At 39.4% G+C, this 54,179-nt stretch overlaps 2 protein-coding genes across 2 annotated transcripts; both read left to right on the top strand.

Annotated features, from left to right (window-relative positions):
* Window positions 1–2,704: 2,704 nt before the first annotated feature.
* On the top strand, window positions 2,705–41,944 carry rad54b (RAD54 homolog B). The gene is made up of 15 exons (XM_062985403.1): window positions 2,705–2,795; window positions 7,082–7,301; window positions 9,065–9,290; window positions 19,459–19,590; window positions 22,239–22,520; window positions 25,835–25,997; window positions 33,451–33,676; window positions 33,789–33,996; window positions 35,830–35,969; window positions 36,087–36,389; window positions 38,015–38,160; window positions 38,443–38,704; window positions 39,702–39,768; window positions 40,012–40,212; window positions 41,575–41,944. The coding sequence occupies exons 2-15, from the start codon at window positions 7,092–7,094 to the stop codon at window positions 41,796–41,798; spliced, it is 2,790 nt and encodes a 929-aa protein (XP_062841473.1). The 5' UTR covers window positions 2,705–2,795; window positions 7,082–7,091; the 3' UTR covers window positions 41,799–41,944.
* Window positions 14,199–16,677, top strand: LOC134300928 (fibrinogen silencer-binding protein). Its single transcript, XM_062985404.1, has 2 exons — window positions 14,199–14,596; window positions 15,980–16,677. The coding sequence occupies exons 1-2, from the start codon at window positions 14,199–14,201 to the stop codon at window positions 16,548–16,550; spliced, it is 969 nt and encodes a 322-aa protein (XP_062841474.1). The 3' UTR covers window positions 16,551–16,677.
* Window positions 41,945–54,179: the final 12,235 nt, after the last annotated feature.

Raw genomic sequence — 54,179 nt, 5'->3', positions numbered from 1 at the left:
TGTGGGAGGAAACCGGAGCAGACAAGGGGAGAACATGCAAACTCCACACAAAAAGGACCCGGACCGCCCCCGCCTGGGGATCGAACCCAGGACTTTCTTGCTGTGCAGTGCCACCCACTTAGCCACCATGCCACCCAAAAACAAGCATCTGTCAATCAGTGGTGTATAGTAACGAAGTAATAATACTTCGTTACAGTACTTAAGTAGTTTTTTGAAGTATTTGTACTTTACTGGAGTATAAAAATTTTCGGCAACTTTCACTTTTACTCCACTACATTTTCTAAAGAAATTGTGTACTTTTACTCCGTTACATTCGCTGTATGTAAATTCGTTACTCGTTACTACAGAATGAAGGTAAATGATGTGAGATGTGTGACGGACTGCACGCTGGTTTGGTGAATCTGCGCTTGTAAATTAGATGGTGGTTAAACACATTAATGCGCATGTGCAAACGTTCTCTAAAAGCTATCGGAGTTTTCTAAAAGTGCGTCGTTCACCCAAAGACCCGCAAATATGGAGATTTCAGAAGCTCCAACACACTGATGTAAGTTAACAATGATTAACAAAGTAAAGCTGCAGCATCAGTGTTTTTTTAATATTATTAGCATTAACATGTGGTTGTGGGGGACATTGTGTTAAAAACTAGGGATTCAGTTACGTATTTAGGATGTATTTTAGATAGATATATATCAGGTAGGGGTCAGGCAGATAAGATTTTGGTTAAGGTGAATCAAAGAATTAGGTCTCTTGCAAGAATTTCAAAGTTCTTAGATAGAAAAACTATGATTACCTTGTCAGGGGCTTTGGTTCAGCCTTATTTTGATTATGCCTGTTGTTCATGGTATAATGGCATTGCAAAACAGATTAAAACTAGGCTTCAAACATCTCAAAATAAATTAGTTAGGGTTATTTTAAATCTCCCCATGAGAACCCATTTGGAAATTAATCATTATCAAATGATTGGGTGGTTAAAAGTTCAGGATAGGGTTGCTCTGATAGAAATGTGTAATGTGTATAAGATTATACATGGAACTGTTCCACAGTATCTTAAAAATTATTTTATTCAGGTGAGGGATGTTCATGGTTATTTTACAAGAAGATCATCCACAGATTTAGTACTTCCATGCTGTAAAAGTAAAGTGGGTAGGGATTCTTTCAGGTTTAATGCAGTATCTTTGTGGAATCTTTTGCCAGGGCCTTTTAAAATATGTGACAGTTTGCGAGGGTTTAGACAAGCTGTTAAGGAATGGTTGTATGAAAGGGGGACGTTAGCCAATTAAAAGTTTTAATAATGTTTATGAATTAAATTGATTATATTGTGTTATGTTATAATGATTGTATTATGATGTCAAGCTTGCTTTGCTGCTGATTGATGGACTAGATTATGTATAGGGACCACAATGGAAATAAGTCTACGGATTTTTTGTGTTATCCCTGACTGTTTCAGTTTCTTATAAGAGGCATTGCATCTATTTAGAAAATGTGAAATGGTTCAATAAAATCAATCAATCAATCAATCAAACATTGTTCAGATATCTACCTACCATTTTTACTGAGTACATTCGAACCACAAATAAAACGTTTCATAAATCATTAAATTTGTTTGGAATTCATTGACTGCAAAACTCATGAAGACACGTCCATTATTTTTAAAAACTCACCTACAGACAGGTATTTCCTCAGATAACTTCTGTATTAGACCAGTAGAGGAGAGATTAATGGTGCTGAGGAACATGCAGCACGTCTTTAACCATTTAATGCTCTCAACAAGAACTTAACTTATCCAACTGATTATTAATGATTTTTCAGCTGTTGGCTTCAAGTTAGAAATGGTGTTTTCTTAAAGTAAGAATATCAATATTTTTTTAGTTTAACACATGCCATACAGTGAGTAGATACAGCCCAAAAAAGATGATTTAAATACTGCTTATTTTACTCAAATATTTTGATTTAAATTAATGGTTGAACAGATCATTAAGGGGATAAAAGTGTCACACGTTTTGTTAAACTCTTTTGAGTTTTGCTTTAGATTAATTATGCCAGAATTATTTTTTTGTTATTGAAATATATTACCCAAATAAAAAAAATGGGACAGTATAGAAAATGCAAATAAAATAGATGCAGTGTTTCTTACATTGACATCGACTCACATTCTAAAAACGTTGGAACAGGAACATTTAGGGCTAGTAATAAGTAAAAAAAAAAAAACTAAATAATGTCATGATTTCAAACAGGTGATGTCAACAGTTGATTATGATCATGAATTAGCACAAAGCATGTTCAAATGAAAGGAAGAAAACAGGTTAATTGTTAAGGTGGTTTACAGGCTTAAAAGAACAATCTTTATATTTAAAATGACCGCTTCCATTTATACTAACAGCATTTACTTTTACTTTTAATACTTAAGTACATTTAATATCAAATTACTTTTGATACTTAAGTACATTAAACATCAGATACTTTTAGACTTTTACTCAAGTAATATTCTAAAAGGTGACTTTTACTTCTATCAAAGTACATTTCTGGTAAGATACTTGTACTTTTACTCAAGTATGGCCTTCCGGTACTTTATACACCACTGCTGTCAATAACATGGCTAATTTTGTCGAACCATTGAACTGTTGCCATTGAACAGAGGCGGGATCACTCTTCACGGCACACATCTGTTCCACCAATCAAAACTGTTCGGCGTCATTTCCGCGGGAGAATCCGCGTATTTTGAGACTGGTGTTGCTAACTGTGCTACTGAATGTACAAATGTTTACAGATTTTACTCACAAGATCGACTAAAACAGGCAAGTAGTTATAGTTTGATGTTAATAATATGGGTCTCTGCAAAAAGAAATATGCTTGCGGTGAAATTAAAATAGATAAATTTGCATTAGCGCGCTTTTAATTATCTAGTTTGGTAACGTAGCTCTGCAGCAAACGTAAATGCAAACTAGGATGCGGAAATAATAAGGGCGCTGTTAGTGAAGTGTACAGTATACGGATTAGGGAGATAAAGTTACATTAGTTTTACACTATGCGAGCTGTCACACTATGTAAAATAATTTAAACAAAATAAAGTACAGTGGTACCTTAAAACTCAACGTCAATTGGTTCTGGGACTGGAGTTGAGTTTCAAGGTATTTTTCCCCATAAGGATGTATGGGAAACCTGTTAATGCGTTCCATGGTCCCGTGGACTTACATATATTTTAGCCTAATGTAAAATAATGGGGTTGTTTTTGACACTTATACACTGAAAATAACACAAATATAATATAAAAACACTGAAATAAAAAGCTGATTCTTACAATTTCTCAGAACCCTGAGCTGTAACACAAGTTTAAAAGTGAGACAGGAGTAAAATCCAGCTAAACACAGATACATGTGGAGCTTTCAGACTGAATTTGATGGTTATTCCACACAAATGCAGATTCGTCTCATCTGTTGCACTTTGATGACGTTTTACTGCACCGCTCAAGCCGAGCGCTGAACAAAGCAGCAGTTCATTGTTTTTTTTTTTATTAGCATTTTAACATCATGTTTTACACTTTTTGGTTACATTCATAACAGGAACGGTAGTTACTCATTACACAAGATTCATCAGTTCACAAGGTTATATCGAACACAGTCATGGACAATTTAGTGTCTCCAATTCACCTCACTTGCATGTCTTTGGACTGTGGGAGGAAACCGGAGCACCCGGAGTAAACCCACACAGACACTGGGAGAACATGCAAGCGGTTCATTGTTAACTTGAAATTAAATAAGTATATTTTTTGACATTTTTTAAACAAACTGAACTCACTGAGTTTAAGGGTAAAAATTTCTCGACGAAGGGTGTCGAGTTTCAAAGATTTTGAGTTTAGGGGACATTGAGTTACAAGGTACCACTGTATAGGGACAGTGGTAGCCCAGTGGGCATTTAGCGGACGCTTTTATCCAAAACGGCTTACAGTACTGTGACAGTATACTGTCTAAGCAATTAAGGGTTAAGGGCCTTGCTCAAGTGCCCAACAGTGACAGCCTGGCAGTGGTGGGGCTTAAACCAGTGACCTTTCAATTACTAGTCCAGTACTTTAACCGCTAGGCTACAATGTTGGGTAGAGCTTTGAGTTATCAGTTAAATGGTTGAGAGATTGAATCCAGGCTCTGCCTTGCAGCCACTGTTGGGCCCTTGACCAAGCCCTTAACTTTTCTAGGTTCCAGGGGTGCCGTACAATGACTGGCCCAGGGTTGTGACCCTAGCTTCCAGACAAGATATGTGGAATATGTGAAAAAAGAACACCTGTATATGTTCAATCAATTGGTTCTGGGAGTGGCGTTGAGTTTAAAAGGCGTTGAGTTTTAAGGTATTTTCTCCCATAAGGATGTATGGGAAACTTGTTAATGCGTTCCATGGTTGCGTGGAACTGCATATATTTTAGGCTTATGTAAAATAATGAGGTTGTTTTGCACAAAACTTAACGTGACTTATTGTACTAAAAGGAGCGAGGAATTTTATTAGTGGTGAGAACTTATGAGCGGTAATAATTAAGAGAGGTTTAGTGTTCCTGTGTCGTTCTTCTAATTCATTAAGTCAAGCTTAAGCGTTAAGCTTTTTTTTTAATGATAAGCAATTTAGACTGTGGAAAAACAAGCTGATTCTTACCATTTCTCAGCACCCCGAGCTATAACACAAGTTTAAAAGTGAAACAGGAGAAAACACAGATACATGTGGACACTTTCACACTAGATTTGACGGATATTCCACACAAATACAGATTCGTCTCATATTCGCACTTTAATGATGTTTTACCGCACCACTCAAGCCGAGTGAACATTAACAAAAACGTACATGGCTTTATGTACTAGAACAAGGACCTTGGAACACCAATTTTTCTCATCCATTACTGGTCATCAGTAAAAAACCTCAACCTTCAAACCAAATCTCAATGGGCTTGAAGCTTTTGCACAAAAAGAATAGGTGAAAATTCCACAGGAGTGGTGTCCAATTGATTATTAGAGGTTATCAAGGCAAAATAATGTTCCTCCAGTTACTGAGGCTGGCAGGTAATAATAGTTCTTCAATTAAACTAAAAATTGTTAAAGTATGTTCTCAGAATTTCTTGTATATATTAGGGGTGTAACGATACACTCTGCTCACGATTCGATTCATGATTCTGAGTTCACGATTCGATTTTCTCACGATTTTTTCTGAAGTGTAAACAGTGCAAAACAATGCACATTTTTAAGCAAAAAAAAAACCCTTCAGTCCCCTGCAATTTAAAGGTAATTACCAAGAACAGAGTACTTTACTGTAACCTAACAGGTTTATCAAATTTAAGTTACTTATCGCCATCTTAAATTGAAAATCAAAGTAATCAAACATGCTCATTGAGCTGAGCTGAGTCTTTAAACAGATTTTTTGTTGTTGTTTAAACTAATTTATTACCAAATTACATGTATAATGAAATTCTAATGTAAAAAACATTTTATTAAATGTTTATTATTTAAATGGCTTTATTTATATACAGTGCCACAACAATAAATTATAAAATACAAAAAAGACCCATCTCAATTAGACAAAAAGGTCTGATTGTGTATATTACTTGTAAATTTGCATCTAGAGTGAAAGAACACATCAACAAAGCATCACTCAACAAAATATAAATGAAAATGTGCAAAACAAAAAGCAGCATCCAGGTGACAGTATTTGTAAGTATTTAGTGAAGATTGGCATTCAGAAAAACCGAGCTCATCTTTGAGGGGTTGATCTTGTTTCTCCTTTCTGTTATGATCTGCCCTGTTTTAGAAAAGATTCTCTCTGAGGCAGCCCCGGTTCTGGACTGCTTTGCTTGGGGGGGCAGTAAAACCTAATGAGGGGGCATGTTGATAGTCATGTTTTTGAAGCCAGAAATATATTCAAGGCTTGATTTGTGCATGAATGATGACAGCCAAGCTATTGATACTGGCTTAAAGTGATGTATGAGGTAAAGAAATAAAAATGCATGTTTTCGAACTTAAACTTAAAACCCAAAGATTAAAAAATACATGTTGATTATGTAAATGGAGAAAAAAGATTATCTAATTGTATTTCATTTTAATACGCCCCCTTAATTAAATTGCCATTAGTTCATTAGCCTAACCGCTAACGGCTAATAAAATAATTTAAGCAACACCTATGTAAGAGGTAAGTAACATTAAAGCAACGAAAAACCACAGTTAAGCAAATATTACCATGTGGAAGTCAGTTTAAACTCAGAAGAGTGTTTACCAGTATACCTGCCTCTCGCTCACACTAACAGAACATATACTGCCGAACTGAACTGTTTGGGGCAGTCTGCCGATTTTTATATGACTCAAAGAGCCAATCAGGAATAAGCAAGGAAATATCTTCACACTGTAAAACAAAATGCATTTTTGTGATTGGTTCAGAGATAATTTTAAAAATAGCCGTTGCTTGCATTGTGCTTGGGGGGGCAAAGACACAATTTGGGGGGGCAAAGACACAATTTGGGGGGGCAATGCCCCCCTCAGCCCCCCCCTAGCGCCGGCTCTCTCAAGTTCTCTCTCTCTCTCTCTCTCTCTCTCTCTCTCTCTCTCCTCCTGTTCGTGTGCTCGCTGTGTGTGTGTGTGTAACCCCTCCCCTCCTGCTCAGTGTAAATCAATCACGTGCGGCTTTAACAGAAAAAAACCCGGAAAAAACACGAATCGGCTCCCAATGAGGAGCCGGATCCCGTCGTTTACTTTTAAGAGCCAGATTGTTCGCGACCGACCCATCACTAATAAATTACAGAACGCACGTGCAATCGCGAAGATGTCCACAATGCACATCGCTACATTTTTGCATCGCGATGCATCGTTCCCCCCCAGTATATATCCATAACTATTTTTTCTCTGTTTACTAAGGCATGTTTATATTTTATTTAATTAACATCACCTTTATGGTGGAGTTGAGTATGTCTAATTGCAACTGGGTGCCAGATTTCATTCTACTAGTGTCAGAAAAGTATTGTTATACATAACTGGTGCTTAGCATAACCACTTGAATACTCCTAATTTATAATAATATTCATGTTCTCTAAAAATATGTTTGTTGTTCTCCTCACCAGCAACAGCAGAATGCGCAGGTCTGCCGCCCCAAGTCAGCTCCACCATGGCAGTGTTGCAAAGAAGTCCCGATTTGTACCTCCTACCCCAGTCTTTTCAAATGCAGTCCCTATCTCCAACCCAGAACCATCTCTCACATTTAATGTTGTGGAAACATCAAGCACAGGATCAAGTCCAGCATCATCATCACCAAAACTGGGATTGGGCAATGTCCTTAACAAGGTACCGGTAATGTCCAAAGTAAAAAGCTACATTATGTAGTGCAATTGCCACTTCAAGTCTATAGTTTGATAGCTTTATGTAAGAAGTGTTTGTGCTGTCTCTGTAAATTCAAGTGATGTCCTTTTGAAATGTTTGTACATTTTTTTTTTACAAAAAACAAACAAAAAACAATTATCTTGATCACGATTATGGTAATCCACTAACTGTAACATATTTGCAGGAATATTGCTCTACCCAAGTTCTATACTTACTATACACCAGTATTTCCTAAATAGTTTATCACCTGGGCCACAACAGAGGACAAAACAATCTCCCAGGCTGCACATGTACAGTAAAGTATAGGAAAGTGTAGATACACTAAAGTGTAGGCCTATGGTGGAGTAGTGGGCTGCAGTTTGAGAACCTCTGTTTAGTTGTGACCTCCAAGACCAGCTTGTTGCACCCTGTGGCCCAAAGCTAAAAACGGCTGTCCTGTGTACTACTCTTGAATCTGACAGCCGCTCTGAAAAGTCATGTGGAGAGATGGGAGAAGCTGTTGGACGGACAGTTATCTCTGCTGTACTCTCTAAATCAGGCCATTAATGCAGTGTCCCAGAACAAAATCTACAACACAAAGTGAGCAAAATATCAAGACTAAATACTTTATAAATCCACTATATAACCATTTATAGCTGTTGTTGCTGAAGGTGGTAAAACCAGTTAGTATTAGTCTTTAAAAAGTGTTTTTTAACTTCTAAGATTCAGCTTAACAGAGTAACCCTCATGCTTTAGTGCCAACAGAATCTTGTAGATCCGGAAGCAGCTCCGGAGCTCGAGTCTGAGGAGAGTTAATAAACCCTTCCATCACTTTGACTCTGAGAGGAACCTGGAGTTCTTTTCTCATCCTTCCTACACCTACCTGTCATAACTCTTGTAATCTGCCTTTCCAAGCCATCAGAACCTTACAGGATTGGTTAGGAGGAGTAAACATGTCGGCTCACTGCATGCACACATACATTACAACACTAAATCAATAATAAAAACCTGTGTATGAAGCTTTACCTTCCATGTTCGTCCTCTCCATGCTGGGGGAGGGAGCTTTTAATGGTGCTACTAAAGCTTATATAGAATGTACAGAATGTGCCGTCCGTCTCTCTGCTCTCCGTCTGTTTGGTTGGTGCTGTAGATTTGGAGCAGTAAGCAGTGTGATTAGCTTTTTCTCTTGCTTTCTATAAAGCCTTACCAAAAGATGAACTGCTATTTTTCTGTCTTCATCATCATTGTCTTGGGCTCTTGTGCAGTCTGCCATGGCTACTCTTACAATGTGGGTTTATTGATGGACTGCGAAAATGTTTTGTCCCCCAATGCTGTCTCTTATAGTAACTGAGGCTGAAACACTTATCCACTTATAGCCAAAACTACAATGGCTAGCATTTTATTTATGGCTATACATTATTTGTAGTTTGGTAACTTGTTCTGGTTTTGCCGGCTTGATGAATGCAAATTTACATCACAAAAAAAAGGACCAAGGACCAAATAAATTACATGCAGGCAAGTCGTAGCCTAGCGATTAAGGTACTGCACTAGTAATCAGTAAGTTGCTGGTTCAAGCCCCACCTCTGCGAGGTTGCTGCTGTTGGACCCTTGAGCAAGGCCCTTAACCCTCAGATTATAATGTATACTCTAATGTAAGTCGCTTTGGATAAAGGTGTCTGCTAAATGCCGAAAATGTAAATGTAGATCGTAATATTTTCAGCTTTTGTTAATTGTGCCTTTCTGTGTAGGTACAGAAGAGCTTGTCTGAGAAAAGTGTTGAGACTCCAGTTGTCTCGAAGGTTCCAGCAGTGGGTAAAGCTTTAGCAAAGGTTTTGAGTGCTGTTGCCCAAGAAGAGAGTAAAGAAAACGGAGGCCCTGATCCTCGGAGCTTCCCCTTGGAATCAGAGGAACTTCCAGAATCGCCCAGTTCAAAAGCTGCAGATCCGTTCACTCAGAATACTACCACACCAACTGGTAAGCTGAAACATGGTAATTATATTATTTGTTAATGTATTACGGTTGATTGAACCATGATGTTTAAAATTTATGTATATTTTTAAACCTGTTAAATTTACATGAAAAGTTTGTCATATAGTTATGTAATTTAACTTCTACATCTGTTTATTGGATTTGTTGTTAGTGTTTTATACAGTATACATTACTTTTGTAAACTTTGCATGTTTTTGTAGAGTTTAAGACCAGATGTAGAATTTAGGGTCACAGTTATGTTTTGTTTGGTCTGCATGATTGCTTTTAGATTTTTTAGTTTGGATTTGGTTTCATTTGGTTTGGGATATGATACACACTGATCATCCATAACATTAAAACCACCTCCTTGATTCTACACTCACTGTCCATTTTATCAGCTCCACTTACCATACAGGAGCACTTTGTAGTTCTACAATTACTGACTGTAGTCCATCTATTTCTCTACATACTTTTTTTTAGCTTGCTTTCACCCTGTTCTTCAATGATCAGGACTCTCCCGGGACCCGGAATTTTAAATCTAATAGATTTTAGGGTTAGGGTTGCATGATAAAATAAGCATTATTGACAGACTGATGTAGTGAGTTAAAGGAGGTTGTTTCTTGTAAACAGAAGTGAGTCAGATTTTTTTTAGAAAAGCAAAAATAAATGCAACATCACATGGTTAATGATTTAATAAGTTTGTGCACTGGATTAAAAAACACATATTCTATCCACATTATTCTACTATTTGGACCAGTGTTGGCCTCAGTAGTAAATCTCTGTATAGGAAGAGTACATCCCTAAAATGTTACAGCCTGTGGTTAAAATTTTACTCCTATATAGGCTGGTTTTGTGATAGTGAGCTAGTAAGATGATAGTATTATTTGTTTATTTTAATTTTAATGACCCTTTTATGAGCTGCACTCCCTTTTCAGTGGGTAGCACTGTCGCCTCACAGCAAGAAGGTCCTGGGTTCCACGTGGGGCGGTCCGGGTCCTTTCTGTGTGGAATTTGCATGTTCTCTCCATATCTGCGTGGGTTTCCTCCTGGAGCTCTGGTTTCCTCCCACAGTCCAGAGACACATGGGGTGAATTGGAGATACAAAATTGTCCTTGACTGTGTTTGACAAACACATTAAACTTGTGAACTGATGAATCATGTGTAACGAGTAACTACAGTTTCTGTCATGAATAGAACCTAAGCAAATCTGGCTTTTTTGCCATGTAATCTAAGGATTCACCCTATCCTAAAACAAACTAAAAAAAACACTAAAAGCAATTATGCAGAGCAAACAAAACATAAATTACATTTACTTCTACACATGGTCTTTGTCTTTACAAAAAAAAACAATTACAGCAAATCCAGATGTAGTATTTAAATCTTCATCACTGTAAGTACACCGATCAGCCATAACATTAAAACCACATCCTTGTTTCTACACTCACTGTCCATTTTATCAGCTCCACTTACCATATAGAAGCACTTTAGTTCTACAATTACTGACTGTGGTCCATCTATTTATCTGTATGCTTTGTTAGCTCCCTTTTATGCTGTTCTTCAATGGTCAGGACTCTCCCAGGACCACTACAGAGCAGGTATTATTTAGGTGATTATTTAGAAGATGACCAACTCAAACAGCAGCAATAGATGAGCGATCGTCTCTGACTTTACATCTACAAGGTGGTCTAATAGAGTGGTCAGTGAGTGGACACGGTATTTAAAAAACTCCAGCAGTGCTGCTGTGACTTATCCACTCATACCAGCACAACACACACTAACACACCACCACCATGTCAGTGTCACTGCAGTTCTGAGAATAACCCACAAAATAATAGCTACTCTGTAGTGGTCCTGGGAGAGTCCTGACCATTGAAGAACAGCATGAAAGGGGGCTAACAAAGCATGCAGAAAAACAGATGGACTACAGTCAGTAATTGTATAACTACAAAGTGCTTTTATATGGTAAGTGGATTGTCTAAAGCTATTGCATTCTTTGTACTTATAATGATGTGAAGATTTAATTTCTAGAACTTCTACACATTTATCTGTTTGTGTACTTGTGTATAATTTTAATGTAATTTGTTGGGATACTACCAACAAATTACATTAAAATTATACAGACAGACAAGACGTGATATACCAGACATTTCTTTACCAGTCTTTATTTGTGATATTTGTCTGGACCTTGAATTAAAATTTGGTCCTGGTACTGTCCAAGGGCGGCTCATTCCTTAGGGCGATCGGGCGACACACCACCAAAGGGCGAAAGGGAAGACATTTTTTATCACAGCTGTGACTGTTCTGGACAGTCTGCCTCTGAATATCGTAGTCCAATCAGCGTCGAGTTGTGTTCCGTACAGTACCGCCCCTTTTGGAGCGATTTCAGTCTAACTGAAAATCGCCCGGATTGCTCTCATAGACTCATGTTAAGGCTCTTTTTTTCGAACAGTAGGCGCTGCAATACAATCTGAATGGGTTCCGGGAGGGCTCACACTTACGTGCTTGTGTCACACGTAACCTGGTGTCGCGATCTCGTCACCATGACTACCATCACCTCAGTTCGGAGCAACTCCATCGTGTAATCAGGATAAATTAGCAACTTAAGAATTAGGGCCACCCAGACCAAATTTAAACATCAATTATCTACAAAGGGGGGAAAATCATATAAGTTACAAGTAAATTACAAGTAAGTAATATAATTTTAAATTGTGAATTGTGATTGCACTTATTGTACAGTATCTCCACAATTGTTTACATGTACTTCTTTATTCGTTGCACATCAGCCCCGATGTTAATCTTTATTCTGGATCTGCTGCACCTAAAATAAAATGCTATCTGATGATGACTGAATTAAATTGTTAAGCCTTCATTGTGTGAAGGCTTTACTTAATTTTATGATTAATGGTAAAGCTGGTCTCTCTCCATGTTCAAAGTTATTTGTGAGGGCAAACTGACAGATGACTTAAGATGTTAATTATTTAAGCTTTAATTTACCCATTGAACGGGTCACCTTAGCCATCATCGCAACAATTGCCCCCCCTGAGAGAGACCCACTGGTTCTGTCTGATTTCTGGTAGTCAACTAAACTAGGGACAAGACCGAAAAATTCCGGTTTGCGATGTGATGTGAATACCTCTGATTTTTACCACAGGTCTCATTATACCCTGTTGCAGAACCGTGCGCGTTTAGGTGCTTTTCCAACACAGAACACACCCGATCCAACTTATGCTGCCTTCAAGTCCTGCTCGGAAGTTCCTACTTACGAGTTCGGAGGTCGTAATTACCACATGATGGACTATTGCTATTCTTCATCAGAACAAGTGCACGTTGTGTACAAAATGTATACAAGCTTGAACTTTACATTTAACATGCAAAACTACCGCTAATAAGCTAAAACCTTTACCGTTTACTGTAGGGGCAGCATCCATACCGGCAGTCTCCATGACGTTTTGTTAATGACAAGCCCCCACATAAGAAACTCGGGGCTCATCGAAAAATCCGAGTTTCCCACTGGTAAATACGAAATTGAGTTGCCGTTCATGTGCCCTCATCTCGTAAATACGATATTTCCGATACGATATTTCCGACACGACTTGAAGGCAGCATTACCACCCAGTTAACAGCTTATAAATGAAGTTCATCTAGGCGTTAAAGGACTAAACACGAAAATTATGCATGACCGCGAACGAAAAACACTAGTTTACATAAGCGGGTGCGGAAAATATGGCTAAATTATATCTCGTAACGATTGTCCTGCAATAAAACGTTTAAACCCCATTCTTAATGCGCGTATTTCAAACACAATTCAAAGTACACTTCTTACCCACAAGCTAAGCTTATCAGAGTAGAAATCCGTTTAAGAAGGCACAGACATATGTAATATTCGCAGTACTTTAATTCATTTAGATTACAATAAAGCACTAATGATGAAATATAGCCATTCTAAAACTAACATTATTGCAAACGCTACGACAAGAACAATAAATAATCTGCAGCTCTTGTGCCCGCCTTGTAAACGCAGCGCTGACGTGGATGAGCCAATCGGATTGCGTGTTTTACTTGATTGACAGGTTGATACAGCGCTAGGCAGATCCCCAAAGCGGAGCTCAAACGCATAAAGCGAACTCCTAAATCTAATTAATAGTTTAAAATGTAAAGCAACTAGTGTTTCCACTTCACATGTCGGTGTTGATAAGAGCTCAATCATTTGATCAGTTGATTTAGGAAATTAATTTCGCGAAAAATCGGAGTATTTATTGTCTGCATGGATTTAAATGTCGTTAAATGGGTCTAGGTTTCAAACCTCGCACTAGCGTACTAAGTAGTATGCTGAACACCCCTCTCCAGCCTGTGCTGGTCTGAGAATGCTCATACTACAATACTGGATAGTATGTGAAAATAGTATCCCACCAACGAGACACAATATTAAGCTCAGTTCTAACTGGATCTAGCCACTTAAAGTAAATAATTTCTATTACATTTTAATGTATTTGGTTGCTTTATAACAAATACATTTCAAACAATGCTCTATAAGAGCAGAGGCTCTGTTTTCTGGTGTAATGCAGTCAGGTTTGTTATGTAGGTCAGGCCAGGCTTAAGCAGCTTTACTGAACCTGCATCGGCTTAAGCTGAAAGGAATTTGAGCAGAGCCCTCCCTGGTAGGCGTGGGCCTAATCGAGGCTGGCCTAGTTAAGCCTGATTTTTCTTTTCTCCTCACGTCCCACTGTGCGGACGGTGTGTGTGTGTGGCTGTGGAGCAGAACCACTGACTTAAACACATGCATGCAAGTGCTATTAACAAAAAGAAAATCAGACAGATAGTATAGACAGAGAAAAGTGATTGAGGAAACTAAAGAGGAAAAGAAATAGAAAGATAAGCAGAGCCTAGAGAAACCAAGCCCAGCTTAGAGTCGATATGTCCGCTTTGTTCGTGACAAACAGCACAGTGGGAAAGGCACGCTCTTCCAACTTTACTCTGTCTGAGAAACTGGACCTGATGCGGCTGGTCCAGCCACACATTCGTATTTTGGAGGAGCACACGAACAAGCACGCCGTGATCATAGATAAGAACCGGTGCTGGGAAAGCATAGCGGAGCGCTATAACTGCCTCGGAGGTGAGAGGCCACCCCGGACCGCACAGGGACTTCGGACCCTATACAAACGACTTAAAGAGAGCGCCAAGCAGGAGGTGGTTCAACGAAGCCATGCCCAACCTGAATATCGGGGAAACATCTCAGAACCAACCAAACGGATCATGGAGATGATCCCACATCTATTTAATGCAGGGGATAAAGAGCGTGGCACACTCCACAGGTAAGCACACACCCACAACAGATGCATAGATCATAATGCCTATGTCATGGCACACATATATACACTTATATTGGTAGACATAGTACAATTCTCAGTGAAGTATAGAGACTATGTTCCCTATCCAAATCTTAATAAGTTAATATCAAAAATGTGGATCGAAGTCAAACTTTACATAAGTAGGCTGTTGCTTCAATCAAGGAGTGTTATACGTTTTCTGGTGAAACTGAACCTTGGTGACAATTAGAGTGGTAGCTCAGAGATTAAAATGCTGGACTAGTAATCAAAAGGTTGTCAGTTTAATCCCTCTCACTGCCAAGTTGCCACTGTTGGGCCCCTGAGGTCTAGAAGATGACCAACTCAAACAGCAGCAATGGATGAGCGATCATCTCTGACTTTACATCTACAAGGTGAAACAACTTGGTAGGAGTGTCTAATAGAGTGGACAGTGAGTGGACACGGTATTTAAAAACTCTAGCAGCGCTGCTGTGTCTGATCCACTTATACCAGCACAACACACACTAACACACCACCACCATGTCAGTGTCACTGCGGTGCTGAGAATGATCCACCGCCTAAATAATACCTGCTCTGTGGCGGTCCTGTGGGGGTCCTAACTATTAAGAACAGGGTGAAAGCAGGCTAAAGAAAGTATGAAGAGAAATAGATGGACTACAGTCAGTAATTGTAGAACTACAAAGTGTTCCTATATGGTAAGTGGAGCTGATAAAATGGACAGTGAGTGTAGAGGTGGTTTTAATGTTATGGCTGATCAGTGTATATGTAATGGCAATTATAATTCACCCTAGAGTGTGCTTGAATGCATCTTTTACACTGGCCCACCTCCGCCCAAAACCAGGTTTAAATCTCAGCAGTGCTATCAACCTATTGGGCGTCTACTAGGTGAAGATGAGACTATGTGCTTAATCTGACAGGCTGGTCAAAAAGAAAATGTTCATCTTACTTCAATAATGACTATGAAAAATGGTTAAAGCCAAACCTTGGCGACCCACATTCTGCTACCTCTTTCATTTGCTCAGTTAAAATTTAGATTAAACATAGGGGCAAAACAGCAAACGTGGTCTGTCGGTTATCAGTATGAGTGTCCAGTCTATTTTGTCAGACATGGTGGCAACCCTAGCGTCTACACACCCAGGATTGGCTATGCCGGTGTTGGCCAAAACCCTGCAATGGATTTGTCCATGGTATTCCTGCTTTGTGCTCAATGTTTCCTGTTGCAACCCTGGTAAATGGTAATTAAATGAACTTGTAGATGCAAATGACACCCTTGCTATGTAAAGACGAAATTAATCAGAGCAGTTACAGGATTATTGCTGTTGACATGAGGATTCTCAAATATCACCCTGACTTTATGTTCCGTCTTAGGTTGCAGTACAAGATGAACTCTCCAGCTGAGCAACCTGGCAGCAGTTCATCTCTCCCTGCCATGTCGGACTACGTATCTGTGACCAGGACCGTGAGGGTGGAGTCTGAAGATGTCAAACCTCCACCTGACCTCCAGATGCTCGTCACGCACGATTCACCCGTTACAGTGACTACCCCACATAGTCAGGAACCCACCACACAGACTGAAAATGACGTCCAGGAGGAGGAAGAAGAGGAACTCGTGTCCAGCGCCTATGCGGCTTCTCTCTCGCCCTGCCCTTCCTCTGTATGTCTTCCTCCATCACCTTCAGCAGCCGCACCCAGGCAGTGCCTGTATGAGAGGAGTGCGCCTTTGTATAGAAACCCTGTACTGGAGGCAGAGTCTTTGCAGATGATGCGAGAAGAGCATGAGCTTCTCATGACCAATCACAGAAAACTTGGACAGTATCTAGATGAGAAGAGAGAGGGACTGAAAAGAAAGCAACAGCTGGAGGAAGAACTTTTAAGATCAAAAGTTAAAGTGGAGAAACTAAGGGCAGCACGCTTGCGCCATGGGCTGCCACTTATTTAATGCAAAACAGAATTTAAAGGGAATCAAACTGAAGGTGTGCAGCCAGACAACACAGTTACCTCTGTACAGTTTAATGCTTTATTTTTATAATATTAACCTTTTGTGTTTAAAGTAAAAACTCTGTAAATATGTGATAAGACACTTTTTAAAGCTCTTTTGTTGCTGTAAAAAAATTATAAATATGTGAAATTGTATATGTATATTTTTTCCTTTACTGTTGTTTATTCGTATGCTTTTTATATTGTCTGTCTGTCTGTCTAGTCTGTCTGTCTATCTATCTATCTAGTCTGTCTGTCTGTATCTAGTCCCCTGCACAAATATAGGATAAGAAATAATATGTTTCTTATCCTTTTATTCAAAATATGATTAAAACTTACTTTTTTTACCTAAACCTAAATCTTATCATTAAAAATTGTGGTGCCCCTTAAAATGAACAAAAACAGAGCTTTTGCCAACAAAATGCAGAGGTGATTGTGGCACAGAAAAAGTACATCACCACCACTGTAAAGCTTGGTTGGGGATATTGCGAAGCTGTTTTTTAGCAGGACAATAATCCAATTCGCACTTTAAAGTCAACACAAAAATTGTTTACTGACCATAGAATGAAGGTTTTGCTATAGTCATTCAAGTCCTCTTACCTAAACCACAAAGAAGACTAGGGGAATTGGCTAAACAGCAGTCCTCTAGGATGGGCAATGAAATCTAAACAATATACACTAATCTAACTAATCTAATCTTACTTTTAGCAGTGGAAGGCTGTGCAAAGTTTTAAATTACAGATCAAAAGGATAAGCATTTAACATAGTATTTTATACCTGGTTTTGTTCATGTTTTCCAGTGGTTTCAATATTTGTGAGAGGGACGGTCTCAGAGACTTCTATTTTATACAGAGAATGTCTTATCACTTTTACTTGTTAATATAAATAGAAAATGGGTCTAGAAAATAGTATTTACAAACCACAAATTAATAACATGGTACTTTTGTTGTTTAAGTTTTTTGGCAATTTGGCACAGTTTTCGGTCTTGAAGCAACTTTTCTATTTGTATCTATTCTTCAGACTAGCACTAAGAGCGCACTGATAAGTGCACCCCAAACCCCCCACCCTTTCTTTCCCCAGACTTAGCCAATCATATCTGTGTATCTGCACGACCAGCTGATAGCATCACTGGGATTTAATCCCTGAATCTCAGCATTAGTGGGCTAGTAGGTATATTGAATAACAAAATACAAGAGTGATTCAACTGCAGATAAACACGTACAGGTTAAGTCACCTGATATTGTGATGATTACTTTTTTTTTTAAGTTACAAAGTGGTCAGTCTTGACAATATGTATTTAAAATAAATCATTTGAATATCTTTTTAGGCTCTTATATCTGGCTCTTATATGTTGGCATGTCAAAGACTTCATAATTTTGGAAGATTTACCTTTCTTGAATGTCTAACTCCAGTTACATTGATTGGCATTAGGGTCACAACCTGAATTTCCAAAAAAAAAAACCTATGGCAACTTAAGTGTCTAATTTAACAGTAAGTTAGCTGGTTTGCTATCTGCCTGCTTGATGCTAATATACTAACATTATCTCATAAGGTTATTATGTTTGTATACATTATTCTGCAGGTTCTACGTAAATTGTTGAGAAGATAATGGTCATGTCTACTTTATCATGCCCAGTGCATGCTAGTTTATTACTAGTTAACTATACAACATGAAATCTTGGCTGAGTGTTGTTTTCCAAATTGCATATTACACAGAGTTTTACAATATTCATGTCAGTTGTGAGACAGCATATGTACTGGTTAACTTTAAAGTGACTCTTTATAAGACTCTCTGACTAATGCTGTAATCAGTCTTGTATTCTATTAAATGAAAGATGCAGATAGTTATTAGGTACTGAAATCCTGCTCTTGTTAACCTGTGATTAAGTTAACATAGCAATTAAATAGCCAGGCTACTATTATGAGATACTAGAGGGAGAAGGGAACTTTTAAACTCTATGCTCATAAAATTTTAACATTACTTGAATTTTTAATGAATTAATGAAATGAGTAAGCAATGAATAAGATGTAGCAATGTTGCCAGGTTTGTGTAACATACTGAATGAGTAAGGTCAGTTTTTTTTTCTTTTGCTTTAAATTGACCAATGTTTATTATTGTAAAAGACAAAGATAGTTTAACCATTACATGTATGCAAGTGCTATGGTTTTTACTAGGGCTGGCTCGATACCTTTTTTTATGTTCGATACCAATACTTCAAATTGAGTATCTGTTGATACCAATCTGATACTGTCATTTCTCCTCTCAAACAACTAAGCAGTAATAATACCTGTCTCAATGCACCATGGTTAAACTAGCTATCTAAATAACAACGCTCAGACTGTGAAACAAATATTCTAAAGGAATAAATACAGAACCTACAACATCACACTTATACAAAACTGCTGTTTTTATTTTCACTTTTACACACAGAACATTAAGCAGCATTTTTGGTTTCACTTACGTTCAAGCTGTTGTTCACGTGACACATCTCGCTTTATGGCATGTCGCCCAAAGTGTCTACAATTGGAAGATGTGGATGTCAATCAAACGCGATGGACCAATTAGAATTGAGAGAGTTTGGCTGAGATTTTCCGTTAAAGTTCTGTCACGTTTTTAGATTATTAAAAACCAACTTCTGATATCAGATCCAGTGATTTGGGCCAATATCCGACCATACCAATACAGAGTATCGGATCGGTGCCAGCCCTAGTTTTTACATTTCTGAAAAGTGTGTGTCTAACAGAAAGAGGCACAGCTGTCACAGTATAACATGATATTTCTGATTTTAATTGCAGGATTTTTTGTCTGTCTCAAAATAATGCCCATTTCTGAAAAAGTCTGTTTAACAGTTTTTGCTTGTGTTTTTTAGCGCGGTATTACAGTGTAATGTGGTGCAAGGCATCAAACAGGAAGCATAAGCGCTGGGAAGGCGATGCCATACTTGTGGCCAGAGGTCGTAGCGTTGTCCTCAAAGACATGGAGGGACGAGATATTGGTCGAGGTAAACTGGCTTATAATTTTGACTTGAAATTTTGACCTGGTTGTGTCTCAAATGGGATTGTGTTTGGTTTCTGGGGTCAGTTGTTTCTAAAGAAGTGTGACATTAGGGTTCAGAAAGCAATTACCATTATCATTCAGTGTCAACATTGTCTCAAAGCAACGACTTTAATCCAGGTCCAAAACCTTCACTGAGCAAGGCTAGTGTGACAGTTGCAACAACAAATGAACAAAACATTAGACATAGAAACATTGAGAGGAGCCAAACCCAAAAATGGCAATCCTCCTGGAGTGCCCTAGAGTATAACTGGGTGAGATTCATCAAGATTAAACAAACATAAACATACAATTCTGGAAAACAATAAGAAACTAATATAAGTATATCATCGCTGTCCGATGAAAAACACGTATCTCCACTTTTAGCGGTTTTCATGGGTATAAATCTCTGTCTGTCCATAGCGGTGAATATCAAAATGACCAATGAAAAGATGAAAAATCACACAATCTCTTTAACAAGTATCTCCATTGGCTGTTAGACCTGTCCATCAAAACCGTGTATCTCCTCTTCCTTCCCCTCCGGTACTGTTTGAGAAATGTGTAATGTTTGAGCTATACAGTTTATACAGGTTACTCAATTGCATGGTTGTAAACATGATTTATATTTGTACACGTAAGTTTTACGTATAGAACCGATGGACTGATGACCTGATAAAGATATATATTTCTGTGCTAAATTGTAACTAAATTGCGCCAGCTGTGGTTTGTTTGCACTGTTACTGTCAGGGGAAAAAGTTTTTGCTTTTACCTGAAAAGTTGAGTTTTTGGAGATGCGTGTTTTTCATTGGACAGCGACGATATAATATATAAAGTATATAATATAAGTTTCTATAGTTGTATTTTTTTTTTTTATTAGATTAAAGAAACAGTCCTCAGAGTTGAACATTGTCAGTGCAGAAGGAAGCAAGTTATATCACAATATCTTTGTACATTTTTGGTTCCTTACATAGACAATTCTGCCTAGCTGAAGCAGCCCCTGGATCATCTACTATACACCACCAATTTTACAATGGGAGCAGGCTACTGTTGGTTGTAGGCCACTCCAAGTCTCTGTTTAATCATTAGTTGACTGTGTGTTGTGCCAAAGAAACTTGGGCTTAGAGAAGACGACCTTACTCCAGTACTTTACAGTCCAATCATTTTGCTATTTTGCAAAACTCAGCCTGGCTATACTGGATCTTACAGTTTGAATGGACTGCCAGTTGTCCTGGTTAATGGAAAGTTGTTTCTACCCAGTCCTATTTTATAACTTTGCTGTCCACAATTTCTGCAGCTTGACCTTGATCTTATAAACCTCATTTATTTATAAATTTTCCCACAATTTTCCCCCCAATCTAGTCATATCCAATTACCCGATTGCATTTTGCTTCCTCTCTACTGATGTTGACCTCCACTATGAGGAGAGCTGTGACTAACACACACCCCCTCCGACACGTGTTGGTGGGGGTGAGGCTTGATCCAGCAACCTTTTGATTACTATTCTAGTAGCTTAACCGCTGGCTACCACTGCTCCCTTGATGTCACTCTGTCAGTTGATGCAGTTTTGCCAAGTCAGTACATCCGATTTCTGCATCGCATATAGTAGAAGCTGGCTTATAAAATGGGATCACTGAGAGTCCTCAGTTGCCATACCTACAAGCTAACTGCTTTTGGGAGCAGTGTTAAGATTAGCCATGTACTTCCAGTACACTGATCAGCCATAACATTAAAACCACCTCCTTGTTTCTACACTCACTGTCCATTTCATCAGCTCCACCTGCCATATAGGAACACACTGTAGTTCTACAATTACTGACTGTAGTCCATCTGTTTCTCTGCATACAATTTTAGCGTGCTTTCATGCTGTTCTTCAATGGCCAGGACCCCACAGAGCAGGTATTATTTAGGTGGTGGATCATTCTCAGCACTGCAGTGACACTGACATGGTGGTTGTGTGTTCGTGTGTTGTGCTGGTATGAGTGGGTAAGACACAGCAATGCTGATGGAGTTTTTAAATACTGTGTCCACTCACTGTCCACTCTATTAGCTCATCTGTTGCTGCTGGTTGAGTTGGTCATTTTCAAGACCTTCATCAGTGGTCACAGGACGCTGTCCACTGGGCGCTGTTGGCTGGATATTTTTGGTTGGTGGACTATTCTCAGTCCAGCAGTGACAGTGAGGTGTTTAAAAACTCCATCAGCGCTGCTGTGTCTTATCCACTCATACCAGCACAACACACACTAACACACCACCACCATGTCAGTGTCACTGCAGTGCTGAGAATGATCCACCACCTAAATAATACCTGCTCTGTAGTGGTCCTGGGAGAGTCCTGACCATTGAAGAACAGCATGAAAGTGGGCTAACAAAGCATGCAGAGAAACAGATGGACTACAGTCAGTAATTGTAGTAATGTTGAGAAATGCTCAGTAAATCTACAAAGTGCTCCTATATGTTAAGTGGAGTTAATAAAATGGACAATGTGTGTAGAAACAAGGAGGTGGTTTTAATGTTATGGCTGATCGGTGTATTTGCCATTGCGTAGTGCCAGCTGTATTTGAATAACGCTCTGTAGCTGTTTAAGCTGTTGTAATGTAACTGTATTATGTGTTTAAGGGTCGGGCTACAAAGCGTCTGAGCTGGAGAGCCTGTGTGAAGGCCAGACTCTAATGGTGGGAGGAAAGCAGATCGAGGTCATGGGAACCATCTCAAATGAAGACTATGTTAAAGGGTGCTGTTTTCAGGACAACTTTGTGGAGACACCAGTTGTTAAAGCACCTGTGAAACATCAGTTGGCCAAACCCTTTGTCAGACCAGCACGGGCTACTGACACGTCTGTTAAAGGCCCTGATTCAGAGGGGACTGTCTACAAGCCCAGACATGACCCTAACAGCCCAGGTACACACAAACACACAACATTTTAGACTTTTATACATACTGCAATTCACATAAATACATTTAAAACTACTTTACTATTGCTACAAATTCAGTTTACAAAATGGGTTGTGTGAAATGTTAAATAAATATTTTTAAATAATGTTTTTTAGAATACAATGACCCTCTAAGCTACTGACTTCAGAATTTAGGTATTTCAATAAATAAGATAAAAATGCAAAAGACAGCTGGTTTACTGGTACGTGAAGCCTTAAAAAAGTTACATACTCCTCTTTAAAGACATTAGAGTTCATCATTCCACAATGTGCCATATGTACAGTAAATGTTGAATAATATGGAGGGATACATTTACTTTGACTTTTATTTGATTGCAGACAGGATGAACCTGAGATATTCATGTTTTATCTGCTCAACTTCATTTCATTTATTAATAAACATCCATTCCTGCATTTCAGGCCTGCAACACATTCCAAAAAAAGTTGGGACAGTAAAGCATTTACCACTTTGTACTGTTGTTATTCCTTTTCACCACACTTAAAAGACGTTTTTGGCACTGAGGAGACCAAGTGATTTAGTGTTTCAGCTTTTATTTTGTCCCATTCTTCCTGCAAACACGTCTTAAGATGTACAACAGTACGGGGTCGTCGTTGTTGCATTTTTCGTTACAAAATTCTCCACACATTCTCTATTGGGGCCAGTCCAGTACCCGTACCCTCTTCTTCTGCAGCCATGCCTTTGTAATGTGTGCAGCATGTGGTTTTGCATCGTCTTGTTGAAAAATGCTGGAACGTCCCTGGAATAGATGACGTCTTGAAGGCAGCACATGTTGCTCTAAGATCTCAATGTACTTTTCTGCATTAATGCTGCCATCACAGAAGTGTAAATTACCTTTGCCATAGGCACTGACACACCCCCATACCATGACAGACCCTGGCTTTTGGACTTGTTGCTGATAACAGTCTGGATGGTCCTTTTTGTCTTTGGTCCGGAGCACACGGCATCCATTTATTCCAGAAAAGACCTGGAATGCTGATTTATCTGACCACAATACATGTTTTCACTGTGTGATGGTCCATCCTAGATGCCTCCGAGCCCAGAGAAGTCTACACCACCGAAGTTTTAAGTAGCATTTGTGCATGTAACTCTGTATTGTAGTGCTTGACAAGGTAATCCCTCACCCATGTGGTTATATCAGCTATTGTTGAGTGGCGGTTCTTGATGCCACCCTTGGCCTTTACGCACTGAAATTCCTTCTGATTCCTTGAATCGTTTAATAATATTACGTACTGTAGAGGGAGAAATATGCAAATCCCTTCCAATCTTTGTTTGAGGTACATTGTTTTTAAACATTTCAATAATTTTCTCACACATTTGTTGATGAACTGGAGATCCTCTGATCATCTTTGCTCATCAAAGACTCAGCCTTTCCTGGATGCTGTTTTTCTACCAAACCATGATTACAATCCTGTAACATGTTGACATCACCTGTTTGGAATCACATCATTATTTAGTTTTTTCACCTCATTACTAGCCCTAAATTGCCCCCGTCCAAACTTTTTTGGAATGTGTTGCAGGCTTGAGATGCAGGAATTGATGTTTATTAATAAATGAAACAAAGTTGACCAAACAAACTTGAAATATCTCAGGTTCAAACTGTCTGCAATCAAATAAAAGTCAAAGTAAATGTAATGAACACTGAATTTTTATTTTATTAGCATTTTCCATACTGTCCCAACTTTTTCTGATTAGGGGCTGTAATTCACGGCTGTAAAAATAGTGTCAAGTTGTGAAATGAGCCTTTTTTGATGTAATATGCAAGTTGCTGTGAAATTCAAGCTTTAAGGTTTGTGTTTAGCAATTTAACGTTTTTCATTTGCGTTTAGTGGTTAATTTGCACCATGAGGCGGTTCTAGCAATTTTACGGCAATTTAGTTAGCAATAAGTTAGTCAAAAAGTCCAAGATGTCAAAGTGTAAATCAGCTAAAAAACACTACTAGTTTTGAAAACTATGCAGTGGACGCGGAGGGACAAGAATTTTCGGCTTGGAGACCGACGCTGAATGTTCTAGGTTTACATTCAATCGATAAGGTAGGCGGTGCTGTGTATTGTAGACCCTAGATCCCACTAATATACTCTTAATCCAAAAGTCATGTCTACTGCATATTGGTCTTCATTGCCTCAGAGAACCCAAGGTTTGTACCTGCAGTGCTAGCTGAATCTGAATCGTCTTGCACTTTTGTCCTTAAAACATGTAAGACAGTGAAACATTACAGGTTTAAAGTGGAGTAACATACACAATCAGGCATCACATTATGACCACCTTCTTAATATTGTGTTGGTCCCCCTTTTGCTGCCAAAACAGCCCTGACCCATTGAGGCATGGACTCCACTAGACCCCTGAAGGTGTGCTGTGGTATCTGGCACCTGGATGCTACCAGCAGATCTTTTAACTCCTATAAGTTGTGAGGTGGGGCCTCCATGGATCGGACTTGTTTGTCCAGCACATCCCACAGATGCTCGATTGGATTGAGATCTGGGGAATTTGGAGGCCAAGTCAACACCTCAAACTCATTGTTATGCTCCTCAAGTCATTCCTGAAGCATTGTTGCTCTGTGGCAGGGAGCATTATCCTGCTGAAAGAGGTGTACATGAAAGGGTGTACATGGTCTGCAACAATGACCCTGTCGCCAGTTTACCACTGTTCCTTCCTTGGACCACTTTTGATAGATACTGACCACTGCAGACCGGAAACACCCCGTAAGAGCTGCAGAGTTTTGGAGATGCTCTGACCCAGTCGTCTAGCAATCACAATTTGGTCCTTGTCAAACTCGCTCATATCCTTACGCTCGCCCATTTTCCCTTCTTCTAACACATCAACTTTGAGGATAAAATGTTCACTTGCTGCCAAATATATCCCACCCACTAACAGGTGCCGTGATGAAGAGATAGTGTTATTCACTTCACCTGTCAGTGGTCACAATGTTATGTCTGTTTGATGTGTTTTTTGTTAAAATTTCACATGCTGTCCCTATGTTTTTGGAATTTAGGGTTTGTAGAAATCGAGTAATAAAACGTAACAATAATCGAAAACTAACAGTTATGCAAGAAATACATTCTAGTGATTAACAGCTACAAAAAATATAATTGCTAATAAAGGAGATTTTTGTATGTTTAAATGGCTCCCATATTTGAAGTGTGTAATTATTAAATGTGTTAAATAAAGAGATCTGTAGGCTTAGACAGTTCAGCTTTACACGTATTGCTTTTGACCTTAAATGTTTGTTAATATTTACTGTATGTGTAATGTATGTTATTAGGAGCCCTTGTGATGCCCCGACCCTTAGCCAGTCACCAGTGGGTTTGCAATAAAACTGGGCTCCCATTAGTGGATGTGGTTGTGGACCCTTACTTGACAAATCATCTGCGGCCACATCAGAGAGAAGGAGTGGTCTTTCTGTATGAATGCCTCGTGGGAATGAGGTAGGATGCTTTTCTGCTTTTTACGCGTTGTTATAAAAGTACTCTGTGTGTACAAGAGCCTTTTATTTATTTTTTACTCTGCCATGATGCTCTGCTCTAAGTGCCACTGATAATGATATGGAATCATGACTCTATACTAATGTTCTTTCAGTAACCAAGTAAGTAAACTTTCTACACAATATCAAATGCTTTAAGATTCTTTTTAAATTTTTTTATGAATTTTCTCCCCATTTTCCCCCCCAAAGCGCACTCAATTTTGTCTTCCACTGCTGAGAGATACCAGATTGCATCCGAGGAGAGCACGTCACTGTACACGCCTCTTCCGACGTGTGTACAGCCTCCCTCTTCTCGCCCCTGCTTTCTGCACAGGCGTCTCTTCCGCCAATCAACACAGTTACACATCCCCACCCTGCAGATACGGTGGCCAATTAGTATCTGCTGCAGGCACTGCCAATTATGCTCGCCAGATGGCGCCCAGACGATTGGTGGCAACATCGAGTTTCGAACCGTGGAGTTCAGAAACTCTGTGCTGGTGTGCTAGCGGAATATCCCGCTGCACCACCTGGGGGTGCTTAAAGATTCTTAAAGTACACTATTTGCAGAAAAGTATGTGGACACACTTTCCAATGATTAAGTCCAGGTTTTTTTTTTGTTTGTTTAAAAAAAAAAAGCATTTTCTCCCCTTTTTCTCCCCCTTTAGCGCGTCCAATTGCCCAATTGCATCATGCTTCCTCTCCGCCTATGCCGATCCCTGCTCTGACCGAGGAGATTGAAGCTAACCCACGCCCCCTCCGACACGTGGGCAGCAAGCCGTACGCATCTTATCACCCACACATTGACAAGTGTTGTGCCACCTAGCGTTGTGTGTGGAGGGACACACCCTAAGAGCACTCTTTCCTCATCTCTGTGTAGGCGCCTCTAATCAGCCAGCAGAGGTCGTAATTGCACCAGTCTGACAGAGAGAGACCCATATCCGGCTTAGTCCCGCCCATCTGAACAACAGGCCAATCGTTGTTCATGTGGCCGCTCAGCCTTCAGCCGGCAAGGCAGAGCTGAGATTCGATACGATGTATTCGAGATCCCAGCTCTGGTTCCAGCGTGTGTTTTTACCGCTGCGTCACCTGAGCGGCGAGTCCAGGTTTCTTAACTATGTCATGGCACAAAGACTCTTACGCCAGGCTATTAAACTAATAAAAAACTATTAAAGAAAAACTCAGTCAGTGGGGGGCCTGGTTGCTCAGTGGGTAGCACTGTCGCCTCACAACAAGGTTGTCCTGGGTTCGATTCTTAGCTGAAGCGGTCCGGGGTCTTTTTGTGTGGAGTTTGCATGTTGTTCCTGTGCCTCCGGGAGCTCCGGTTTCCTCCCACAGTCCAAAGACATAGATACAAAATTATCCATGACCGTGTTTGCTATTAAAGACTTGAAGTGATGAATCTTGTGTAACCTGTAACTACCTGTCCTGTCATGAATGTAACCAAAGTGTGTAAAACATGACGCTAAAATCCTAATAAATAAATAAACACCTTAACACCTTGTTGTTAAGGTGAACACCCAGGTACTTTTTTACATATTTTTACCAGGTAAGAGTCCACTCTCTCAATGTCCATTCCCTGGATGTTCACTGATGGCAGAGAAAAAGAAATCTGGGTTTCCTAGAGGAAGTAATCTGGGTTTGGTTGATACCAGAGAAATAAATGGAACAGCTGGCTTCCAAAAAGCCAAGTGTAAAGTTTGACAAAGAAAATAAATACATCTAAGCCCCTTAGTTCCAGCCAGTGGCTATTTTTCAAGATCCACATCCTTACACAGCTGACTGTGTTTTGTACACATGCTCATATTTTTTGTTTAGTGGATTTAAGTCGGCTTTTTTTTTTTTTTGAACTGGTTTTTTATTATTTATCACACAGAACAATACATACAAATTTCCAACATGTATGAGATGTATTCATAATCACAAAAAAGAAAAAACAAAAGTGGTAAAAAACATAAATTAAATAAATAAATAAATAATAATAATTAAGAGAAGAGGTATTTACAGTTCTTGCATTTCAGGCATTAATGGTAACCATTTTTTGTTAAACAAATCTGATTTTAGCTGTAATCTTGCTGTAATTCTCTCCATAATAAAAACCTTTTTAACCATATCTCTCCATTGTATAATGTTAGGTGGTTGAGGCTTTAACCAACACACTGTAATCGCTTTCTTTGCTACCAGAAGCAGAATTCTTAATAAATATATCATGTCCCCGTCAGTCACATTGTCAGGTGGTATACCTAGTATATATAGTGCAGGGTCTAATGCAAATCTGATTCCTAAAATTTTAGTAATCTCTTTTTGAACTCTTTTCCAAAATTCTGATAATTTAGGGCAGTCCCAAAATGTATGAGTCAAGTCCCCCACTTGTCCACAATTCCTCCAACATAGCTCAGATGTATTACTATATTTTGATGTAACAGAAGGTGTATTGAAGTATCTCATTTTTATTTTCCAGTCAAATTCCCTCCATGTTGGACTATTAGTTAGTTTATGGCCTGCTATGAATGTTTCTTCCCATTCGTCATCTGTTACTATAATATTTGCCTCTAACTCCCATTTTTCTTTAACCTCTATATTATTATCTTCAGAGTCCGCCTGTAACGCTTTATACAGTTTAGATATTATTCCTTTTTTAGTCTCTTCTTCTGCATATGTCATTAATAATTCCTCTATTTTTGATGATTCTCGGCAAATATTCTCCCATTCCCTATGTTTCTGGAGGTAGTGTCTTACTTGGAGGTATTTATAAAAGTTGTGAGTTGGTAGTTCAAATTCTTGTCTAAGTTGTTCATATGACTTCATGTTTTGCCCACTGAACAGTTGTGCAATGTATATTAACCCATTATTTGCCCACATTTTGTATCCTGCATCCATAGTAGATGGCACAAAATCTGGGTTTATTGCTATTTTAGTGGCTCTACAAATGGAATTGGATAATTTTAACTTCTTTCGCACCACTGTCCATATTTTCATTGTTCCCCTGATCCATTCATTTCCTATTTTTAATTTTCTCTGTGTTCTTTCAGTTAAAAATGGAAGTGACTCCAATGGTACCACTTGGCATGACCTTTGCTCCATTCCCACCCATATTGCATCTGTCTCTTTAGTTATCCACATGATTACCGCTCTCAATTGTGCAGCCCAGTAGTAATTTTTTTAATTAGGTAGATTTAATCCTCCTTTGTCTTTTGGACAAAGAAGTGTCCTATATTTAATTCTAGCTTTCTTATTTTGCCACACAAATTTTAATATATATTTATTTAATACTTTAAAAGTAGAGCTAGGAACCCGAATAGGCAGTGATTGAAATAAAAACAACAACCTTGGTAGGACATTCATTCTAATAGTTTCTATTCTTCCTGTCAGGGTCAAAGGCAATATCTCCCATCTAATCAAATCCTTTTTTATCTCCTTTATTAATTTCCCATAGTTCTCTTCATATAATCCAGATGTTACAGGTGTGATAATAATACCCAGGTATCTAAATCCTTTATTAGTCCATTTAAACTGAACTTTCCCCTCTAGTTCTTCTGGACATTTTCCTGAGAGCATCATAGCAATTGACTTAGATTCATTGGTTTGGTATACTGATAGTTCCCCATACTCCTTTAAGTTAATCAATAATGCTGAAATAGATGATGTTGGCTCACTAATGTATATCAATATATCATCTGCAAATAACGATACTTTATGTTCTATGCCCCCATCATCTCTTATTCCCTTTATATTGTTATTTATTCTTATTGATTCGGCCAATGGTTCAATACATGCTGCGAACAATAATGGACTAAGACAATCGCCTTGTCTTACTCCTCTTTTAAGATAAAAAAATTCTGAACAGTAACCATTAACTCTTACCCGTGATTTTGGATTTTTATATATTACCTTTACCCATTTTATGAAGGTTGGATGAAACCCAAAAACTTCCAATGTATGATATAGAAAATTCCATTTTACTCGGTCAAATGCCTTTTGTGCGTCTAGGCTGAGCAACATGGTTGGCTGGGGATTCTTTTTAGTGCATGACACAATGTTTAACGTTCTCCTAATATTATTAGCCCCCTGCCTCCCTGGAATAAAGCCTGTTTGATCTGTTTTAATTAATTTAGTTATGTATCTCTGCATTCTTTGTGTCAGTATGCTTGTTAATATTTTCATATCCATGCAGAGCAAACTAACAGGTCTATATCCCTCACAAGCAGTTGGATCTTTGCCCTCCTTATACATGACTGAAATAATGGCCTCTGACCAAGTTTTTGGTGGGTCATCTGATGATAAAGAATAATTAAACACGCTAGCTAACACTGGTGTAATCTCTTCTGCAAATTTTTTATAAAATTCTCCCGGGAACCCATCGGTGCCCGGGGATTTATTATTTTTAAGGGTTTTTATTGTATCCAAAATTTCCTGTATTGTAATTGGTCTTATCATTTCATCTGCCTCTTCTTCTAATAATGATGGTAACTGTAGTTTTTCAAGAAATGTTTGTGTTTTTTTGTCTGTGATGTCAGATTCTGAGTCATTATATAATTCTTTATAATATTCTGCAAAGGTCTCTGCTATCTCTTTTGGCTTTCCCAGAATTTGTTTGGAAGTAGGGTGTTTGATTTTCGAGATTGTCCTATTTGTTTGTGCTTTCCTAAGTTGGAATGCTAGTAGACGGCTTGCTCTGTTGCCCATCTCGTAGTACCTTTGACTTGTAAAGCGTAAAGCTCCTTCGGCTCTATATGTCAAAAGTTCCTCTAGTCTGTGCCTGGTGTTTTTCAATTCGAGAAGTGTGTTGTTATCTCCTTTACTTTTATGTTCTATTTCCAATTCTTTAATTTTACTCTCCAGGTCTTTTTGTAGTTTCATCCGTATTTTTTTTAGTCTAGATGTTATTTCTATTATTTTTCCTCTTATTACTGCTTTACCCCCCTCCCATAAGATTGACGGTGATACTTCACTGTTATCATTTAATTGAAAGTATTCCAGTAAGCTTTGTTTTATTTCTTTTACCACCTTCTCATCTGACAGGATCGATACATTAAGTCTCCAGTATTTATAAAAATATTCTTTATCTATCTCTATTGTTAGTGTGATGGGGGCATGATCACTTATAGTTATGCTTTCTATGTTACAGTTCAGAACTTTGTGGGTATATTGCTGGGAAACACAGAAAAAGTCTATTCTTGAATAACTTCCATGCGGATTTGAATAGAAGGTAAAATCCCTCCCTCTTGGATTATTATTTCTCCATGGATCTACTAGACCTAATTCTCTAATCAAATTATTTAGTGCCTTAGATTTTGTTGTGATTGGTCCCTGTTCTGGTGGCAGTCTGTCTATTTTCCCATTCTGTACCACATTAAAGTCTCCTCCCATTATTATCATCCCCCTTCCATTACTGGTAATCACGTTTGCAATGTTTTTTTTAAAAAATATTTCTTTCTCCTCATTCGGAGCATACACATTCAATATCGTTAGAGTTATATCACCTATGTAGCCAACTACCATTACATATCTTCCCATGTTGTCTTGTATTACATTTTCTGCAGTAAATGGTACGGACTTATTGATTAATATGGCTACACCCCTTTTTTTCCCACCTGAGGCGTAAAATACTTGATTTACCCAATCCCTTTTCAGTTTTTTACATTCACCCTCCATTAAATGTGTTTCCTGTAGCAAAGCAATTGAGCACTTTAGTTTTTTCAGTTGGCTCAAAATCTTCTTCCTTTTGATGGGGTGGTTTAGTCCATGGACATTATACGAAACAAGATTCAACCTATTCATATAATTTTCTTTTGAAACATATTGGTTCTGTACCTCTTAGAAAACAATACAGTTAAATAAAGCAAAAAAACCACATTGTACAAAAAATAAACAATACGCATCTCCTTTCGAACTAATGTACAATAACAACAGTATGTGACTTCCAAAAGTATCATGCCCAGAGAGATGTGGCATGTTCTCTCTGGGAGAATAATGCTATGTGCATCTGCAACTTCCCAGCTGTTACACAAAGTTGCCATTTACTCTAACTGAGTGTCTATCTAACTCCACCCAACCAATATTATTGTTGTTTTATATAAACAATGTCTCATTAGCCTCCTTTATTTATGTAAAGTGTATTCTACATTAGGCTGATGTTAATTGTCTCTTTAATTTCAAGGACTATATTCATTTATGTGTTTATTCAAATCATTTCTTTGAGCCCTACCGTACTGCCCATATAAATGAATTCAGTCTATGGGGTCCTGCCAGTTAGCCTCTGTATTTTGCATCTGTTTTCTTTTTCCCCTTCTCCTTGTCGCCATGGTCCAGTTTTCTTGTGTCATCCCTCTCCGTAGATTATCTGTCTCATCTTCCTCCACACTGATCCCCATTTCCCTCAACATCGGTGCCGCTTCTCTTAGTGTGGCATAGGTTTTAGTTCCTGATTGCAATAGCACTTTCAGCTGTGCAGGGTATGGTGATTGTGCCTTCACGTTTTTCTCCTTTAGTTTTTTAATCACGTCCCTCACCTGTTTCCTCTTTTTCTGTACTTCGGTTGTGTAGTCTTGATTAAAGTAGACAATCCGCCCCTCGTACGTGATCTTTTGTTTCCACGCTTGCTGTATTATGTGATCTTTTATCCGACAGTCTAAGAACCGGACAATGATTGCTCGTGGGGGGGCGTTTTCTTTCGGTTTAGGAAGCAGAGAACGGTGTGCTCTTTCAATACGGATTTCTAGATCATCCGCGATTTGCATTGACGTGCGAATAAATTCCGTTATAAAACCGATAGTGTCATTTTTCTCAGATCCCTCCGGAATGCCATGAATCCTTATGTTGTTACGTCTCATCCTTGACTCTAAATCGTCACACTTTGCGGCTAGTTTTACCTCTTGTTGCAGTAGAAAAGCGACTGACTTCTCCAGCTGCGCTGTTCTGTCCTCCGTGTTTCCCAGCCTTTCTTCCATGTTTACTGCGCGATTTTCTAGATTAGTTGTTCTTTCCACTAACTCTCTCACACTTGTTTCTAATCTTGCCAAAGTTCTTTTGCTATCATTCACTGCATCTGTGTGTTCTTGTCTGAGTTTGCGGATTTCCATCAGTATTACCGAGTCTTGTTCTTCTTCCGCTATCAATTTCCCCCGCGCCATCTCTTTCTCAACTTCGGTTCCTCCTTCTGTAGTATTATCTTTCCTTACAGACCTCATTTTCCTTTCCATCTCTTTCGCTGGGCTTCCTCAGTCCTTTCTTTATAAGTTTATTTCTCTTTCTGCCGTTTATGTCGCTTAAAGGTGCTAATTTTAATTGGTTTTATTAGAGCTATGTTTTCTGCTGCCTCCTTCTACATAGCGCCACCGGAAGTCTACCTTAAGTCGGCTTTTTATTTATGTAATATTCTGAAGTGTGATTGTCTTAGTTGACCTGTGTGTGTTTTGCAGGTCGTCTGGCCGCTGTGGTGCAATATTAGCAGATGAGATGGGTTTGGGAAAGACACTGCAGTGTATATGTGTGCTGTGGACACTGCTGAGGCAGGGCCCGTACGGTGGCCGGCCAGTACTGAAGAGAGGACTGGTGGTATGTCCTGGCAGTTTGGTCAAAAATTGGGCGGCAGAGTTCAACAAATGGCTTGGCAAAGAAAGGATTAGTGTGTACACAGTCGACCAGGTGTGTGTGTGTGTAACCGTTTCTATGCAGAATTGAAGGATGTTTATGTGCTCAGGTACTTGAGCAGGATGTGTTCAGTTTGTTTTGAAATGCTTTTGTATGTTATCCCAAGGACCATCGCGTGGAGAACTTTGTATGCTCTCCTCTTTGTCCTGTCATGGTGATCAGTTACGAGATGCTGCTGCGCTCTGTAGATGCCTTGAAGAAGTTGGAATTCGGTGTGGTCATCTGTGACGAGGGCCATCGGCTCAAAAACAGCAGTATTAAGACTGCCAGTGCTCTTAACAACCTGGCATGTGAACGCCGAGTAATCCTTACAGGTCAGTCAAATAATAAAATAATAATGAATAATGAAATAAAAAAACAAAGTAGTTCCTGAGAAGTTCTGTATTTCAGTTAATTATACGCTGATCAGCCATAACATTAAAACCACCTCCTTGTTTCTACTCTCACTGTCCATTTTATCAGCTCCACTTACCATATAGAAGCACTTTGTAGTTCTACAATTACTGACTGTAGTCCATCTGTTTCTCTACATACTTTTTAGCCTGCTTTCACCCTGTTCTTCAATGGTCAGGACCCCCACAGGACCACCACAGAGTAGGTATTATTTAGGTGGTGGATCATTCTCAGCACTGCAGTGACACTGACATGGTGGTGGTGTGTTAGTGTGTGTTGTGCTGGTATGAGTGGATAACACACAGCAACGCTGCTGGAGTTTTGAAACACCTCACTGTTACTGCTGGACTAAGAATAGTCCACCAACCAAAAATATCCAGCCAACAGCGCCCCATAGGCAGCGTCCTGTGACCACTGATGAAGGCCTAGAAGATGACCAACTCAAACGGCAGCAATAGATGAGAGATCGTCTCTGACTTTACATCTACAAGGTGGACCAATTAGGTAGGAGTGTCTAATAGAGTGGACAGTGAGTGGACATGGTATTTATAAACTCTAGCAGCGCTGCTGTGTCTGATCCACTCATACCAGCACAACACACACTAACACACCACCACCATGTCAGTGTCACTGCAGTGCTGAGAATGATCCACCACCTAAATAATACCTGATCTGTGGTGGTCCTGGGAGAGTCCTGACCGTTGAAGAACAGCATGAAAGGGGCCTAACAAAGCATGCAGAGAAACAGATGAACTACAGTCAGTAATTGTAGAACTACAAAGTGCTCCTATATGGTAAGTGGAGCTGATAAAATGAACAGTGAGTGTAGAAACGCCTTGATCCACCAGCCAGAACTCGAGGATGACACACATCAAGGCTCTTTTTTGTACTCTTTTTTTGTACAAACTTCCCTGTCCGTTCGAACAGCTAAGTCTTGCACTGTCTTCAAAAGATGATTAAAGACCCACCTTTTTACTATCAAAAAAACCCAAACTTTTGTTCTAACAGGGTTTCAGTAGGTTTGTATCCTTGGACTGTTGTTTTATTTAACTAGAGTTGCGAAATGTGTACTGTGGAAGCACTTCTGTAAGTCACTCTGGATAAGAGCTAAACGCAGTACATTTAAATGTTTACTTCAAAATCCTACTTTTATTATTTAAGGGATTCAAATCACAAGTCTATTATGGGCGACACGGTGGCTAAGTGGGTAGCACTGTCGCCTCACAGCAAGAAGGTCCTGGGTTCATTCTTTAGTTTGCATGTTCTCCCCGTGTCTGTGTGGGTTTCCTCCGGGTGCTCCGGTTTCCTCCCACAGTCCAAAGACATGAAAGTGAGGTGAATTGGAGATACAAAATTGTCATTGACTGTGTTCGATATAACCTTGTGAACTGATGTATCTTGTGTAGTGAGTAACTACCGTTCCTGCCATGAATGTAACCAAAGTGTAAAACATGACGTTGCAATCCTAATAAACAAACAAACAAAACATGTCTATTATGGGAACTGTTTTAACATTTGGGAATTGAGAGCTAATTATTTTTTAATATAGACAGTTTGAAGCTGTTATGAACTGCTTTGCAACATAGTAATAAAAAAAAGTGGAATTACAATAAAAATAACACTAGTTAGGCTAACACTAGTTTACCTCAGTGTATATGTTTGTACTGTATTATTGTTCAGACTTGCACATTTAGACATAAGAATTTTACAGTGTTTTTAGCATTTATTTAGTGTATGTATATGGTCATTTCCAGGCACTCCTGTCCAGAACGATCTTCAAGAGTTCTACTCCATTATTGAGTTTGTAAATCCAGGCATTTTGGGAACTTCAGCTGCTTACAGGAAGATTTATGAAGAACCAATCCTCAGATCTCGCCAGCCCGCCTGCACCGAGGTAGCGCCCTCACAGGAAAAAAATATAGAATTATAGATTTATTGTTTAGTCAGATTTGATTGTTGGGAGGAAATACCGTGCATGTTTGTGTTTTAAATGACAAAAATTGTGAAACAGGAGGAGAGGTGCTTAGGTGAGGAGAGAGCAGCAGAACTTGCTCGTCTAACTGGAACTTTTACTCTCCGACGAACTCAAGACATCATTAACCGTTTCCTACCGGAACGGCTGGAGTGGACAGTGTTCTGCAGGCCAACCGATCTTCAGGTGCAGCTGTACAACAAGCTGCTTTCCAGCCGAGTCGTCAGGGACTGTTTTACTGCTACCAGGACTCGTACCTTCACACACAGCCCTCATCTCGCCTGCATCAATGCTCTTAAGAAGCTGTGTAACCACCCTGGCCTCCTCTACAACACGATAAAGGTTCTGATTATACATATATATGTTTTGGTTAAAGAATAATGACATTTTTGCACCACAATATAAAAAAAACTAACAAGCATGCAAACTAACAACAAATAGTGTAGCATAGGACAGTCGTAGCCTAGTGGGTAGAGCTTTGGGCTATCATTCGGAAGATTGTCGGTTCAAATCCAGCCTCTGCTATGCAGCCACTGTTGGGCCATTGAGCAAGGCCCTTAACCCTGTCTTGTTCCAGGGGCACCGTATAATGGCTGATCCTGCACTCTGACCCCAGCCCACAAAGAAGCTGGGATATGCGAAAAAAGAATTTCATTGCACAGTGGTACCTTGAAACTCAATGTCATTTGGTTCTGGGAGTGACGTTGAGTTTAAAAGATATAGTTTCAAGGTATTTTTTCCCATCAGAATGTATGGGAAATAATACGTTCCATGGTCCTGTGGAACTGCATTTATTTTGGGCTAAAGTAAAATAATGGGGTTGTTTTTGACACTTATACACTGAAAATAAAACAAATATATTTTATAAAAACACTAAAATACTATTTAAAACAGTTAAAAATCAATAAAAAATTCAATAAATCCTGCACTTTACCTTTACTTCTTTATTGTTTCCTTATGCTTCTTAATCATGGAGATGCTTGATCTTGGTATACTGTGTGGCGGTGCACAAAGCTTAGCGTGACTTTATATTTAAACAACGAGCAAGGAATTTCATTAGTGGAGAGAACTTACAAGCAGTAATAATTAACAGAGGTTTCATGTTTCTATGTCGTCCTTTTAATACATCAAGTCACATAAAGCTTTTTTTATCTTACAATATGTGTAAAATAACATAGAAAAGCTGATTCTCACAATTTCTCAACACCTGAGCTATAAACACAAGTTTAAATGTGTAACAGGAGAAAAATACAGCTAAACATAGAGTGTATTTGACAAGTGTTTCCACTAGGGATGTAACGATACACTCTACCCACGATGCGATACGATTCACGATACTGGGTTCACGATACGATTTTCCCCGATTTTTTTAAACTAAATGAAATTGAAAACAAATTATGACGTTTCCTTTTATTACTTCTATTTAAAATAAAATACTGTATTTGTGCTTATATTTAATTCATCTAAATAATGAATGTCCTTATTTTATTTATGTTTATTATTTTATTAGATAGGTGCAAACTATGCAAAATAAATGCTACACATTTCCCTTATTCTACGTATAATAAAATATATAGCGCCAGTGCCCTCTGCTGTTTAAAGTGAATATCGATTCATCTTAAATGATTAACCGATTCAAATCGCGGCACATGCGCACCGATTTTTCTGCCGGTGCACCGTTACATCCCTAGTTTCCACACAAATGCAGATTCGTTTCATATTCACACTTTGATGAGGTTTTACAGCACCACTTAAGCCAAGCGCTGAACAAAGTGGCTGTTCATTGTTAATTTGAAATTAAATAATTACATTTAAAAACAAAAGCTAAACATGTCGAGATTAAGGGTACAAATTTTTCCACGAAGGGCGACGAGTTTCAAAGATTTCGAGTTTAGGGGGCATTGAGTTACAAGGTACCACTGTAAATATGTTCATGTTTACTTTTTTCTCTCTGGTATGGATTTCAGGAAAAAACTGAGTTCTATGAGGGCTTCTCTCTAGAGCTGTTTCCTGAGACCTATGCATCTAATAGCTTTAGTACAGCAGACTCTGGGAAATTACTGGTGCTGGCAGACCTCCTGGATGCTATAAAGCGTGTAAACCACACAGACAGGTTTGTTTATATCCACCATAGTCTTTTTATTCATTGTCAAAAGGTATATAATTAAAATAAAATCAATTAGCAGTTTGTCTTTTAAGTGGGTAGCACTGTTGCTTCACAGCAAGAAGGTCATGGGTTTGATTTCCAGATGGAGCTGTCTGGGTCCTTTATGTGTGTTTTGCATGTTCTCCCTTTTTTTATGGCTGATGCATGTTTTTCAACCCCCACTTTTATGTGTCTGTTTATAATTCTTTCTGATTTTCTTTTTCATTTGTCTTCCACCTGGTTTTTCAGGGTTGTGTTGGTGTCTAATTACACCCAGACTCTGGACCTGCTGCAGGACCTCTGGGCTCACCTCGGCTACACCTGGTGCCGTCTCGATGGACAGACACCTGTTTCCCAGAGACAGCGGCTTGTAGAATCTTTTAACAGTCCGCACTCCTCCCACTTCTTATTTCTGCTCAGCTCCAAGGCTGGAGGGGTAGGGCTTAACCTCATTGGTGCATCTCATCTGATTCTTTATGATATAGACTGGAACCCAGCTAATGACATTCAGGTAAACAAATGATCACTGTAAAACACTATACAGAGCATACAAACAAAAGCACCCCGGCAGAACGCTTTTAAAGGCAGCTTTGTATGTAAATTAAGTATAAAACTGAACTATAGTTTTTGGCTAACTAAAGGATGCAAGCCAAAGAAGATCAACAATGGTATAAACTTCTGTCTGGTTAAACTTACCATCAACTATTAGGGCAGTGATAGCTTTGTGGTTAAGGTACTGGACTAGTAATCATAAGGTTCAAGCCCCACCATTGCCAAGTTGTCACTGTTGGGCTCCTGAGCAAGGCCCTTAAGCCTTAAATGCATTTACATTTGTGGCATTTAGAAAGCGTTTTGTCCAAAGCGACTTACATTACAGTTACAGTATACAGTCTGAGCAATTGAGGATTAAGGGTCATGCTTAGGGGCCCAGCAGTGGCAACTTGGCAGTGGTGGGGCTTGTACCAGCAACCTTATGATTACTAGTCCAGTACCTTAACCGCTGAGCTACCACTGTGTAATTGTATACAGTGATAATTGTAAGTCACTTTGAATAAAAGCGTCTTTTTAATGCTGCATGTAAATGTATCAGCAATGGCTATTGGTAAAAAGGTCATCTGTCCCAGCCCTGCTTTAATAAATAACATTAACACTTACTTCAACCATTTCTTACTTAAAGACATTTAAATCAGGAATCCCATCCAGATGTTTTTGTCTTCTGCAACCACAGGCATAATCTCTATGACTTAACATCAACTGGAGAAGATAAAAGTATATCAATTTTATGGCACAGGTGCTTTTTAGAATGCTGTAACCTACTGTAGCAAAAAATGGACTATACAATGAATACTTAATCTGCTCTTTATGAAGTCTACCACATGGTGGTGCACAAGTTCAGAAAATTTATTATTGTAATCATTTTAAAGTTTTTTTTATTACTATTATTATTTTTTTGTGTTAAACTATTAAATAATGTGGTTTTGCTATGTTCTATTTTCTTTATGTTTTAGGCCATGGCCCGAGTGTGGAGAGACGGGCAGAAGAAAACAGTCCACATCTACAGATTTCTGACTACAGGTTAGAAACTGCAATGAGCACTGGTCAAACTCATGTAGTACTAACACTTCTGTTCATGTTAGCCCAGTAACACATTTCCAAAGTAATGCTGATGCTGAAATCTACATTTAAAAGCCAGATTTATTTGCCTAGTTCCCATTTAAAGTTCCATATTATTAAGGGAATACTAATCATGCATTATAAAGAAATATGTATAAACAATTGTTACAACACATCTGTTACCGAGTACACTTCATTCTTTAGGTACTATAGAGGAAAAGATCTACCAGCGACAGGTGAGCAAGCAAGGCCTTTCTGGAACAGTGGTGGATCTTGGGAAAAAGGCTGAGCACATTAATTTCTCAACTGAGGAGCTACGAGATCTTTTCACCTTTGAGCCAAATACTGAGTGTCTCACTCATGAACTGCTGGACTGCTGGTGCTCAGGCGACGGAAGAACATCAGGTAACACAAACAAATATAACATTTAAGATTAGTTTACATGCACATACAGGCAGCTCCAGAAGAGGCTTATGAGTAACTGACTTCTTAAAATATAAAATTAATCTAAACAACAAGCTTTTTATTTATTAAACTTTTTTTCCAATATGATCAGCAACAAACTTAAGTTTGGTGCTCATTTTAAAGCACTGGATTTTCCTCTTTCATGGCAGCACATGTCATGTTCTAGCAGGTTCTAGTATATGGCAGACCAGTCTGTAGTGGTTCTTGGATGGTTAGTGGTGATACTTTCTTCCTGACCACCCTTCCATATACTTTATATAGTAGTTTCTGTAAATGATAATGAAATCTGAAGTTGCTTAGGTATCTCCAAGTGACAATTCTACACATTTATGGGCCACTGTTTTAACATCTGTACCCATATTTCTACAATTTTCTGTTTTAATTCTTGCTGGCTCAGTCTATCTATCTCTACTGATATGGGCTAAGAGATGTTACAAGCAGTTGTCAGTTACAATAACTAATAAGGAATAAGGAGGCATTGTTACAGAGTTAAATGACATTAGAAAAAACTACCGGGCCCTCAGGTGGCGCAGCGATAAAACACGCTAGCACACCAGAGCTGACAACTCAAACTTGTCCGTTCAAATTTCAGCTCTGCCACCTGGCAGGCTGGACGGCTACACGAACAACGGTTCGGCACAGAGTCGAGGGATAATGTGGATCAGGGTGTGGCTCTCTGTAAACAAAGCTGATTCGCATATGAACTTGCCTTGTGCAGGTGAAAAGATGCAGTCGGCTACTTCACACGTGTCGGAGGGGGCGTGTGTTAGTCACGGCTCTCCTCAGTCAGAGTGAAGGTCAACATCAGTAGAGAGAAAGTGTAATGCAAGAGGGTAATTGGATACGACTAGATTGGGGGAATTTTGTCAGATTTCAACTATGTCAACAGACAAACATAGTGGTGGTAGTGTGAGAGTGCAGGGGCAGCCATTGTACAGAGCACCTGGAACTGAAAGGTTTAAGCACCTTGCTCCAGGGTCCAACAGTGGCTGCATGGCACTGTCGAGCCGAGATTTGAACCCACAACATTCCAATTGGTAACCCACAGCTCTACCCACTAGGCTTCCACTGTTGTAATAGAAAGAACATTGCTCTCTACTGAAAAATCCTAAAAACACCATGTCATCAGGGGAAAATAGTTTTTTCTGTACTGTACAGGCCAGCTTGCTTGCATCCAATGAACTAGCTTACAAGCTTCTCCTATTGTATATTAACCGTTCATTAATGGAAAATACTATCTAAAAGACTATGCATTTCTTTGATTAAATTAACAAAATTTTAAAATGTCATTTTATTTTGCAGGCATGGTTGAGGAAGTGAACGTCGCTACAGGAAGGGCGTGTCAGCTGGGTCGTCATGCCGATACTGCCAATGTTTCACAGCGGGTCAGCATGTCTGAGCTCATGCAGTGGAAGCATTTTTCTGGAACCATCCAATCATATAGTGATGTTTATTTAGATCATGCTTATAGACACATTACATATGCTTTTCAGAGCGCTACTTCCAAAACTCTCAACACAACATAATCCAGCACACAAAAACGAAAAGAAAAGAAAAAGGACCTTAGGTTTGATGCATGTAAATGATATGATGTATTTGTGTGATTGAATGTTAATGTTATGAAAAAATGTATGTTGTAAATGCACTCTTTTTAATAAACGTGTCTTTAAAAAAAAAAAAAAAAATTGTTTATGTACTCCAAACCAAGGCTGTTGACACTTGGCTGTCTTTTTCACTGTTTTTAATTTCAGTGCTGCTCAAATTATGCTACACAGGCCTCCAGAACAGGACCTTAAAGAAAGCATGGTTTGGGTTTTCATTATGATCTGTGAATATGTACTGGTCATAAAATTAGAATATCATGAAAAAGTTGATTTTTTTCAGTAATTCCATTCAAAAAGTGAAACTTGTATATTATATTCATTCATTACACACAGACGGATATATTTCAAATGCTTATTTCTTTTAATGTTGATGATTATAACTGACAACTAATGAAAACCCCAAATTCAGTATCTCAGAAAATTAGAATATTACTTAAGACCAATACAAAAAAAGGATTTTTAGAAATGTTGGCCAACTGAAAAGTATGAACATGAAAAGTATGAGCATGTACAGCACTCAATACTTAGTTGGGGCTCCTTTTGCCTGGATTACTGCAGCAATGCGGCTTGGCATGGAGTCCATCAGTCTGTGGCACTGCTCAGGTGTTATGAGAGCCCAGGTTGCTTTGATAGTGGTCTTCAGCTCTTCTGAATTGTTGGGTCTGGCGTATCGCATCTTCCTCTTCACAATACCCCATAGATTTTCTATGGGGTTAAGGTCAGACGAGTTTGCTGGCCAATTAAGAACAGGGATATCATGGTCCTTAAACCAGGTACTGGTAGCTTTGGCACTGTGTGCAGGTGCCAAGTCCTGTTGGAAAATGAAATCTGCATCTCCATAAAGTTGGTCAGCAGCAGGAAGCATGAAGTGCTCTAAAACTTCCTGGTAGACGGCTGCGTTGACCTTGGACCTCAGAAAACACAGTGGATCAACACCAGCAGATGACATGGCACTCCAAACCATCACTGACTGTGGAAACTTTACACTGGACCTCAAGCAACGTGGATTCTGTGCCTCTCCTCTCTTCCTCCAGACTCTGGGACCTTGATTTCCAAAGGTATTGCAAAATTTACTTTCATCAGAGAACATAACTTTGGACCACTCAGCAGCCTTTTTGTCCTTAGCCCAGACGAGACGCTTCTGACGCTGTCTCTTGCTCAAGAGTGGCTTGGCACAAGGAATGCGACAGCTAAAACCCATGTCTTGCATACGTCTGTGCGTGGTGGTTCTTGAAGCACTGACTCCAGCTGCAGTCCACTCTTTGTAAATCTCCCCCACATTTTTGAATGGGTTTTGTTTCACAATCCTCTCCAGGGTGCGGTTATCCCTACTGCTTGTACACTTTTTTCTACCACATCTTTTCCTTCCCTTTGCCTCTCTATTAATGTGCTACAGAACTAAACTGAGAGACAATTTAAAGGCCTTTGCAGGTGTTTTGAGTTAATTAGCTGATTAGAGTGTGGCACTAGGTGTCTTCAATATTGTACCTTGTCACATTTTCTGAGATACTGAATTTGGGGTTTTCATTAGTTGTCAGTTATAATCATTAACATTAAAAGAAATAAACATTTGAAATATATCAGTCTGTGTGTAATGAATGAATATAATATACATAATATAAAGTTTCACTTTTTGAATGGACTTACTGAAATAAATCAACTTTTTCATGATATTCTAATTTTATGACCAGCACCTGAACATTTCTTACACCTGCAGTTCTCTTCACTTGGTCTGGGCCGACCAGGAAAAACACACGCTAGCGCACCAGAGCTGGGATCTTGAATACATTGTATCGAATCTCAGCTCTGCCATCCGGCTGGGCTGAGCGGCCACATGAACAAAGATTGGCCTGTTGTTTATATAGGTGTGGGGTATTAAGCCGGATTGGGACTCCTCATAACTGATGCACTACGACCTCTGCTGGCTGATTGATGGCGCCTGCACAGAGGCGGGGAAAGAGTGCGGATCGGGGTGTGTCTCTCCGTACACAGTGTTGATTCGCATATATGCACTCACCTAGTGTTGGTGACAAAATGCATACGGCTGCTGCCCACGTGTCGGAGGTTGGCATTAGTGGAGAGGAAGCGTGACACAATCAGGCAGTTGGACGTGCTAAAAAAAGTCGGGAGAAAATATGAACTATATACAGTGGGGGAAATACTGTAAGTATTTGATCCCCTGCTGATTTTGTAAGTTTACCCCCTTACAAAGACTTGAACAGTCTATAATTTTTATGGAAGGTTTATTTTAACAGAGCGAGACAGAATATCAACAAAAAGTCCAGAAAAAAAACATTAAATAAAAGTTATAAATTAATTTTTATTTAATTAAGGGAAATAAGTATTTGATCCCCTACCAACCAGCAAGAATTCTGACCCCCACAGACCGGTTATGTGCCCATGAGGCACACAAATTAGTATATATATATATATATACAGTGTATCACAAAAGTGAGTACACCCCTCACATTTCTGCAAATATTTTATTATATATTTTCATGGGACAACACTATAGAAATAAAACTTGGATATAACTTAGAGTAGTCAGTGTACAACTTGTATAGCAGTGTAGATTTTCTGTCTTCTGAAAATTACTCAACACACAGCCATTAATGTCTAAATGGCTGGCAACATAAGTGAGTACACCCCACAGTGAACATGTCCAAATTGTGCCCAAAGTGCCGTTTTACGTGTGTGAGAGTGTATCAGCTTCACCGTAATGCGAACAGAACCGAGTGTGACTGACGGTGGAGTTTTTAACAAGACATGAACTTCTGAAGTATTTATGTACTGAAGTCAGGTGTAAAGCTGTTTAACGATCACAATTTAGGGTTTAAATTGCTGTTATGGTACTAAACTGAGAAATACATAAAGATGAACGATGCGGAGCGTCACACCTGAAGCTTCACTAACTAAACTGCAAAAGCAACAAGGACTTTTTATAAAGTTTAACACAACCAGAACTGAAGCAGTCAGGACCAGCTTTGTGATTTTAATAAGAATATCCAACAATAACAAAGGACTGAAAAATAAATGAGGTAATTAGACTCAAAACAAAATAGTGTAAAGTTTAAAAACCTGCACATTTTGTTCACATTTGTTTTTTGTTTTTTTTGCATTTGTTTGTTTAAATAGTAAAATAATGTTGATGTTTTACTCTGCCTACTTCTAATTGTAACATCTAAACATTAACAACTTATTAGAACTGCACAATTTACTGCTTTTAATAAAGAGTGAGCAGTTGTAGCCTAGTGCTTAAGGTACTGGACTAGTAACCAGAAGGTCGCTTGTTCAAGCCCCACCACCGCCAGGTTGCTGCTGGCCCTTAACCCTCAATTGCTCAGACTGTATACTGTAACTTTATTGTAAGTCACTTTGGATCAAGGCGTCTGCTAAATGCTGAAAATGTAAATAAAAAGATAAAATTAATATTGAGCAGAATTAAGTTCACCTTATTGGCCCTCCACAACAGTCCCAGTTGCTTATGTGGCCCCTTCGAAAATTTAATTGCCCACCCCTGTATTAAAGTATTTACACATGCTATTTATTTCTTTGCTCATCGGAGCAATGCGCTAATTTGGAACAAATGTGAATCACGTGTGAATAAAAGTGCAAAAAAAGCATATTTACCAGTGTTAAAGGTTTAAATACATCCAATAGAATAAGAAAACTATACATCCAATAGTTAAGAAACTGTAAATTTTAAGAAATATTGTCGAATTTGTATTCTATATGTAAATATATACATGGGTATGATATGTGTATATGTATGTGTATGAAGGGTATGATAAGGGTATGATAAGGGTATGATATATAGGGGGTGATATGTGTGGCACGACTTGCTTGTAGTGGGCTGGTCAAGAAAAAAGTCCAGGGCTGGATTTTGTTCCCAGTCCAGCCCTGCCCCCCAGATATCAAGACCCCCAGCTCAAGTGCTCTTGGTCCGCTTATTTACAGTGCACTGAACTGTTTACACTTACTGTAACAAACCACACTAACAGCAATTGCACCAGGGTTCTTTTTAATTAAACCAAAGCTAACAAGTATTTCAACCCATCGGTCACAATTGTGACCGAATTTTTTTTTATTAATTATAAGCCTCTAAAAATGTTACTGGGGAATTTCCCAATACCCTATAAGGAAATATTGAAATATTACAATGTTTCAATTAAATGTGGGCAGTATCAATTTTTTTGAGTAAATTGTCACATGACCAGAGCTGTTTACTTCCTGGTTGCATCTTGAGAAGAGGATGGCTGCCTCAAAGCTCCCAAATAAAAGGTTAGTAAAGTATGTTAAAATAAACATAGAAAAAAAACATTTTGTACACATGCTCTCTAAGTTGTTTAGTTATAATATATACATTTGTAATTTGTCAAATGTCTTTGGTGTGTTTGCAGAATGAGTAAACATGTAAACGGTCACAATTGTGACCGGTGGGATAGAATGTTATATCTAGATGCACATATACTTAATATACAAACAAAATTCTTGTTGCATCTTACCTACATTTTTTTTTTATTTTAGGTTGACTTTAAGTGAAGTCCTTGACATGTTGGATATAGATGATGGCCCAGAAAAGGCATGCAACATTGCAATCATACCTCAAAATGAGAAAGATGCTATTATAAGTGATTGTGATAGTGATGGGTCAGATATGGACTACCAGGGAGAAATGGGCCATTTGCCAGCCAGAATTTTAAATGCACACGCTGAACTGTTGAAGACAGATGATGACGGGAATAAAATCGACTGTGAACTCACCCTCCACCCCACCCCAACCAGCCCCCCATTGCAATATGTCACCTTTGAAAATGGAGAGTACAGGGCCTCTACAAGACGTTCCAGGCAACCACAAGAGCCAACCTCTTCTTCACCACTGTCTACTGTTGGGCCCAGATCTTCTAGCCACCCAATAGATAAAACCAAAGAGCCTCCAACATTCTCATGTGAGAAGACTGGCCAGTCTGAGAGACCTCCAAGATATCCTAGATGCCAGAAAAACAAGTCTAAAGACACTCCAAGGTCCTCTGAATTCCAGAATGGACAGTCTGAGGAACCTTCAAGGTCCTCTAGCCACCAGAGAAGCAAGTCCAATACATCTTCAAGGCCCTCTAACAGCCAGAATTGTGGATCTGGGGAACCTTCTGGCAGGTCTTCTAGCCACCAGAAGGGTCAGCCCGAAGGGGTATGGGCACAGCCTGAGGTTGTAAAAAATAAAGACAGAGTGTTCAAACGATCAAAGAGGCCGACCACTGTTAGCTTTCCTGAATACAAAGTATACAGCCCCAATGCTGCTGAATGTGTCAAACAGAGCTGTCCTGATCCAATGGATCTTTTCCTCCTAATGTATCCACCCGCCCTAAGAGAGATCAATGTTGAAATGTCAAACCTCTACTCTACCCAGACCAAGGCCAGGCCACTGAATATGAATATGGAAGAGCTCCTTACATTCTATGGGATCTTACTGGCATCCGGATACAGCACAGTTCCAAGAAGGCGTATGCACTGGTCGCTTGACGATGATGTACACAATGAATGCATTTCAAATGCAATGCGGAGGAATCGATTTGACGAGATCATGGCCTCACTACATTTTGTTGACAACACCAAGATCACAGAGGACCCATTTTTCAAAGTCAGGCCCATCTTCACTGAGCTCAACACATCATACAAAGTCATGCCATATCCAGAATGGCTGGCTGTGGATGAAAGCATGATACGATATTATGGCCGTCATGGATGCAAGCAGTTTATCAGAGGCAAACCAATCCGTTTTGGTTATAAAATCTGGAGCCTTGCCTCACATAAGGGGTACATGCATCATATGGAGCCATATGGGGGACGCTTCACACTCCTCCCACAGACCAAATTAGGCCAGGGGCCGACTGTCGTTCTCGGTCTTGCAGAGCAAGGTGAAGTGCCACAAGGTTGTAAATTCTATCATGACAACCTCTTTACTTCCCTTTCACTTCTGGATGAGATGACAAAGAGGGGATATGGTAGCTGTGGGACAACAAGGGACAACCGTCTTTTTGATGTTCCCTTCACTCCAAAGAATGAATTCAACAAGTTACCCCGAGGAACCACTCAAGTTCTAACAGAAGGAGAGAAGCTGCTGGTCCGCTGGAAGGACAACAATGTTGTCACTATGGCAACAAACATGGAGCAGACCTATACTGAGTCCACTGTCAAACGATGGAACAAAGAGCGACATGCTTTTGACCAAGTCCGACAACCACAATGCATCAAGCAATACAATGAGCATATGGGAGGTGTTGATCTTCATGACCAGCAGGCCTCAAGATACAGCATCACAATCAGGTCCAAGAAGTGGTGGTGGCCCATCTTTGCATGGTCTCTCAACAGTGCACTTGTGAATAGCCATTACTTTTACAGAGATGTTATGGGAGGGACCATTGATCTGCTCACCTTCACACGAGTAGTGGCACAATCTCTCATACAAAGGTTTGGCACAAAGCCTCTGAACCACGGAAGGAGATCTCTACTGGCCAGTACTGTGCAAGATCAAGCAAGATATGACCAAGTCTCTCACTGGCCAATCAACACAGGGAATCGGTTCTTCAGATGTCGTCTTTGTGATAAACGCACCACCTATGCATGTGAGAAATGCAACAGTCCACTGCACATTGAGTGCTTTAAGGCATACCATATAAAGTAGAAAATATGGTAAAGTGAATATAAAGGAATGAAAGGACCAACAAATGAATATAGGAGTACAAGAGACATTTTTTTTTGTTGTTGTTCGTTTTGTTGATCAACAGAATCAAGCACTTTGTTCTGGTGCCTACCTCGTTACTGTATACCTGCCTATAATCTAAATACATTTATTTTTTGTTAAATTAGGTCTGTTCCTAATGGTATACACAACAGTTTACATCATTCCTGAAGTTTTGAATGAAGTACTTGAATGTAATGTGTATTTTGTTGCGAATGTTGTACTAAAATGTTATACCAACATTAAAATATTTGCACTAAAGTACAATTTAAAATGTTTACAAATAAATGGTTCAATACATGTTACACTAAAGTGATGCTGTTGAAATTTGTATTTGATATAAACAAACAATGTTAACATATTTTGATCATATTTTGCCATTGGTCTTAGTGTTCCTATGGTGTGGAAAGTCCCAAGTTCCTGATCAAGTATTCTGTTTCAGTGATTGCTGTCAGAAGGCCCTTATTTCAACAAAAAACAATTTGTGTAACCTTTCATTGAGAATACGCATATCATCCCACCGGTCACAATTGTGACCGGTAATAAAACACACTTTTTCATATACTTTTCTCATTTTTTTGGAGGAAATAATTATTGATTATTTCAAAGGGTTGCTAATAACACATGATTTGCATATTTGCATGTCTGGGAAAAATTTGGGCATAAATGGGTTAACATGCCCTCAACTGTATGCTTTGTTTTGTGGCAACAGTTTCACGCACACACACACACACACACACACTTACATACAAAAGGAATGTCCATAAAGAAGTGTTATATTGTGTCTTTCAAATAACTTAAATCACCTAAGAGACCTGACCTTCAAAACCTTTTTAATGTAATTACACCAAAGGAACTATATTATATGGCCCAACATATTAGGACATTCCTCCTAATCATTGAACAGAAGTTTCAGCCACACCCATATCGTTCCAACTGGCAGGAGTTTGAGGAAGGCCTGTGACAAGTTTGGTGTGTGGAAAATCCAGCAGCCGCAGTGTGCTGATTTAAATGTAAATTTTGATTACAAGCCAGGCCTTTTGTCCAACATCAGTGCCTGACATAAAAACTTTTTCTTTTGGGTTAATGGGTTCTTACAGACAATTTTCCAAAAGAATAGGGGCTGTTGTAGCAGCATAGGTCAGGATAACTTATTAACGGACCATAATAATGGTTATGGTTTAGGAATGGGAGGTCCAACAAGCTTATGGTTAAGCGTCCAAATACATTTAGCCACATAGTTTATGTGTTAAAGAGAAATGTGAGGCATTTAAACCAAATGACACTGTACCTACAGTCAAGTACAGGTTTTGGAGTGCCAAAATTAAGCTAAAATTATGTTTTAGAAATGAAAAGGTATGTGAACACCTAACCTTGAGCTTGTTGGACAACTTATTTTAAAATAACAGGCATTTATATGGACTTAAACAGTGAAATCTCAACACAAGTGCTGTTCTCTGGCTGTCCAAAATGCTAAATATTCATTGCCTTGGTCTGAACACATGAACAATGTGTTCAAATGCAAAGTCATATTCAATGTCAAACATACAGCTCAAAGTCAAAACCATTCAGTCATCAGAGACTTAAGAGACTATGACCTAGCAATTGGAATTTGAAAGCAAAGTAACAGGTTCGGGGAAACTAGAAAATATAACTTTTGACACTTTCGATTTGATAGTAGATCTCAAGCAGGAGGTTGTAACTTCCTTGTAACTTCCATTGTGTTCATTTGTATTCCTGGGTAAGGTAGGCTACTGGTTGAAGTACTGTATATTCTTTGCTGTAACTTGTTTTAGAATAACTTGTTTTAGAATCTATCTTTGCAACTTTGATTATTAACTTGCTTAACTGTGCTAAAATTTTACTCTTTGTAAAAAACTAAGCTAGTCTGTGGCTGCATTAATCTGTGTTTTGCTGATTGGTTAAAGTGGTTTCAGGTGTCTTATGGTTAGAGGCCTAGGTGTGAATTGAGGGGCAGGGCTAAGCTTAGTATAAAATTAAATCTCTGGTCTTCTCTATCACTAGGTTTTAATGTCTGTCTGGATTGTTTAATCTATCTAACTTTTTTTCTACTAAACTAACTTTGGGTAAGTACTATCAGTCTCTGACATTGTTTAATCTATCAAACTTTTCTCAGCATGTGCTACTCAATCATTCCTGTGCTTATATCTCACAGACCCCGAAGACATCAGAAGTCACATTACAGGAACAGCAACGCCAGCAACCTCATCTACCCCCAACTGTTGCAACAATCTCAAACAGTGGTGGTAGGTGGGGTCTGGAACTGTCAATCAGCTGTCCAAAAAGCTGACTTCATCTCAGCTTTTGCACTTTCTCACAGCCTTGACTTCCTGGCACTGACTGAGACATGGATCACCACCAAGAACTCAGCAACACCAGCAGCCTTATCCTCTGCCTACACCTTCTCTCATACACCGAGAGGATCTGGTAGGGGTGCTGGTACAGGTTTGCTCTTGACCAGGAAATGGCACTTTACTCCTGTGAATGTTTCTCACCTTAACATTTCATCTTTTGAATTTCATGCTATTACTGTTACTTTTCCAATTACTCTTCATATCATTGTCATTTACAGACCACCTGGCTCATTGGGAGACTTCATAGAAGAGCTGGATGTTCTTCTGAGTTTCTTCCCTTCAGATGGAACTCCTCTGACTCTTCTTGGTGACTTTAATCTCCCTACAGACAAACTTCAGTCCTCCTGTCTTCTTCCTCTTCTTTCATCTTTCGACCTCCTCTTTAACCACAGCCCTCCGACACACAAAGGAGGCAATCTTCTGGACCTGGTCTTCAGCCATCCAGCTTCTGTTCTGGACCTCACTGTCATCCCACTTCACCTCTCTGACCATCACTTTGTGTCCTTCTCTCTCTGTCTCCCAACTCTTCCTACCTCCAACCACACTTTCACCCTTACAACACGCCCCAATCTTCACTCTTTATCTTCCTCCCTGCTGATCTCCAACATCCTAACTTCACTACCTAACCCTGACATGCTTGCTACCCTTCCACTCAACTCTGCAACTAATACTCTACTCTCTTCTCTTTCAACATCCCTCGATCAGCTCTGTCCTCTTACCCTCAAACGAGGAAAACCTTCTCACCCTGCTCCTTGGCTTTCAGATGCATTGCGCAGCAACAGAAGAGAATTAAGGGCAGCTGAGAGAAAGTGGAGGAAATCTAAGCTCAGTGTGGATCTCCACTCCTACCACGATCTGCTGTCCAGGTTCTCATCTGACGTGACTGCTGCAAAAACATCTTTTTACAAAGCCAAGCTTGAACAATCTGCTGCTGACCCATGTAAGCTTCATGCTATCTTTTCCTCTCTTTTAAACCCTCCTCCTCCTCCCCCATCTGCTTCTCTCACTGCTACTGACTTTGCAACATTCTTTCAGGACAAGATTGACAAAATCAATCAATCCTTCTCTCCGACTGACCCACTTTCAGCTGACCCTCAACCCACCAACATTCTCACCAGCTTCACCCCACTCACCATGGATGAGGTTACACAGCTCCTCTCATCCAGCAATCCCACTACATGCACACTCGACCCTATACCATCCACCATCCTTAAAGACATCTCACAGGACCTAATCCCCTTCATCACACCCATCATCAACAACTCCCTGACATCAGGTGTTGTCCCCACTGCTTTTAAGAAGGCTCAGGTCATTCCCCTTCTTAAGAAACCTACACTAGACACTACAGACATTAACAACTACAGACCTGTCTCACTCCTCTCTTTTCTATCCAAAATTCTTGAACGTGCTGTCTATAACCAACTATCTGCCTTTCTCACTCAGAATGACCTCCACGATCCGTACCAGTCTGGCTTCAAGGCAGCGCATTCTACGGAAACAGCACTTGTAGCTGTTACTGAGAAGCTTCATGCAGCCAAAGCAGCCAAACTGTCATCTGTCCTTATTCTTCTTGACCTCTCTGCAGCCTTCGACACAGTGAATCACAGCATTCTCTTGTCCACACTCTCAAACCTTGGTGTAACAGGTTCAGCATGGCAATGGATGGCCTCCTACCTCGAAGGGCGCTCCTACCAAGTGTCATGGAGGGGATCCATATCTCCCCCATGCACTCTCTCAACCGGTGTTCCTCAGGGCTCTGTACTTGGCCCACTTCTTTTCTCTATCTACACCCGCTCTCTGGGTAAGGTCATAGCCTCCCATGGCTTCTCCCACCACTCCTATGCAGATGACACTCAGCTCGTTCTGTCATTTCCTCCTTCAGATACACAAGTCTCAGCTCGCATCTCAGCATGTCTACGAGATATCTCACAATGGATGTCAGCTCATCATCTAAAACTTAATCCCAGCAAGACAGAGATGTTGCTTATTCCTGGAGATCAGTCTCCAACCCAGGACCTAGTCATTTCTCTGGATGACTCCCAGATCAGACCATCTGATAAGGTAAGAAGTCTTGGTGCTGTCCTGGATAACCAGCTGACCTTCTCTCCTTATATAGCCAACATGACAAGATCGTGCCGGTTCCTAATGTACAACATCAGGAAGATTCGGCCATTTCTCTCCAGGGAAGCTATTAAACCCTTGCAGCTCATTCAAAATGCAGCTGCCCGTCTGATTTTTAACCAGCCCAAACACTGCCACATCACCCCACTGCTGCGTTCTCTTCACTGGCTTCCTGTAGCTGCACGCATTCAGTTTAAAACACTGACGCTCGCCTACAAAGCCAAAAATGGACCAGCCCCAAGCTACCTTCGTGGTCTTATCAAACCCCGCTCTGTACCACGCAACCTCCGAGCCACCAGTCTCGCTCGACTTGAGCCTCCATCCAGGACTAAAGGAAGACAAGCGTCAAGGCTCTTCTCTGTTCTAGCTCCCAAGTGGTGGAATGAACTTCCTCTGTCTGTCCGAACATCTGAGTCTCTTGCTGTCTTTAAAAAACGATTAAAAACCCACCTTTTTATGAAGCACTTAAGCTGACATGTACTTATTTACTAACATCTTGTTCCATCCTTTTCCATTTAAAACAAAAACAAAAACACTTTGGTTCTAACAGGTTTTAGCAGATTTGTGTTCTTCGACTGTTGTTTACCTAAACTTGAGAAATGAAATGTTCACTTTGGAAGCACTTCTGTAAGTCGCTCTGGATAAGAGCATCTGCTAAATGCTGAAAATGTAAATGTTAAGTCTGGGCAATTAAGAAGTTAATGAGATCAGTATTAATGTAGCAGTTATTATAAATAAGCCATAGCCTGTTGTAGTTTTTCTGGAGAAATGAAGTAATTATTGTTTTATTAGAATTTGATTCTGCAGTTGACGGTTGGAGTATACTTAATGTTTTTTGTATTAAGCTTTTTGTCTGACTTTAGAATCTGCTCATGGGGCCAGAATCGATTGTATGTTTACATAGCATGCCACTGGTGAATGATAGACACCTAACATCTTTAATAATATTTAGTAAATGTTTATGATATGAAAGTTATTATAAGTAATGCTAAATGCAACGCATTGTCCTAAAATGTGGGATAGTGGTGGCCTAGTGGGTAGAGCTTTGGGCTATCAATTAAAAGGTTG

The sequence above is a fragment of the Trichomycterus rosablanca genome, chromosome 23 (assembly GCF_030014385.1).
Source record: "Trichomycterus rosablanca isolate fTriRos1 chromosome 23, fTriRos1.hap1, whole genome shotgun sequence".
Classification (NCBI taxonomy): domain Eukaryota; kingdom Metazoa; phylum Chordata; class Actinopteri; order Siluriformes; family Trichomycteridae; genus Trichomycterus; species Trichomycterus rosablanca.
Note: the sequence above shows the minus strand (reverse complement) of the source record. Positions and strands in the feature narration are given on the sequence as shown.

Coding starts and splice junctions, on each gene's coding strand:
- LOC134300928 (XM_062985404.1), top strand. CDS start 14,199: ATGTCCGCTTTGTTCGTGACAAACAGCACAGTGGGAAAGGCACGCTCT. Junction 14,597..15,979: donor GAGCGTGGCACACTCCACAG/GTAAGCACACAC, acceptor GTTCCGTCTTAG/GTTGCAGTACAAGATGAACT.
- rad54b (XM_062985403.1), top strand. CDS start 7,092: ATGCGCAGGTCTGCCGCCCCAAGTCAGCTCCACCATGGCAGTGTTGCA. Junction 22,521..25,834: donor ACATGACCCTAACAGCCCAG/GTACACACAAAC, acceptor GTATGTTATTAG/GAGCCCTTGTGATGCCCCGA. Junction 38,161..38,442: donor CGTGTAAACCACACAGACAG/GTTTGTTTATAT, acceptor CTGGTTTTTCAG/GGTTGTGTTGGTGTCTAATT.